This window comes from Sesamum indicum, linkage group LG5 (genome assembly GCF_026168435.1).
Source record: "Sesamum indicum cultivar Baizhima isolate 11 linkage group LG5, ASM2616843v1, whole genome shotgun sequence".
Classification (NCBI taxonomy): domain Eukaryota; kingdom Viridiplantae; phylum Streptophyta; class Magnoliopsida; order Lamiales; family Pedaliaceae; genus Sesamum; species Sesamum indicum.
In genome coordinates this window covers 6,833,732-6,905,820 of record NC_142661.1, presented here as the reverse complement: position 1 = coordinate 6,905,820, position 72,089 = coordinate 6,833,732, and the positions used below count along the sequence as shown (strand labels likewise).

General features: G+C 36.2%; 2 protein-coding genes across 2 annotated transcripts; both read left to right on the top strand.

Moving 5' to 3' along the window:
• Positions 1 to 42,907: 42,907 nt before the first annotated feature.
• Positions 42,908 to 43,486, top strand: LOC148788063 (uncharacterized). The gene has a single exon (XM_088880318.1). The coding sequence runs from the start codon at positions 42,908 to 42,910 to the stop codon at positions 43,484 to 43,486; it is 579 nt and encodes a 192-aa protein (XP_088736444.1).
• A 19,671-nt stretch (positions 43,487 to 63,157) lies between these two features.
• LOC105162363 (bHLH transcription factor RHL1) lies at positions 63,158 to 67,005 on the top strand. The gene is made up of 7 exons (XM_011080365.3): positions 63,158 to 63,809; positions 63,902 to 63,994; positions 64,144 to 64,311; positions 64,483 to 64,548; positions 65,074 to 65,139; positions 65,356 to 65,424; positions 66,444 to 67,005. Exons 1-7 carry the CDS (start codon positions 63,366 to 63,368, stop codon positions 66,792 to 66,794), a joined length of 1,257 nt encoding a protein of 418 aa, XP_011078667.1. The 5' UTR covers positions 63,158 to 63,365; the 3' UTR covers positions 66,795 to 67,005.
• Positions 67,006 to 72,089: the final 5,084 nt, after the last annotated feature.

Below are 72,089 nucleotides of genomic sequence, written 5' to 3'. Positions count from 1 at the left end.
AAATTCAACAACTCATGAACGGTCTACTTAAGCTCATTTGGAGTTCATGATAAATAGGTTGAAGGGAGAAATGAAGAGACTAAAAGGTTACGTCAATGTACATCTCCTTTTAAGATCAAACATTAAGGTCTAAAGCTTCTCCACAAGGGATAGCATCTTAAACCAATATTTATGTGTAGACGACCTTCAGTCATTTTGGCTTCGAAAAATGCTTCTATTGCAGCATATCCAATATGACGGTTTGGTGTCACATAAATTTGATATATGTGGAGCATTATTGAGCCAACAACGTCCAACCTGTCATACCGATCATGGATGATAGAAGCAGGTATGATGCTGCCAACCTTGCGATTATTCTTATGTCTTAATCCCGAACATCAAGCATTCTTTAAGTAATGACTCCTTTCACAAGTCTGAGGAAAGTGACTTTTCCAAGACATAAGCCAAGTTCAAAAATGGAGGATAATCCTTTGATTTTCCCAGCTAATCTAATTGATTGTGTTCCTTTAAATAAATCCCAAGATGTTTTGCCTTACCTCCTCACATGATCCCGAGGACTCTACGCGAATCAGGCTACTCGATGTTGAGCCCGACCCATCACCAACCACACCTCAATTGTTGTCCCCCATGACTTGTTAGATAGGGAAACAACGAGTGTGTCCCTTTGTTCGTAACAATAATGCAGCTTGCCTTCTACTCCAAATACGCCATGACTCGTAAGACCATATTTGCATAGTGGTAGCTTACTCATGTTATTGTTATGGATGGAAGGACTGGACAGATCGAAATGCCATTTTGATCAAGTCTATTATGGGCTTAATATTTTGATTAGTATTATGTTGAAACCATAAACCAAATCACACCTCAACTGTCGCCCACCACGACTCGTGAGACAGAGAAACAGTGAGCGTTTTTATTTATTCATAATAATGGTGCCTCTTTCCTCTATTCCAAGTTTGCCATGACTCGTGAGACCACACTTGGGTAGTGGCAGCTTCCTCACCATATTATTATAGATGGAAACCTTGGACAGATCAAACTAGTTTGATCCAAGTCCATTTTGGACCCTAACACTTTAACTTGGTCCAATTATGTGAGAATTAATGTTTGAGTTGTTTGACCAAGACTTCACCACATAATTATGTTGCATGCATAACATCAAATACTAAAACAATAAATAAATCACCTCATGTAACGCAGTTAAGCATACCACTATGGATCACAAGTCCAGACCTATGCAACTCACTAAGTTCGCAGTGAGTCATTGGTGGGTTTTATGGGGGCCCTATGCTATTACAAAAGCAATTTATCCATCAATATGTAGATGGGCCATGTAACTTCTTCGTGGGCCTCCTCCTCACATAATATACAACCCGCCCCCTATGACTCGTGAGACAGGAAAAGGGCCTCTATCCAAGTGTGCCACGACTAGTGAGACCACACTTGGGTAGCGGTAGCTTCTTCACCACATTGCTATGGATGGAAGACTTGGACAAATCGAGACAATCTTGATCCAAGTCTATTTTGGGCCTAATATTTAACTGGGTCCAACATAGTGCGAGTTCATTTTTCAGTATTTGACTGAGACCTCATCACATAATTATATTGCATGCAAAACATCAAATGCTAAAGCAATAAATAAATAACCGCATGCAACATAATTAAGCATACCCTTGTGGAATGGTCATCAGCCAATCAATGCGACTCATTGAGCCCGGAGTGAGTCTATGATCAGTCTAAGGTGGTCCTATGCAATTACCCTGCCGCGCATTGCCTAGCTTCCTCGTGCACAATGCGCACGCCGACCCAGACTGCACATAGGTTCCCATGCCTGTGCGCGCGCCGTGCCGTTCGCACATTACGCGCCGGCAGGGGAAGTGCTGCTGTGATTTTTCTTCCTTTTTTTGTGTTTAACATAAAATAGCAAAAACAAGCATAAACACAGAAAATTCCAAAGTTTCACAAGCTTGAATATCCAATTAATTGCAAAAATCAAACAAGCTATTTTCATCATATAATTAATAGACAAAAGCGATAAAACCTGCCTCAAAAGTCAGAAAAAATATGTTAGCATGCAAATATCACGTAACCATTAGCCCTTACATTGAACCGGGCTCTAGTACCACTTGAAGGATCCCATGGTAAGGCCCGACAACGCGCTAGCGGAAACGGTAAATAAAAACACATAATAACAAAAATAAGATGCAAAAAATAACGAATCCAAGAGGCGTAACCTTGGATTCCAGGGCTTTTGATATATAATAAAATAAAATATAAATGGGGTTCATGTCGAATCACAAAATCCGAAAAATAAAAGGGGTGAAAAACGGACCTTCATTTTTTTAACGTTCGGTTTAAATGTTCTTCACTTGAGGCTCTAATGCAGGAACCATCTAATTCGTCCACACCGCAACGGAATCAAAATCTCAATGTTCTCTTTGTTAGAAAGAACAAGAGAAAAATTACTTCAAGTGCAAGAGAGAGAGAGGGGCAGTCAGGAGGTAGGTGAGGAAGAAGGGGATTTTTTTGTGTTGTGTAATAATGTGATAATAAAATATTTTTCAAATAATTATGTATCATATATATCTTGTATTGATAATTAAGATTGGCTAGAATTACCCTTTCGAAAATTGCAATTTTGTAGCCGTTTGTTTCTTTCCATGGAATTTTCATGGGCTCAAAATTAGGGGGCTTGGCCGAGTTTTACAAAGAAAAATAGAAGCCCAATGAATTTTTATTTAAATCAAATTTAAATAAAAATCCATTTAATTGAAGCCAACTTGTATTTAATATAATTAAATTCATAATCCTAATGTCTTTATTAATTAATAAGATCCAATTTTTTAAATAATAAGGACAAGCCCAATACAAAATAATGTCATGAATTTATTCTTCGATCTTGTCTATCTAATGGATATCTCTTTGTAAGTAATCCAATTACTTGTGGAATTAATTCCGAATTAATTCCTTGTTCCTTTCTGATTTTTTGTGTGTGACTCTTTAGGTTCACCTTTCAACTAGACTTGGGCTAGTGTCTAATACTTTTATTAATTAAATCTAATTTAATTAATAATTCTTGATTAACCCTTATTCAAGAAAGCCTGTCATTATGGGTGGCCATCTAGCAACAGTCCATACGAGTGCGGTCCTCCTGTCTACTGTCTACCGTCTCTCGGCCTTAGTCTACGGTATGCAATTAGGTGTCGGTTTCCATCCTGGACTAGGCGTGTATACTTAATACTTGAGATCAAGTTACTCCAAGTTTCTCAACATAGGAACCTCTTTTTCCTATTCGATCAATGACTGTGGCCAAAGGTTCATAGTGCATGAACTTATCTCCAAGTGCATAGCAGATACCTCTGTCATATATTGATAGGTGACGGATCCTCTTCTTGGAACTCACCGTCCTTGCTACATACTCTGACTGCACTTGTTGCAGGTCAACAAATGATTGCAATGATATTTAAATGCTAGTGGTGTTCCCATATTAAGACTATTGCACATGTGTTCTTTCGGACTTTTAAGGTGCGAAGGTGTTGGAATTCTTTGCTAGTTTTTTTCTAATTATAGCTTTTAATAGTGGATTTGGCGATAATGATAGTTCACCATTAATGGAAGCGAACAACAACCTTCTTGACTGTGGGACATATACGTATCCTTGTATAGTTTCTTGTTCTATGGTTTGCTGGGACAACATGAAAAAAACCAAACAGCTCGATCATTGTTTTTAAACTTAAACGATCATCTTGAGGGTGCATCACCAATTGTAGTTGTTGCCAAAGCAAGTGTACTTAAAAGACAACAAAGGATATGTGATTTAAATGTTGATGACACATGGATTCACTTCCCATACCAACTTCCTACCATGGTGCATGTTAAGAGAATCCTAAGAGGTGGGAGCATGCAAGGTTGTGCAAAATAACCAAGGAGATGTAGTATTTGTGGTTTTGAGTATTTACATTATCAAATGATCGTTTTAGCAAGTTTTAAATTGGTTGAAGAATATGTTTTTTAGAGTATCTAGATCGAAATCGATGCTAAAAGTATTTCAGCACTGATGAAGTCACAACATAGAGGCAACTAGTCGTTGCGGCATATTTTGGAGAAAATTCATGCAATCAAAAGAAGTTTAAGATGTAATTTTTGTGCACTTTCAGAGAAGGGGATAATGTGGTGGACCACCTAACAAATGAAGCGTGTGACAAGAAGATAAACTAAAGATTTCATGGGAGTGAGATATCCATGCCACTCGAAAGATCTATCCACTTAAAAGTTTAGCTATCTTTTTCTCGATCATCAATAAATGGGTCTTACCTAATCCATTGCCTAGATAGAAATGGCTAGGCACTAATAATTAATGCTGAGTGTTCAACCATTTCTCAGTAAATGAAGCTTGTTATTATTACCTTATCAAAATAATAAACTAGTAGAGTCTTTAGAACCTTTACAAAAATCTTCATAGATCGTCCAACAGTATTAAGAATTTGCAAGCACATTCTAAGAGATATCAAGAAATGTACACTATGTTTGTTTTCATTTTCAAGTTATTTCCGGAACGAGTCGAAACATACCCAATGTTTGCCATCATTTAGAAACACCTTATTTGGGTGTTTTTAACAGTTTTAGCATAAATACATTCATATATATATACACACATATACATAAATATATAAAAAAAAAGACATCATTTGACAATAATTTGATAATGAATAGTAATTTTTGTCTCCTAAACACAACATTAAACATACAATACTTATTTTATATTATCTCCAAAAATAAATCCAAATATACATACTATCTCTAACACACACTTATTTATTTTTATTTTTCTCTCCCTATCTCCACAAAACACAACAACACACTTAGAGAACGAATCCAAACACTATGGTAAGGTTTTTTCCTCTGTAATGAAAAGTTTCAACATCTTTTGTTCATGTATTTGTTGTATTATGACCTCCGCAAAACATCTTTCCTATTTTTGAGAACGTCATTTCCAATCTGTTGAACACAATGATTAAAGATTTCTGTGGAACATGTCACGCCCTAGGCCCTTGAGCCCATTGGACGTAAGAATTGCCTCTAAACTCACCATGTGAATTCTAAAATTCTGTTATGGCAACATGCCGAAAAGAGATAACAAAAGTATATACTTGAATTCTTTGCCCAATGCTTATATGTTGCTATCTTATTAGTTTCTAATTTATATAGAGGGACATCACAATCATCGCTTTAGCTTTCGACTCTGCTTGGTGATTGACATTGATACCGTTTGGTCATGCCCTAGGCCCACCAGCCTGTTGGCTGCTAGAATTGCCTCAAACCCACTAAGTGCATCTTGAAATTTGATTATGACAGCAAACTAAAAAGGGATATCCAATGTATGCACTTGAGTTATTTGGCCAATGCTTATATGTTTCTTATCTTTTAATTTAAAATCCATGTGGGACGGGGTATCATAAAACACATGTACTCTTTTCAACTTTACGCATTATTGTCCTGTAAATTCTCAGTATTAAGACATCATATCTTCTACTTATTTTCATGCCTTTTATTTTGCATATTATACTTATCTTACTTAATTTTCACATGCACATATATTGTTGGATATATAACTATCGTTGAACTAAATGATAATACTTTCTATTTTGCATATTTTTAGCGATCTTGTTTCCAAAAAAAATGTTAATTCCTTGAATGTTTTGAACGATATATTACATTAAGTTAGGCAACAATGAAGTTATTTTTGTTATAGGATTGTTATGGTCACTATATGAAGAAATTCCACATCAATATATGTTGCTTTGTTGGGTTTGGATGGACTTTATCCATAGAGATCACTTATAAATTATTCCTTGAGAATAGGATGGTTATCAAATGATTGAGTACTAGCAACTTATTCTATTTAGTTCAATCTACTACTGTAAATTGTAAAAATACAAAAGTGGGATATAACCTAACTCTTACAACGACAATTATGAGAATTAAAAAATATTTGCTAATTACTTTATAGTAAGAACAATGTTGTGGTAGTTACTTGATCTTATTAAATCTACTTGAGAAAAGGGAGTTGTTCACTAATTTTGGCATTCTAGTATAAAAAAAGATCCTCTAATAGAAAAAGATAACAGTGCATCAAGAATTACTTTGCATTTGATGACTATATTATATTGATAGAGACAAATGCAAGAAGTGATATTATTGAATAAGAAAATTATTTATTAATTGAAATTTGGTGGTGAAGGTATGTACTTTGCAATATAAGCCAATATGTCTCAATATTTCACTAAAACTTCGATGGTCACTTTAATATTTTATTAAAAGTTTCAGTTGAAGTTTATAAGGTTTCCTTCATACACGAACACTTCCGACTGATTGGTTATTGGAGTTTGGTTATCTCTTTAATCTAATATGCTTAGGCTTTTTACTTTATCTGTGGCTTACTTTATCTAGTGCAGGATCAAACTGAATCAAGTAGTAGATATTCAATTAAAAAGAGAAGTGGAGACAGGTGTGCACTTGAAGGCACTTGGAAGGCCTCTTTTGGACTTTTCCGACATCATCAACAAGGCTGCAACTATATTCTTAAATTGCATAGTAAAATTGAATTGTAATGGAAAATAAAAATGCTGAAATAAAATGCGAATTGAAAATGTTGAAAAATCATTCCTTATACTTAAAGTACCACAAATAATTGTCCCATGCGGGTCCTCAGAAATTTAATGAAGTAAACATAAATTAAAAAAAATATTAAATTATAAATAACTTAACTATGAAATAAAGGTTCTGCCCCCCTTTTTTTATGGGTTTACAAGTAGTGTATCTATTGCACTGCAATAGATGAAAATAAATTTAAACAAAAAATTGTAAGATATGTCCATCTAACAAGTACACAAGTAATCTTTCTCTAATTAAGCTAATAAAAACTACTATATATACATGAATAAGTGAGTGTTGTAAAACTCTAATGTATTATTTGACACTCATTTACCAATGAAAATAAAAATGATTTTATAAGGACATATCCCTATGAATAATTTAATTATTGTAAATAAAAAAATATTATGTGATAAATTAGGTTAATCATGGTATACAATTTTACTAAGTTCGATAAGGTAAATAAAATTGTAAATTGAATGTAGGTTTGGTTTATTACTAATTCCATATTTTGTGGCTTGAAATGATTGTTGATATTGTCTTAGGATTTCAGTTACGATACAGAATTTCCACTCATAATGATCAAAAAAAATTTAACACAATAAATGAACAAATTTCTTTAGTTTTAAGAGAACTAAAAAGAATATGATAAGACAAAGTAAGAAAAAGATTAATGAATTAAAAACACAAGCTATTGTATAATTGGTTATACATCCTATAAAGACTACATAGGGTTGTAACATAATTACACAATAATGCAATCTTCAGAGCATGTGATTATTTTGATTGGATGTGCAGTATAAGCTAGGCACCCATATCTTACATTTTGAGTTGGTGTGGTTGCTTTACTCCACGTAATGCAAGCTAGGTTTATATATCCAAATGCATATGAAGATTAGAAATTCATTTGCTATTATGATTTACTGATTTCGAGTACAGAAGTAATCTTTATCACATCTTATTACTTTTTATTCTAAAATTTAATTATTTTCTTGATAATTTTTTATTTGTTCTTTAATATATATAACACTTTATTTGTAGAAAGGTTATGCAATCACTTTACTTATCTCTTTCCCCTCATGCACTTAAAAAGGAAACAAGATTAGATATCAGTGTGCAATCACGTGCATTTTTGCTATTACATACTTTTACATTTCTTTATCTAAAAAATGTGATATTATAATTTATAAAATAAACTCGTTTATTCTTCTAACATACATATATCACATAATTGTACAAGATAATGAAGACAAGTTGGACATAAGAGTGAAGAAAGTCCCTCTCCAACAAGACGTGGACCCTCTACCCGAAGTTATTGAGACAATAAAAATCTAACCAAGATACAAGTTATCCCTAGAGGAACGACTAGAGGGTTAGATATTACAAAACAGAAAGTGCAATGCCTCAAATGCAAGTGATAAGGTAATAATTATTTAATACTTTACATAAATAATCTCTAAATTTTTTTGTTATGCAAAAGTAATGTAATATAACTAACATGCTTCAACATAATTTTAATGCAATAGTACTATATTCATGATAGAGTCTCTCAAAACTTTCGCCCTTTAAAGGAGGTTGTAACTTTTATACTCTATAGCTGTTAGAGGAATGATCTAGTGTTGGAATAGGTAAACTCAAAATCCATAAATCCATTTTATCTTTGACCAGTTTTTTGTGGATATGTTTTATTTTCTAACTTTTTAACTGTAGAAGATTATCGAAAATGAATGAACTAATATGTCATTCATCACGACACATACTTCCACTCAGGTTGGAGATAGAAGTGGAAGTAATACAAGAAACGTCAACATAATTGGTTTTGGATGGTTGAATTTTAACTATTATCTTGGTTCTATGTTCTTATCTTGCATTGCATCAAATCCGGGTAATGAAAATCCAAACAAAATGGATGATGAAGAGCTGGAGATCTTCGCCTGTACTTTAACCAATCCAATAATTGATTTGTAACCAGTCAATTCTCCCTCTATTATTTTTCTATTCTTTCGTCAATATTTTCCATTAAAAAGGAAATATTTTGAATTCTTACATTTTTCCTTTCCAAAGGTTTTTCATATGGTTGTCCAATGAAAAGCTCGATTAGGCTCGTACAAATCAATAAAACTAATTTTTAATATCAATCAAATGATTAACTACTTTATATTTTGATAAAATCAATGAAAGTTTTAATTGACCTAAATTAATTCAATTAAACAAATTCAATAGATTGATGAAATACTTTTTTAATTACTTTAACTATAGATTGCTTCAAACTAAGTGATCTCATTAGTTAAAATTTTTAATTCAATCTTCATTTTTAATTATCATAAACCAAAATGAATTTATTCGTGTGAATATTTATAATCTAAAATTGTGAAATCATCATGACCATCTCTCGAAGTTTTAGTAAATTTATCCTAAAATATTTCGTCTGGGAGGAGGGAATTATTATTTGCTTGTTAAGTCCATAACTCTTTTTTTTTTAAGACAGCCCAAGACTTTTTGAAATTATAGAAAAAATCTTAAACATCAAAAACGTGTCGGACACACCAACAATACAACAGTGTGTCCTTTTTTTTCTTTTTTACTTTATATTTTTACACATGCGGATGTTGTGTGTGACAAGTAGCCGAGGCATGTGGGAGCCATGTCCGACACTGCATTGAGCAAGTATTTATTCGGATTTAAATACTATTGCAACTTCTTGGGGACCTCCTCTCACAATTTGTTCTTTTCCTATCTACTTTGTCTATGCGTGGCTAGTGTATTACTTCAAGACTCATTATCCGGTTTGTTAAGGGTTACATGGCTTGAAAATGACAAGATTTTCTGGTGAAAGGGGTGCAAAGTATTACGATTTGCGAGAAGCACGCAAGCGAATTTTTAAGGCCCAATTCGTCTATGGACTTGCAACATGATTGTAAAGAATGAGGCCTACAAATTCATTGACAACAGCAATACCGAAGAGTTCGAATATAATTATTTTTTTACAATTTGTTCCAGTTACGTTACTCTTCGTCAATGCCATGAATTCATTATTGAGTCGTACAATCCCCATAGATTTGGACGTCAATTTGGTTATTATCAAGACATATTTCTATAGGGAAAGCACCGCAAAATACGAGTGGATCGACCCAAAAACGTACAAGCAGAAGCGGTAATATAAAATACGTAAATTAATAACGAAATGTACTAAAACCATAATTCCAAGGGGTATGGTTAATAATAACAATAATAAAAACTAAACGGGGCTATGGTTGAAATAAAAACGAGAGGTACAAAATCGTAAATCTAGAATTACCTCTTTTCTTGATTTACTTTGAACCTTCTTTGTTTGATCTGTTCACGTTAGACTTCAATGTTGAAGCTCTCTAAATTCGCGTCCACACCACACCAGAATTTAGGATCCCTGAACTCAATTTGCTAGAAAAGAATTGAGGAGAAAAAACACACCAAGTGTGTATTGGAGAGGGGGCGGCCGAATGGGGTGCTAGGGAGAGGAAATTATTTTGTGTTTTTTTCGTGTCATGTATTCATTAGTCATTCCAAATCACTAATATACATATATGTACCTTGTATGGATCTATCCATAAGGTAATAAATTCTTTATTCCAAATAAAGAATGACTAACATAGCATTTGCCAAAAGTGAAATTATTAGTCAATAATTTCTTTTCCTAGAATTTTTCAACAGCTTAATTAGGGCGTAATGGCCGATTTTATTAAATAAAATACATGGCCCAGTTAATTTTAATTAAATCTAATCTAATTAAAATTTTCCTAATTAAGCCCATCATATATTTAATCTAATTAAATACATGAGCCCAATAAGCTTTTATTAATTAATAAGTCCAACTTATTAAATAATAAGGGCAAGCCCAATATAAATTAATCCTATTAATTTATTCTTGGGTTCATCCATTCAATGGATCTCTCTCATTTACAAGTAATCCAATTACTTATGGAATTAATTTCCAATTAATAAGCCATCCATTCTCGGTGATTTGTGTGTGACTCTTTAGGTTCACCTTTCAGATAGACTTGGGCTAGTGTCAAGAAAGTCCATCACCATAGTTGGTCGTCTAGTAACGGTCCATGGCACTAGAGACTAGGTGGATATTCATGTGAACTTTTAGCCTCTCGATTCCATACGGGTACGGTCCTTTCGTCTATTGTCTATCATCTCCCGGTCTTAGTCTAGGGCATGAAATTGGGTGTCAGTTCCCATCTTGGATTAGGCGTCTTTGCTTAATACTTGATATCACGTTACGCCGAATTACTCGACATACGAACCTCCTTTTTCTATTCGGTCAATGACTGTGGCCACAGGTTTATAGAGCGTAAACGCATCTCCAAATGCATAGAAGATACCTTTGTCACGTTTTGACAAGGGATGGATCCTCTTCTTGGAACTCACCATCCCCGCTACATACTTCGACTGCACTGGATAAGGCATATGATGATTGTGTCTGTGATACAGTCACCAATCGTAGAAACCCAAGATACAGTCATCGTATGCACGTGACTGCCATGATTCCTCAAGCCTGAGGACTACTCTAGTACTATTGGAGTCGGGGATTCGAGTCGTACTGATCAACCCTCCAAGCTTCCATATGACGATCCCCGTGAGTCAGTTCAGTCGGTTTGACACCTTGCCAATCGACCCACTAAGATCGCATATATGTCCCGCATCTGTCGCCGATGAAACACGACACTCATCAAATAAATGCGACTCTTAATGCAAGTCTCAGTAGGACTCTCAATGCCCAGTCTCGAGGTCGTCGACTTGAAATATTTTAGACCCAACCCTTGGTAGTTGATTTCATAACCGCCATCCAATGCACACTCCAACTGTTGCACGGTTGTTAAAGTGGTTGTAGGCATCTGTTGTGACGTTAAAGCAGTGCTCGGTGTAATTTGATAAGCACAATAAATACATGTACCAAAGATGAATACTTACCATATTCGTCAGGACAATATTGCTTAAATAAAGATTGCTTGAATGGTTTTCAAAACCTCCAATCTAATTGGCTTTTCGTTAACTATTCCAACAAAAGGAGACTCTTAAGTATGATAAGCATGCAGCCTCCTAAGAAGGAAGTCGTTATTGTCGTTTGTGTATTCTGTCCACGTTTTTTGTTAAAAGCTTGGTTCCCTTGTTTGTGTACAGGTAAGAAATTCTCTTCATAAGCTTATAAAGGATTGTGTGCTAAAACCTATGGGACTTTTCTTGATGACAACATTGCATATCTGATTAGGCTGAAGCAGACTAAGATCGTGTTCAAATATAACAAGCATAAGGACAAACAAGTTGATGGTGACGAGAACCATCCTCAACATGTATTTGTTCCTTCTTTTATGGTTAAGTGTAACCCTCAAATGGTAGTTGTAGAGGCAAGTAAAAGTAACGGTTTTTCACATAATTCGGAGGATAGTGATAGTAGCAGCGAGGATCTCACTAGAAAAGGAAAACAAGAAGCTTGCACCTTTAAAAGCAATTGAGGCTGATGATAGTGCATCCCAATAGTTCTTGGCAAATTTCGTTGCATAGGTCATATCTCTTCAATTAAGTTCAAATTTCACCTTTTTCTAATATCTTTACTAAATTTTTCTCCTTATTCTCTTTATAGTTAGAAGATGAAGTCTAGACGATGAGATTTCTGAAGATAGCCAAGGATCGATTTTGGGGCTTAATTCGTTGGCAACAACTCCTCCACTTGAAATGGAATTTAGATAAAACAATTGTATTGTCATGCTGAAGGGTTGGTACTTGAAGACGAGAAATTCGTCCTTAATCATTAAAATGATTTTTTTGAAAAGATACCAAGTGATCTTCTCTTCAAGATATCAAACTCTCAATTGACTTCATTTTCTCAACCAAAGACAATGTTCACCTCATTCTTGAATCTATGAAAAGCTTTAAAAAATTTAATATTTCAAAAATGGAAGAATCGTTGAACATATTCTTTGCCAAGGCTTCTGCCTATGACAAAGCAAAAGATCATTGTAGAGAAGAAAATTGGGGTGCAAAATTAATTTGTCTATAGGTATACTAGTGCAAATATATAAAGGTGTAATTAGTGTCTCAAAATCTGGTGTTACAGTATCACAAACCTCCAATTATGACGGATAAGTGGCTTTCTTTATTATATTAGTATAAATTATCTACTTTTTATTAAGTGTGAGAAATTCATAATATGTTCATTTACATATCCTTTAGTTTTTCAAAATTAAATAAAAGTTAAAAATCTTGCATCCTCAAACTTAAGTACATACTATTAAGCACCCTAAATTCCAATATATATATTTATTATACTTTGAGAAAATTATTTTTGCTTTTGTTCTTCTCTTTTAAAAAAAATGTTTAACTATAAGTATCTTCAATTTTCATTTATTTAAAATTAATTTCTATCATCAATCTCTTCAATAAGTGGCATTATTTTATATTAAAATTATATTTTATGTGTGCACAGACATCAAGTGTACATCTTTTTCCTCAAAACTCGTTCAAATATTTCTTAATTTAGTCACCATCACTACAAAATGTATATATATAATTTTGCATACATTATAAATGACTACAACTTAAAAATCATTTTAAATAAATACTTTCTATCACGATCAAACAAAATCAATTTGAGAATTTTAAGTTAATGAATATTTGTTATTGTTATAACTTTGATCAAAATATTTACTACGATTTTTAATTATGACTAATATTTTTACTTTACATATAGAAACAACAATTAATACTTATTGCATAATTATAATTTAACTAGTATCAAGAATCATAAATCATCGCTAGCAATTCATACACCAATATAAGACATTGAGTACTACATATTCAATAAAGTTCGAACTCGCAACATGTAGCGAATTAATTATTTAACCAATAAATTATCATGCTAATGGTAGTTAAGGGTTCTGTATTTATCATACAATTAGGTATTTTTTTTAAAAAAATCATATATATTAAATATGTGACAAATCTACTTTATACTCGTTACATAATTAATTGAATGAAATCGAACCCAATTCAAACTTTAATTTTAACTTATTTTTATGTATTTGTCGGGACTTGATTAGTAAATTCATGACAATAATACATATATCTATATTATATATATATAAAAAAAAAAGGGTTTTTTCTCTCATAAGTGACAGTTATGACACCACAACACCGATTTTATTGTTATATCGATAATACTCCTAAATTTATCTTCTTTTTTTTGTTGCTTTCTTTCTTTTCTTTTTCTTTTTAAAAATATGATGTATTGATTTATGTATATTTTTTCTTATCCATAATATATTTTAAAATATAAAATATTATTTATCAAAATATGTACGCAGGAAAGACGTGCCACATCGGCTAGTATGTATATATGCATACAATCCAACTGACATGAGTGCACTTAGTGGAGATATGATTGGTCAAATAATTTATTATGATTTATTTAAATAATATACATATGATTACTACCTTTTCTTCTTTATTAATGTTATTAGCTGTTCTCTTTAAAAAATTTATGTACCAAACTGCCAAAGTGGTCATCTCCTACTACTACTTTCAGCGCCTACTCTAATCCTTCTTCATTTTATGATATTTAAAATTAAATAATAAGACAAAAACTTTAGATCATTAGACATCTTAAAATAAATGGTAAAGTAGATCAACATTTCCTAAAATTAGGCCCAATTATATGAATTTTATTTTCGTAAAATTATAAGTACACGTTTTATGGGATATTTGTGTATTATAAATTCACCCCTTTATGGAGTGTTTGTGTAGGTTTTCATTTTTAACGAGATGTCGATGTAAATTATAATCACAATCCAGAACATAATTACAGAAATAATTTTTTTAAGTAGTAATTACATATATAATTATATCAATATTTTAATAAATTGAGCAATACATCAATTCAATCAATATATGAAAATGACTAAAAATAATAAATAAATTACAATAATTTATATAATGTGAGACATACAACTACCCACGCATTCAATAAAACTTAAATGCATAACTTTAAACGCATTTATGAAACCACTAATTTAATACATTATTGTTATTTAAGTCCCTATTGAATTAAGGATCTGTACCTTATGGAAATTTCTCTTCTCTTTAAAAATTATTTTCGGGGTAACTTTTGCATTTAATTATATTTTCAATTCCAAAATTAATTAATACAAAAATATTGACTTTTCTTCGAATAATGAAAAGCCAGTTCTGTTTTGGTTGAATCGAAATTGATACTAGTACTAAAATTTAACGAGTCATTCTTCCATCATAATTGACGCACGAATATCAAATTATAAAATACTAATAATACATTTAAATATTTAATTATTTATTTCAAATAATTCACGTTATTTTTTAATCGTTAAATATATTATTATTACGATTTATTCTCCATTTTCATCTTATGTTAATCAGAACTGTTCCACTTTAAATTATATATTAATTTTTATTTTTATGATCTGTATTGTATCTACCTGATTATATACGCAGAAGCATTGCCGGCCACTGTAGCTAGTTATTCAAAAAAATAAGTAATTTATATTTAGTATATGATTGATTTATATTATCTAGATTATAATTGAATTATTATTTGACATTGTTATATAATTTTTTTAATAAAAAATTATATGAAATTATGTAATTTCACCAAATCGAAGGGAGTATAATTATCTCTAAATTTATGAAAATAATTGGATAAAGATAAGATAGTATTTATGTACTAGTAATCGGTGCAAGCTCGATTCATGTATATGATCTAAGAATTTTTATTATATTTATTTAATAAAAATAAAATGAAAGGAAGATAAATTGAATATACATTTAGGGGCATTTCAGTCAATACACATTTTGCCACCATGGTTACTCATTCTAACACAAGTTTGTCGATTTAAAATTTTCAAAATTTCTGCTCAGCTTAATTTAATTGAGTCGAATTTTGAAGATCCCTACTCGTTTTATATTTGCTTTTTAACCAAACTGAATATATTCATATTAATATGCATCTTATGTAAATTACAAATTTATTGAGTTTAAATTCAAAAGGTAAATAACATATGTGAGGATTTTAGGTCCATTATTTTTTTACGAGATTTTGAAAAGAGTTTCATACCATGCAAAATTTTCAATCAATCATTCTTCCAACTTTCATTGAAAAACTAACAAAATAAATCACGTATAAGTCACATGACTGTTTTACTTCATTTTGAAAAATGTAATGCCAGCAAATTGCACATGATTTTTCGATCAATTTTCTAACAGAAGTTGAAAAGACAACTAGAAGTGAGAAGTTTTTACAATTGTGAAAATATTCTAAAAATTTCTTAAGTAATTGAATTAAAAATTTATAGAATCTAAGTTATTGGACGAAAATGCAATTTTTCATATATTATTATTATTATTATTATTATTATTATTATTATGATTTTTAGATTAATTCATAGGAATTACTAAATTTTGACATAAATTTATAAATAAAAAAAATCATAAGTAATTACTTGTCAATTTAAAAAATATATAACGTAATACAAATATATATTCAAATATAACATAAAGTTTATATATATCATATTAAATAATAATTTTAATTATAAGAAATATTATAATTTACTAAGTTGTTGATTAAATTTATTTTTGTATAAAGATTAAATGTATAAATAAAAGTACCATAATTTATTATTATCCAAAATAAATTGTATGATATTGATTAATAATTATAATATACGGTCAATTTTAATTATAAAATTAATCAAATATTAAATATAAAATTAAATATATAAAACATTCAAAAATAAATTATATTTAAAAGATAAAAAAATAAAAAAAGCTCGCGAGCTATGAACAGACACAATTGAGCTCGAGTCGCAAGCCGGCTCGACTCATCTGCTACCCCTGTTATAAACACAAAATACATAGAGCAGTGAATACAACAAACTTAATAATATTACAAAAAAAAAAAAAGGAATATTTATCACATGCATATATATCGCAAGAGTTATCATTCATTTACCTATCACAGTTTTATCCCATCTCAAAAAGTAAATAGGGCCATAATGACTTAAGTTAGATTAATTAACTTGCTTACTACTTGTTGCATCATTATTATTATGTTAGGTCACGTATACTTTCTTTTATAAGACTTGATACCCCAAGTAGTTTCCAATAGTAGTTTGTTTAATCAGTTTTTTGTTAGCCCGGTAAAATGTGGGCTAGCCTGTAATAAAGTCACCCTTGAGGGTAATTATAATAAGGGGTTTTGATGTGGTTGAGGTTTTCCTACTAAGAAATAAAATTGGGAATTTTACCTCAACATAATTGCGTAGCAGGTGAATTGCAATTTCAGAAAGAGGTGCTGTTTTCAAGAAAATGGAGTCTCAATCAATGAATAGTAACTTACATTAAAAAATTAATATTTTTGTATTTATAGTAGTGTTGGAAGTTATATGGTGTGGTGGATTGCATTTGATTCTAAAATTGATCAAATATTAAATATAAAATTAAATATATAAAAAATTCAAAAATAAAAATATATATATAAAAAAAAAATATTCACAGTTGGCTCGCGAGCTGGTGAACAGCCATAACTAAGCTCGAGCTCGAGTTCGAGCTCGAACTCAAAATCGAGCTGGCTCACGAGCTCGCGAGCCGGCTCGACTCATTTGCCACTCCTAGTTTAGACATGCTAAACTTATCTTGAGGATACATAGATCATATTTAATTTGTATTATTCTCATTATTGACAATTTTTTTAATTAAAAATCGCTTGGTCATAATTTAAGAGATAATTATACTCCCTTTTTTGAAGTTGTGATTTTTTACAATTGTACAAAAAAAATACTCTATTACATTTGTACCCTTAATTGTAAATTTCTAAATTAATACAATTTTAATATTATAATTTTTTGGACTTTAATATGTTGTTAAAAACTAATTGTATATGATTAATTTATACAAAATTTAATTAAAAAAAATTAAAAAAAACAAAATGATTGAAGTTGTGATTTTTTACAATTGTACAAAAAAAAATACTCTATTACATTTGTACCCTTAATTGTAAAGTTTTAAATTAATACAATTTTAACATTATAATTTTTTGGACTTTAATATATTGTTAAAAATTAATTACATATAATTAATTTATATAAAATTTAATAAAAAATTAAAAAAAATGGTTGAAGTTGTAATTTTTTACAATTGTACAAAAAAAAATATTCTATTACATTTGTACCCTTAATTGTAAATTTTTAAATTAATACAATTTTAATATTATAATTTTTTAGACTTTAATATATTGTTAAAAATTAATTATATATAATTAATTTATATAAAATTTAATTAAATGAAAATTTAAAAAATAAAATGTTGAAGTTGTATTTCTGATCACGACTTCAAGTCGTGATTAGAAATCACGACGTCACGACTTGGCCAATTTATTAAAAAAAAAAAAAAATTAATGTCGAGTCGTGATTTTAAATCACGACTCGACATATTATTATTAATGTATTAAAAATAATTTTATTAATATAATTTATTTTTACTAATAAAAAAATAATAACTCACCAAAAAGATTTATTCATTGCTCAAACTTCACCAACTTTGTTAATATTAACAAAAAATTAAATAAAAATCTCATAGATACTCAAATTGGTTTATTACTGATTTATTACAGTTCACATGAATATTTTTTTAACTAAACTAGCCTTATAATTGTAAAAATATTCCATTACACATGTATTAGCGTGTGGAGATATACATTCCCACATGAAAAAAGTATTATAACTACTCCAAATTTCATAAAAAATAGTGTAATTATCCCTTAAAAAATATTACCACTTGACATATTTGAAAAAAGATGTGTGTAGACATCAAACTATATATAGTATTATCAATTATAAGCACAAAATGTGCATTATAGGATCATAATGTTTCCTTGAGTGATGCGGTTCTACGTACTTTTTCATGTTTAAAGTTCATTGATTCGATACAATGAATATGGAACTGATTACGAATTACTAACCCGAAACTCTATACTTAGATTTTGTTCTCTCACGTAATAATAAATTTAATAAACACCTAATGAACATTTTATCATAATAATAGATTACGTTGTCGGAGATTTTTCCGACAAAAAGCCACCGTAGAATTAATCAAAAAATAGTGTTAAAAATTAACAGCACAAAAGAATCAAGAAACCCGAAAGGAAAAAGGAAGAGCCTAAGACACAGAACTTTCCTCAAAACTCAATTGAACTCCAGAATTCCCACAGATGCGCCTAACTAATCTGATTACTTCTTCAGCCTCTCCATTTCTTCGATCAAAGATCCTTGTGTTCCTCATTCCCTACTGATCCGGCTCGATCACATTTGATAACGATCAACAACCCCAATCTTTCTACGTCACTGATCCGGATCTATTATCTGGAAATAAAACAAAAAGCTAATCGGGTTCGTCCCGACGACGATACTTCGATGCTTAAGTAAGACACTTGGTTTGAAGGAAAAATGCTGCGATCTAAATAAGTGAGTGATATGTGTGGGATGCGTACCTTCCCTCTCTGTGGACTGGAGTATTTATAGACAATGGATGTTGGGGCCCACCTTTGGAACAGGTGTCACCTTCATGTTTACCCATGCAATGACTAAACTGTTTCTCCAATGGACACCTGTTCGAGGAGTATTGTGGGTCGGATCCGGGTCCGCTTGGCCCGATTGAGACGTCATCAAGCCACAATATGCCACATATGATTCAACGACCTTGGCATACGACCTTGTAGATGTTCTTTTGCACTTCGATCAATGACCTATCATGCGACCAACTGGTAAAGCTTTGTTTAATCTTCTCTTTCTTATGATATCCTCATCATGATTCCTCCACTTCTTCCGAATGTAATTCATTACATTGGGGAGAAGTATATCTTCCTTAATCTGGGTCGAATGAAATTTTGCGAGGTCGCGTGTTTGATGTTGTCTCAAGGTTCGGGGTTGAGACTTCTTGGCAAATGTATCGTCATTTGAAGTTCGGAGCTGAAAATTTGACGATCGTGCCTATATTCGATGTTTGGAGCTGAAGAGTCCTCTCTCATCATCACTTCGTGATCCCAATCGTCGCATTAATAAGGGTGCCACATGTCAAAAATTCAGTGGGTGGCTCGAACTTCGAAGTGCCATGTGCCCCCCATTCGCTTGCTTTGGCAAGGCGCGTCTTTCCATACAGTGGCCTATATATACCCCCTTCTTTCAAAATCCACTTGCTCCATCTGCTCGCATTCGAGATCGTTGCCAGATACCCAGCGACCTGCCTTTTCGATCTCAACAAGGTACCATGGCTTCCATTAATTTGAGCTTTTCCTTTTCTATTTTTGCGACCTCCCGATTGCATGAGCAGCCGAGACCCTCTAGGTTAGGTCTGAGTCTAGGTCGAGATCTAGGTCGTGTCCTCCTAATAACTCGTCAGACGACGAGACCCCAAGACATGTCAGATATAAACAGACCTTAGACAATAGTTCTTGGTTTGGTATTGTGAGTAAAGTGAAACAATCCATTTCCCAAATAAAAGAAAAGTATTTTATTCCGCATGATTTTGAAGTTTTGATCCCTCGCTCCTTTGATCGCATGCATACACCTCCTAGAGGATTTTGTACATTATCGACCGGCCATTTCGAGGCCGACTTAAGATTGCCTTTGGCAGCTCCTGTAGCTTGCATTCCTAGGGATCTGAGATTGAACCCTATGCATCTGTCCCCCAACTCCATTAGCCACATTGTCGTCTTTGTTGTAATAATGCGAGCCCTTCATCTCGACCCTAGTTTTGACAATTTCTGATCGCTCTATTCTTTCACCACCTCCACTAGGTCAGCAAATAGGGAATTTTTCTATCTTACCTTCCGCAGGTAGTGTAGGTACTTAGAGCCCCTTAAATCCAATATCGGGCCCTGGAAAGATAGATTCATTTTCGTGCGACCTCTACCTGGTCAAAAATGGCCTTTTACCCTTAAGTGGTCTGTAGATAAGCCCGAGCCAGTTACTGAAGGAGAGGGTTTAGACAGGGATCTGATTACTAGTCTCACTCCTAACCCATTTTTTTCAAAAAAGTTGCTGACTGAAGAGGTTTTCTGTCTCATGCATCTATCTCGGGCCTCTGTACCCATCACCGGATCGTTAGGTGATTCACCATCCTTTCTACATCATACTCTTATTTCTTCCTTTTCACTAACTTTTCTAAGATCGTGATTTACAGAGACTAAAATCATGCAAGCTCGTATGATTCAGCGTGCCCAAGCTCGCGAAGAGCGAGCTGCTCGAAAACGAGCTCTTAAGCAATCCGCCCCTACACCAGATCGTGCCCCACACCGCTCTACTCCCTTGTGACCGGAACCGGATACCTCAACAACTCCTACTGTTGAGATGCAAAGGCCGGATACACCAATTGAGGTCGGCAGCGAAGAGACTCACCCTCAGAACCTCACTCCACGACCAACTCGGGGTGCTTCCTGCAGTATGGAGATGGTCGGTTCGCAAGCTGGAGGCGATGCTGCTGGTACCAGTCGCCACCGGAAGCGTAAACACAGGTCTCCCTCAAAGTCTAAACACGGAAGGTCGCACTTCCATGGGCGAACCGAAGAGGATGAGGCAACCGCTTGAGCAAAAGAGGATCAGAATCTGAACTATCTTAGGGAGATCGCAGACCGGGAACAGTCCGCTCGGGTCGATCATCGCACAGAATCCCAGAGGTCTGATGAGCTAACTGGGGCGATGCTTGCACCCAATTGGAGTGTTTCAGACCTTAGCACCGTCTTAAATAGCGAGGCAGGCCAAGAATCTTTTGAGTTGTACAGGAACATCTGCCTCCCTCGTGATCAAGCTGCTATCCTCTCATCTCCTTATCCGCGGCTAGAACAATTTGGGGCCCATTCTCTGATGTAGGTAATTATTTTGAACTTTCGACCTTTTGTCCCTTGCATGATTCTGATGCATTTTGATTTCTCAGGTCGAAGCCTTTATGCGATCGTTGTCCATCAAATGCACGGTGCTCCGCAAGCGTCACCAGGAGATCAATCAAAAATATCGCGAGCTCTGAAATGAGGTTCGGGCAAAGGAGAGAGACTAGGATGAGGAGCGCCAGCGCTTAAATGAAGTAAAGGCAAGGTTTGAGGCTGAGGTCGCTCACTTAAAGGAGGCCGAGGTGTCGCACACTTTTGAAGTTGCTCGGGCGCTTGAGGAGGGTCAGCGATCGGGCTTTTCTACTGGCCAAGAGGCAGGTCGTGTGCAAGGTCGGGAAGAGTACTTATATTCTCCTGAGTTTGCTGCTCGCACACGCGACTAGAAGGAGCTTGGGACTTCCTAAAGACTCCGGTTTTCCAGACTGCAGTCGAGATAAAAGCTGGGATTTATATGATGCAGGGCTTCAACAAGTGCAAGGCCCAAGCTAATAATTTGAACGCTTTTGCTGAGGGATTCGACCAAAGCCGGCTCAATCCCTTTGTGGATGAAAATTTTCAGCCCTACGTCCCAGAGCTGCCTCCGGAGATCGAAGGTACAGAATTTGCGAGCTTGCTCGATGATGTGGAGGCCATGGATGAATGAGTTCGATCAGCCGACCAGCACATCTGCAAATACTTGGAATATTTTTTGTGTAGACCCAGGGTCATTCAAAGAAACAATCATTTTTTGTCTTGTAATGCTTGCTGACCATGGATATTTTGCGATCTAATTTTTTAGACAATTGCTACATCTATCGAATTCATGAATTTAATGCGCAGTAGTTTCAACAGTTGATCAGTGAATATATAAATTGTACTTATAAATGCTCAAATTAGCCACCTGTGTAGCGATCCTGCGATTTGTTGTGCAGGTATCTTGTGATCTTTTGTAAATTTGCAATCTTTTCAGGCTCTCAGATTGTGCTTTGCAGATCTCACGATCTTTTTCAGATCGAATGATCTTTTGCAGATCCTGCGATCTTTTTCAGATCGAATGATCTTTTTTAAATCCTGCTATCTTTTGCAGATCCTATGATCTTCTGCAGACCTTGTGATCTTCTGCAGATTCTGCGATATTTGCAGATCGAACGATCTTTTTCAGATCCTGTGATCTTTTGTAGACCACTTCATGTTATGCTATGCAATTCTCGAAATAATTGAAACAAGTAACAAAATTTCTAGGATCACAAACTGGAGAAAAAATAACTATTCAATATAATTTATCTTTTTCAGATAGAATCTACAGTTAGCCTTTCACAGGCCTACAACTAGACCTTTTTCAGGTTCTATTCAAAAAAAAGGGGAAAATTCCATCTTTACTATCATCTACATTCCACGGCCTTTTGCAGGCTCAGACTCAAGCGTAAAATTTCTCAAGTTTTGGATGTTCCACGATCGGGGCAGATTTCGACCTCCCATGTCTTTTAGGCGATAAGTGCCCTTTCGTTTGATCTCCACGATTTTGCAGGGTCCTTCCCAACTTGGGTCGAGCTTTGCTACATGTTTGGACATCTCCACCCTCTTTAAAACAAGATCACCAACTTGCAACTGCCTGGGTTTGAGTTTCTTGTTGTATCCCTTCAGCATCAAACTCTTGTGATGTAGCATCCTGGCATATGGAGTCTCCCTTTTCTATTCGATCACCTCTAAGTCGAAGGTGAGCCCCTCTTGATTGGTCGCAGGGTCGTACATAGCTACACGTTGAGTTTCTTCTCCTATCTCTACAGGAATAAGAGTTTCAGTACCAAATACAAGACAGAAAGGAGTTTCAGCTATAGAAGATCGGGGGGTAGTTCGGTATGCCCACAATACCCCTGGTAATTCATCTAACCACGACCCTTTGGAGCACAACCTTATTTTGAGATGCTGCAAAATGGTCCTGTTAGAAACCTCGACTTGCCCATTCGACTGGGGATGTCCCACCACTGTAAAGTTCTGCTGAATTTTAAGTTTTCTACACCAATCAATGATCTTTCTTCCTTGAAACTGGGTACCATTATCCGAGATCAAGACTCTAGGAACTCCAAATCGGCATATGATGTTTTTCCATATAAAATCGATCATAACCCCTTCAATTATTCTAGCTACAGCTTCTGCTTCTATCCATTTGGAGAAATACTCTACCACTACCACAATGAACTTTTTCTGAGATCGCGCAGTTGGGAATGACCCCAATATATCTATCCCCCACTGATCAAAGGGACATGCAATCTTAATTGGTTCCAGCGGACTGCTGGTGCATGAATTTGTGCTGCGAACTTCTGACAAGCTGCACATTTTCTAACCATTTCCTTTGTATCTTTCACTAATGTAGGCCAAAAGAACCCTTGTTTGATCACTTTTTGGGCTAGTGATCTTCCCCCTGAATGGTTTTCACAACTTCCTTCATGTATCTCCCTCATCACATATTTACCCCTTTCTGGATTCAAATATTTCAATAAAGGTCCTTCCACGGTTCGCTTATACAAGTGCGTATCAATCAAGACAAAGCGAATTGCTTTGGCTTTAAGTCTTTCTTGCGCACACGGGGTCGCTGGGTAGTGTGCAATCTCAAATATTGGATGATTTCATCCTTCCAAGAAGGTTTCTCGTCCGTAGCATTAACCTCCACATTTTTAGCAATTACTAGTGTATCTCTAATCATCACCATTATCTTGCGATCTCCAATCCCAGATAACGTAACCCCAAATTTCAATAGAGAATCAGCTCTATCATTCTCACATCTAGGGATATGATGTACTTGGCATTTGTCGAATTTGGATATCAAGGATTTTGCTTTCGCATGATAAAGCACCATATTATCCTCTTTAGTCTAATAAGTCCCATCAAGCTGTAGGGCTACAAACTGGGAATCTGTATACATTTCTAGATCTCTAGCACCTGCCTCGAATGCTAGCTCTAATCCCATAATTATGGCCTCATATTCTGCCTCATTATTCGTGACTGGGAAGGATAGCCGGACCGTGACCTCGATCTCGACATTCCCCAGACCTTGGATCAAAATGCCAATTCCCCCATTTCCTCCGTTGGAAGATCCATCTACATGCATCATCCATTTTTCTAGCTTAGGACTCCTTTCAGGATCCCCTGCGAGTTCGACCATAAAATCTGCTAACACTTGTCCCTTTAACAATGTCCGTGCTTGATACTCAATGTCATATTCCCCCAGTTCTACTTCCCATTTTACCAGCCTTCCTGATGCATCTGGACGTGCTAAGACATTTTGTAAAGGATATTTGGTCAAAACTATTATGCGGTGACTTTGGAAGTAAGGTCGCAGCTTTCGCGCCGTTACCACCAATGCGAGTGCTAACTTCTCAATATGCGCATATCTCTTGTCTGCTCCTTGTAGCATCTTGCTTATGTAATATACTGGATTCTGTACCCCTCCTTCCTCCCTCACTAATGCTGAACTAACAGCATTTTCGGAGACAACTAAATACACATATAACGCCTCATTTCCTCTTGGATTCGTGAGCAACGGTGGCGAGCGTAGATAAGTTTTTAGATCTTGAAATGCCCGCTCACACTCCTCAGTCCATTCGAAGTTCTTGGTTTTTCTCAATACTTTGAAGAATGGAAGATTCCTATCCGATGATTTAGAAATGAAGTGATTAAGAGATGCAAGCTTACTGGTGAGTTTTTGAACTTCCTTGATGGTGGTTGACGACCTCAGCTTGAGTATGGCTTCTATCTTTTCGGGATTTGCTTCAATCCCCCGCTCGCTAACCATGTACCCTAAGAATTTTTCTCTCGATACTCCAAAAGTGCATTTCATTGGGTTGAGCTTCATTCTGAATTTTCTGAGCATTGCAAAAGTTTGCTCGAGATGAATCATGTGATCTGGAGACCTTGAACTCTTAACCAGCATATCATCAACATATACTTCCATGGTCTTTCCAATTGGATCCTCAAACATTCTATTGACCAATCGCTGATATGTAGCCCCTGCGTCCCAATTCGAGTGGTTCTGGATGGATCTCCTTGCACGACCTCTACTGTTTTATGGCTCTCAACCGGCTACATCCTCTCAATTTTCTCCCTAGATATTCGATTACTATCCTCACTGATCTCTAGCTTTCTCTTCTTATCTATGCTTTTGCCCTTTTTCAGGGACAGGTTATAGCATCTACGTGCCTCTTCTTGATCACATGCTACCTCTCCGATTCCTGCTTTGGTCGTAAACTTCATTTTCAAATGGTAAGTGGATAATACCGCACAGAAGGCATTAAGTCCCGGCCTTCCTAAGATCACATTGTATGCAAATGGTGTATCCACTACTAAAAACTTGACCACCAATGTTTTTTTTCTTGGCTCGTCTCCCATAGAAACAGGCAAATATAGGGTCCCCAAGGGTGCGATCTCATTGCCTCCAAACCCAACTACGGTGTTCTCACAGGTTCTAATTTGGAATTTTCCAAGCCCATCTTAACCAGAACATCCCTTAAGATGATATCTGCGGAGCTTTCATTATCTACCAGGACCTTATGACGTAGAAAGGGGGCGATATCTGCAAAATTAGCAACATCCTTGTTCCCAAATGTGATTTCTTCCTCTGGCTCGATGTTTGCTACTAACTGGTCTCTCTAGTCACTTCTGCTCTGTCGCTTCCTCGATCTTCTAGAATCGCCCCCTTCAGGTACTCCCGCAATAGTCTAAATTACACCTTTCACAGACGCATTATCTCCGAGGTTAACCTCTTTTTGCACACTTTTTCCTCTATCCTATCTCCTCTCATGACTTCTAGATCGGCTCCTTCTAATAACATTTTCATCTGCCCGACACTTTAGTACAAGTTCTTTGAAATATCCTTGTCTGATCAATCTTTCTATCTCATCTTTCAATTGATAACATTCCTCCGTATCATGTCCTCGCTCCCGATGAAATTTACAGTATTTTCTAGAAAATTTCTTGGTCGGCGTAAATCTCATATGACGGGGGCCACTTCAGTATATCAGACTTCTCCACAATAAATAATACCTTGGTTCGGGTTGTGTTCAAAGGGGTATATCGATGATATTTTGGCTAGTAGGGAGGGTCACGACCACGATCTGTCTTATGCTTTCCCAGATCTTTTCCGTGTTCGTGTTCGCGGGTCCTCACACTACCCAACCACTCCCCATCTTTCATCGCGTTCATTTCCTCTTTGTTAATATACTTCTGAGCCAAACGCATTAATTGTTCCACATTGGTGGGCGGGTCTCTGGCTAGAGCACAAGCAAAGGGTCCTTTTTTCAATCCATGAATCAGAATGCTCACCATCATGTCGATCCTTAGAACTTGGACCTCCAATGTTTCGTTATTGAATCTTCCCATGAAATTTTTTAAGGTCTCATTATCTTTTTGCCTTATGGTGAATAGATAAGTTACAGACCTCTTTTGCTTTCTCTTGCTAGCAAAATGAAAAATAAATTTCTGAACCAACTGTTCATGTGAGTCGATGCTTCCAGCAGGTAAACTAGTGAACCACTCCTGTACCTTCTCCGTCAAAGTGGTTACGAATAACTTTGCTTTTATGGAATCAGATTGTCCATAAAGGTTCATTACCAGATCAAACGCAGACACGTGTTCTTGAGGATCTTTTACACCATCATATTTTGGTAAATCAGGCATTTTAAAACACGTGCTCACAACCTCCCTTAAAATTTTATTACAAAATGGTGAATGTTTATTCTGAGTGACCATTTCTCCTTTTCGTTTCAATTCATCTATTTGCTTTCCCAGCATTTGAATTTGCTTTCCCACGCTATCAACTTCTGCTCTCGAGATCGTGGGTTCACGTCTGTATCCCCTACTCCAAGCACTCGACCCTACCTTTGAAGGAGCAATTGTGGGCCTTACTCTCGGGTCTCTTCTACTCATATTCTCAGACACTCTCTCAACTTCTCGTTCACGTACCATCCTTCCCCTAACAGTTTCGTTTTCATTAAGCAAAGCATTCCTTTGCTCATATGCCATGATAGTATTTTTTCCTGCTTCTTCCATAATTTGCCGCAATTCTCCTTGTGTTAATTGATATAATTTCTCTTTCCCCTTTGAAGTACCTTCCATCAGAGGCAAGTTTTCCCCCAAACGCTCCATGTATAGGGTTTTGTTTTATTTCCAAATTCGTTCCCACAATCGACGCCAAACTGATCTGCCCCGATCACGTTTGATCACGATCAACGACCCCGACCTTTCTGCATCACCGATCCGGATCTGTTATCTGGAAATAAAATAAAACGCTAGTCAGGTTCGTCCCGACGACGATACTCCGATGTTTAAGTTAGAAACTTGGGTCGAAGGAAAAATGCTTCGATCTAAATAAGTGAGTGATGTGTGTGGAATGCGTACCTTCCCTCTCTGTGGACTGGAGTATTTATAGACAATGGAGGTTGGGGCCCACCTTTGGAACAAATGTCACCTTCATATTTACCCATGCAATGACTAAGCTGTTTTTCCATTGGACACCTGTCCGAGGAGTATTGTGGGTCGGATCCGGGTCCGCTTGGCTCGATTGAGACGTCATCAAGCCACAATATGCCACATACGATTGAACGACCTTGGCATGCGACCTTGTAGATGTTATTTTGCACTTCGATCAACGACCTATCATGCGACCAACTGGTAAAGCTTTATTTAATCTTCTCTTTCTTATGATATCCTCATCACCTACAAAGCCCAACAAACACTAAGGAAAAAATATAGGCTGGCCGAGCCAACTCGCCAAAGACTCCTCGGAACCACTCCTCTGTACAGGAAGAGTTGCAAGATAGTGACCGCCCATACTAATCTGGCAAAGCTGCAGTAAAAGATAACATGCACAACATCCTCTTTCTCCACCGAACATGCACCACACCCATCATTCATCGCAATTTTTCGATGTTGTAGATTAACAATTGTTGGAAGGGCTTCGCAAACAAAGCTGCACACAAATAGGACGACCTTGGGTGGCTCTTTCGTGCTCCAAATGAACTTCCAAGACCTCCCCAACTGTGAATATAGTTGATGTAGGTCGTACAAAATCCGGATCGGGTCGCTGATATTGGTCTAAAGTCGGGTCGCTAGATCCTTCTTTCGAGCTTCATGTTAGTGGATCCTGAGAACAGAGCAAACGTAAAACTAGCAGGGTGGCCCCCAGCAAAGGCCCTCCGATGCCTAAGTCAGAAATGAGAGGTCGAGGGTGATAAAATGAGATCGAATGAGACGAACAAAAAGCGGTAAAAGTAATAATTATCCCCTTGAAATATTCATAATTGCATGTATATATAGTACGGTACCGCATGAGCGTATGACACGTGGCTCTATCTGGATGCGTCCACGTCACTTGATCCAAAAGCTAAAGAGATAGGTTGATTTGTTGACCCGGGTCATTGGGGACGGGTCGAGTGACCTGTCCCGAATTCTTATGCGTGGATCCTGCCATTGGGGATAAATTCCATTAATAAATAAGGGCATTTTGTCATTTGATAATTACTCTCATAAATAGTGGCCCCCTCCCGCAGGTCATAGGCCACTCTATAAGCACTTATAACAATAAATTGTTCGCTCTTCTCAAAATGCCAAATCGGTTCATCTCTAGCATCAACTCCTCAAAGAGGGATTCCGGGAATACAATCAGCATCTGCAAAGCAAAACTTGGTTCTTATCAGTGCCTCGTTCCATTTGTTTTCTGACGTTATAAGAGACACCGCCTTCAAATCACTCAGGATCGATGCAAAATGAACTATAAGATGGAATGGTGAAGGCCGTGGGAGCCAAAGGTGCCCTAAAATTGAAATAGAACATCCATCTCCAACCTGCCATCGGATACCCGCTACCAAGAGATCCCGAGCATCCCAAATGGAACGCCATGTGTACGAAGGGGTCCAAGCGCCCCATAAAGAACGTAGCACGAGGAAAATATTTCTGACTAGTATTGCGTTTAGAGCACCCCCAGAACACATGGAGACCCTCCATGCGTATTTGGCAAGAAGCGCGAGATTATATTCCTTGAGCCTATAGAAGCCGAGCCCTCCTTTCGCCTTTGGTGGACACAATTTACACCAAGCCTTCTAGCGGATTTTAGACTCGTTACCACAGTTCCAAAGAAGTCAGCCATCATACTCTCAAGCTCGCGAAGGAAGGAGTCTGGTAACGGAAAGCAACTCATTGAATATGTGGGGAAAGTCTAAAGGTCCGATTTCAAGAGGACAGCGCAACCCGCTTGTGACAGCTTCTTCCAGATACGTTGTCGAAGATTGTAGGGACAAATTTTGATCCAAATAAGCTAACATTCCAATAGATTATAATATTTATATTTAAAATTAGGGATAATTATACTCCCCTCGCATGAGGTTTAGGTGTAATTACACATAAACCCCCTGTGGTTTGGAAAATTACATCCAACATCCCTGATGTTTGCTTTCATCTAACAAATAAGTCCCCCTATTAGTCAAAATTCATTGAGTTGTTGATATTAACATAAAAATTGAATAAAAATTATTGATATTTATCCTTAATTGATTTAAAACTGACTTATTGCAGGTTAAATAATTTTGTTGAACTAAACTACCTTTGTAATGGTTAATGCGTTAAAACATGCATAGGTCCAATTGATATGGATTATGATCAAAGCTTGGGCCGAAATGAATACGGATGTTGAAGGGTGGGACCTGCAAAAAAGCCGTTAGCACTCTGACGCCCAAGTTACTTCTGAATTTGAGCTTGAATAACACCTAAAGTAAATAAATATAATTCAAATTATGATATGGTGAACAAAGTTGGTAAAAATTGCAAGAACACGTGATAATATACTTGTAGAGTGCTTAGAGAATGTTTAAAGAGTGGGAGAGATTATTCAGAGAGTAAGAAAGTGTGAGGGACGTGAGGGACACATCCACAGAGTGAGAAAGGTGTCAAGAAGGTCTCCTGAAATGCCTTCAGTATGGAAGAATAAACCTGTATTTATAGGGGGTGTCCTTTTCCGATAAGGCTATGCACGTTTCCTCCATTTGCGGGAAAAGTGGATGAATGTTGTTTGGATAGGCCATAATTAGTTCTTATCTTTTGTTAATATTGTTGTTGAATGCTAATGCTAGGAAGTTCAAGCTGCCAAGGAGTATAGGTTTTAGGGGAACCTCTCTTGTCTGCAAGGAGTTCCAGCCATCAGGGGGTCCTAGTTGCCAAGGAGTCCTTCTTTACTTACTTTGTCTTGGGAGACCCTTCACCTATGAGGAGTCCCGACCGCCAAGAGGGAGTCCTTCTAGAGCTGATATGGTCCAAGATAACTGTTGACCTTGGGGTTGGCGAGATGTAACGTGGGAGAGTGGGCTGTCATATCTGTGGGCTTTTTAGGGCTTACATTTTGTTGGGCTTTGATCATGGTCTGAGTAGGGTGATGCCTTCAGTCTCCTTCCTTTGCAAATTTGTTTTTTGGGGGCACCTGCCAAGGCCGTCTGCTAGGTCCTCTTGGGCCTCTTAGAATCTTACGGGCATCTCGTTTCTTTTTTCTTTTTGGATTGCTCCTCGTCACATGCATTAATACGTGAAAACGTATGAAGATAATTTGATCATAAAAAGTTAGTAATAAGTCAATCGGGAGTAAATATAAATTTTTTTTCTGATTTTTTTGTTAATATGAAGAAATTTAATGAATTTTGATTAACGGATGCACTTATTCGTTAGATAGAAGTAAACTTTTGGGTGCTAGATGTAATTTTCTAAAATGCAGGAAGTCTACGTGTAATAACACCAAACCTAAGGAGAGGGGAGTGTAATTATCCCTTAAAATTATGTATAAGTGAATCATTATTAATTACAGGATTAACTACACTTACATCGCTCCGAAAATACAAAATCACACTTTGAGTCAAATAAGTTTGATATTACATTATACCCCTTCGGAAATTTACTGTTTATACCGTACACTTTTTGTTTAGATTTGGAAGAAAAATACTGAGTTAGTAAAAAAAAATTGCATAAATTTCTAATTTTACTTTCTAATTTATTTATTTTCTTTTTATAGGGTCATTTAACATTTTCAAGTAATAAGTTTATATTCATGAAGAAAAAAAATATAATGATGGTAACTTCCCTCCATATATATATTAAATTTATCCCTTATTAAGTAAAAAATATATACTTGAAAATGTTAAATGAGGAAAAAAATTAAAAATTCATGTAACTTTTTTATTTACGTCAGGATTTTTCGTCCAAACCATAACAGAAGGGGGTTGGGTGTAAATCAACAACGGGATGTAAATATAATTTCCAAAAAAAGTAGAATTTAGTATTTTTAGAAGGTCTAAGTTTAATTAATTCTTAATTATAAGATAATTAATTGGACAACTCATGTCGTGATTTGGCTGCATAATAAATGTAAGTCTTGAAAGATTCGATTTTTTCTGTTGTCAATGAATCATAATCCAGAAAACTCTAGAAAATAAATTAACTTATCTATATATACGTGCAATAGAGTAGAGTAATGTTAATTATAACATTACTCATTAATATATATATATATATATATATATAAATTGATCGAAATACGTCTGATTCAGAATCAAATTAACATGATTAAATTCATTTAAAATATTTTATAAATTCCTACATCATCTAAGATTCTAAACACTTATTTTGAAATTTTACAAAAAAACATTACCACCACAAAAAGACCTAAAACTTCACTATTTCAACTTATACTAAAAAATGTAGTTTTTGTGCATTATGTAATTTTTTTAATATATACTTTGTTAATCAGATAAAAAATAAAGACAAAATAAATTAATATTGAATATATGAAAAGAAAATTATTAAGCAGAGTTAATATAATTGATTTTTTATTCGCACTTTCTAGTAATTATAGGGAGAGTGCTCTGACACTGGGATGCAAAAGGTCGGATGGATCGTTCATTAATAAACACCGACCAGGTCGTAACCCTATTCTAAAGGTTTGGAACAAACTGCAAGCAGTGAAGATAGAAAATGATATTATACTAACTACGACCAGAGATAGATAGGTTGTAAAAGGTCGGACTCATGCTATAAAATGGAAGTTTGAACTAGGAGTCCTATTAATAAGAGAAACTTGGCATGTATGTGTTCGAGGGGTAGAAGAGGTCTAGCTTACTCAATGTATTCACTCAAGTTGATGAAAATTTGAAAGAAAAAAGTAAAGCACTAATGACTTTACACATCAATAAAAAATCCAGTCCACTCTTGCAATTGGGTCGTTGCGATTAGGGGTTGGAGCTCTAATTGTCCAGACAGTAATGATAGTATCTTATACCTGAACCTGTGGCTCACTTTTCCTAAGTAATGGGAAAGATGATTGAAACATGCCATCTAAAGAGTATTGAGACAAAAATGGGCAATCAAGAATGTAGAGGAGATAGGATAGGCAATTGGTCAAATATAATATGGATCATACATGGACAGTAGTTGGAGTCAACTGCTCTCCCAGGGTCGCTCATATGAGATTCCTAGGGAAGAGGATCAAGTTGGCGATGGTTGCGCATGAATGGAGCTTGCTTGGTAAAAGGAGAGTAAGCTTTTGGGAAGTAGAGATCGAGCGTGGAAATACCAGTAGAATAATTCTTTATTACATACAGTTAGTTAAAGGATAAAGCTGAACAGACGCTTCTCGCAAGCAACAACCATCCACAGCGAGAGGGATCCGGTCTTCTAAACCTAACTTCTTTTTCATAGAATAGCAAGATGGAAGCCCTAACCTACAGCAAGAGTCTAACCGCCTTCTTGCATTGATGGTCACAGGAATGAGAACAGCCTACATTATATTTGGATTTGTATTTTGGCTCATCTCAAAACCTTGTTTGGTTTTGTGTTTCTGCACACCTAGTGAAGGTGTGCAGATTTCAATTTTAAATTTTTTTTTATTACTCTTCTTTTTTTAGTATTTTTTTTCCTTCTCTCTCTGTTCTTTCTTTTCTCTCTCTGCTTTTTTCTTCTATTTCTTCTCTTTCTTCTTTCTTCTCTCTTTCCTTTTTCTCTTCTCTTTTTAATTTTTTGTTCTACTTGCCTTGTACTCGGCAGATCTTCTTTTCCTTCTCTTTTCTTGTTTGCTCTCATTTTTTTTTCTTCTCTTTGTATTATATGTATCATATATTATTTAATATATAATATATGTCAAATGTAATCAATAATTACTACTAAAAAATAATTATTAACTTATAAAATCATTGATATTAAAGATATTTACTATCAATGCTACTTAGTTAAAATATTCAAAATTTTTCTACCAAGCGAAAATACTGTAGCAGTCGCATAGAAAATACTGATAATATATCAGTACTATATACCTAATTCGTATTTTTATTATTTCAATTATCTATTAAAATTTATCAGTTTACATATAAAAGTCTAATAAATGTATTTTCAACATGTTAGTATAGTGCATTTAACTCTTGATTACAAACTTTTTCAACTTAGACCATCTAAATCTTTTTTACTTAAATTTTTTTCTATTTCAACGAAATATTTGAGAAATTTGAAAATTGAGGACAATATGCCAATAATACATACTTAATTCTAAATTTTTTATTTAAATTGTATATATTATGTTTTTTCATTTCAAAGATAAAGTCTAACAAAATTATTTTGGAGACAATACTACAATGTATTTAATTATGCATTAAAGTTATAATTATTATTTAAAATATAAAAAGAAATTCTTTAATAAATAAATTACTTAACATAAATATATATACTATATTTCACTAACAAACAAAATACTATATACATACACATATATATTAATAAATATATATATTCAAAGATATGGTTTGACAATGAACAGTAACTCATGTCTCCCAAATCCCAATATCAAACCTACACCATTTATTTTACACTAATTTATATTATATCAAAACACAAATTTAAATATATCATTTATCTCAAAACACAAATTTAAATATACCATTTATCTCAAAACACATACTTACTTATCCTCATCTCTATCCCGATGTTTTGAATCGCTTCCTATTATATCAAAACACAAATTTAAATATATCATTTATCTCAAAACACAAATTTAAATATACCATTTATCTCAAAAGACATACTTACTTATCCTCATCTCTATCCCGATGTTTTTGAATCGCATCCTGAGCCCGGTGATGAAGCTAGCTAGTTTGCTTCCTCTTTTAGTAAAATATCTATGAGAAGTGATTTCAAAATGGATTTGGATGATTCAAAAAATAAATATCTTGTCAATAATTAAATACATTTAAGGATATTTTTCTCAAAAATAATTAGCCAACCTAAATAGTTATTTTAGGGATCTCAACCTTAATAAATAACTGGCTATCCAAGTAAATTATTGACACATATGCATAATTTTATTTTTTTAATATTTATAAATATATAAAATTAATCATTGATTAAAATTGATAGAATAAATTAATTTTACATGAGAAGAAAACATGTTTAGATTTTGTTATATTTACTTAATTAAATATATATTAAACTGATAAAACTTTGATGTCACGTGAATAAAAAATTATTGATCTAATAAATGGACTTAAGATATTATTCTTCGTAAATGATATATAAGATCATTTTAGTCGACTCATATTCTGTCCACCAAAAGCAATTACCCTAAAATTGTGAACCATAATAAATGGTATAAATATCATAACATCATAGCATCCCAATGACATACTCGAAATATTTGACGGCGTTAGACGGAAATCTAAATTCTACTTTTCGATTTATACAAGGATTAATTACAATTACATATTTTTAAAAAATATAAAATTATGCTTTTTTTAATAAATTTTCGAAATCAGAGAATTACTTTCAAAATTAAATTTGTACCCTTTCGAGAATACTATGTTTACTATCTCCTCCATCAAAAGATGATGGAATTTCATATTTTTAGAAGGAATCTAAATATAATTAACCAAGACTTTATAAAAAGAAAGGTGTATGGTCACAAATTGATGAGAAGACGAGTACCCAACTCAATTTCTGCAATTCTCGAGTTTGAATGGACGTTGAAGAATATGTTGGGGATGCATTGCTTGTTTGATAAGATTAAGACTTCAACATCAAAAGGTTTGAGTTTGAGTCTTATCAATATGGGTGTTTGTCAACTATTATAGTAATCTAATATTTTTGTTTTATTTTTTGAAAGTATCTATTGGTTTGAATTAAGGTAAATTACGAGGGATTTTTTTGAAATTTGTCATAATTACAAATACCCAATCATTATTTAAAAAATTACAAATACCCTTTAGAGTTAAAAGTCGTCTAACATATACCCTCTTGTGACAACCCATTATAGAGGATATTTGTTAGACGCCCGTTAATTCGAAAGGTTATTCGTAATTTTTTTAAATAAGGGGATATTTTGTAATCATGCCAAACTCCAAAGAAGTCCATTATAATTCATCATATAAATTATGGGATACTTACACTTCCCTCAACTGAGATTTAGTCTAATTACACGTAAATTTCCTATGATTTGAAAAATTACAATTGATACTCTTGAGATTTGTTGATATTAATAAAAAAATTGAATGAAAATTGATATTTACATTTATTATTTTTGTTACAGATCAAACAATTTTTTCCCATCTAAACTAGGCTTATAAAGATAAGATATTCCTCCATATATGCTTCAACGTGTGAAGATGTATAATATAATTTTTTTATCTAATTTTTTTTGTTATTATCAACAAAATTGGTGAATTTTGACTAACAAAAGGACTTACTTGTTAGATGAAAGTAAACCTTAGGAATACTAAATATAACTTTTCAAATTATATAAAATTTACGTATAATTAGGGAAGCTGCAAAAAAGACAGCCGCGATACTACTGGAGAGTACGGTTTCAATATTTCCCATACGCAATCCTTTGTATAGACGTTGTGGCGGTCGGACACTAAGATGGAATAGACCCGCTAATATGCCCAATGTACCTGCTGCAATATGATGAGAAGCTATTCCTCCCGGAACAAAAGGATCAAAACCTTCCACACCCCACGACGGATTTACAGGTTGTACTTTTCCCGTTAGTCCATAAGGATCGGACACCCATATTCCAGGACCGTACAAGCCTGTTACATGAAATGCACCAAAACCAAAGCAAGCCACCCCGGAGAGAAATAAATGAATTCCAAAGATCTTGGGCAAATCCAAAGAAGGTTTTCCTGTACGTTCATCACAAAATATTTCTAGATCCCAATAGACCCAATGCCAGATAGCTGCCAAAAAGCATAAGCCAGAAAACACAATATGTGCCCCAGCTACACCTTCGTAACTCCAAATCCCCGGATTCGTTACAGTCCCTCCTGTGATACTCCAACCTCCCCATGAATTGGTTATTCCTAAACGAGTCATGAAGGGTATAACGAACATACCCTGTCTCCACCCAGAGTTTTTGTGAATCCATAGAACTTTCGTTCTTCTATTTCTTCGTTCCGAACTGTTATTTCAATTCTTCCATTTTTTCTTGATTTCATCTCTTTATTCAGTCAATTCACAGCCACAACGATACGAAAGGACTTCTTAAATGCAAATTACCCTCTGTGTTTTTCATAATAAAGTAAGTAGCCCTCATGCCATTTCGTGACATTCATGAGCAACTTTTAGATATTTTAATTTTTTTATTTTTAGTTATGAAATTACTTTTACATCCTTATTAATAGTAATAGGATCTGATAGAATTAAGGCTCAAATTTAATTAATAAGATCAATGGTCCAAATTCTATTAAATTTGTTCAACTGTCTAAATTAAAAGCATATATTTATATAATATATATTACACAAAATTTAATTAAAATATATTTATGATATATTTTTATTAATTAAAATTATATATAAAGAGAGAGGGAGTTGGATAGAGGACGGCAGGGCCAGCGAGAGTGGCCGGATTGGACGGCGAGGGTGGCGATGGGGAGGCGAAGGGTGGGAAGCAGAGACGGGGAAGGGGGGAGGTGGGGCCGACGAAAACAACGTGGAAATTGGAGAGCAGGGGCATGGTGGAGGTTGGTGTTTTTTATTTTTGTATTTTATTTTAAATAAAAATATATATTAATATATATAATAATATTAATATATATTACATTTAAATGTAAAATAATATTTTATTTATAAATATTAATTAAAATCGCACTTAAAGCGCGTGTAGTAGATTATCAGCGTTATGTGGATAAATTGCTTTATTTTTAAAAATACAGAGAGATAAGTTGATATTTTTATAGGGAGATATTTTATACATTTCGTATATTATAGAAAATTGGCATATAATTTTTTCAATATAATTATATCAAACCTCAATATAACAAATTGTAATAATCCTTTGAATTATTGATATATTCATCATCCTTTTAAACTTCAAAAATGTCAAAACAGAAAACAATGGACACTGAAGAATATGTAGTGAGTGGAAATGGCGGAAGAATGGCATCTTTGGGAAGCCAAAGTTCAAGATGGGAACAATAAATAGCAAAAAGATCTTTAAAACATAACTGACTACAATGATGATTTCACTAAGTTTAATAGTAATAATGGAGCAACCATCATGATTGTTGGTTAAATCTTCATTTTTTTTAATTTAAAATATTGATATAATAGAATGGAGTATATGTTCGTTTTTTTTTTTTTTTTTTGAAATAGATGATCATTTAAATATATTTATTGATGTGAATTATTAATATATTAAAGTAGTTTGAACTTATTTCAATTTTTTAATTCAACTTTTAATGTGGACTCAAAATCAGTTCAAACAAATTTAACTGGGAATCAATCAAGTATTTCATTTATTTTTTTAAAAAAAAGTTAATTATATAAAATATTGATCTCTCACAACCAAGGGCAAAGCAACCCCTGTCTAGCCCTAGAGGCAGACAGGGCTTGCCACCCCATCCAAAAAAAAAAATCCTATTTTCTATAATTTTTACTAATTATATTATCATTATATGCTACATTTTTGCAACTGTTATTGTACAAATTTAAATCTTACTACAAAAAATATATGATATTAGTAATAAAATATAAGTGAAAATTTTAAAGTAGTCTTTATTGCATAATTATTAGCGTAAAGAATTGTGTACAGAGTTATCACTATAGATAGTTAATGATACTTATATATTGACAACTAAATAAAAATAAAATATGATGACATAAATTATTTATTGTCACAAAGTCGTCATTATATGTGTGTCTAATTTTCTATAGTGATAAATTTATAATCATTTTTTGTTACTAATTTCTACTAATAACAAACTAATTTTGAAAAATAATAATCACCGTTGAAATTATAAAATTCATTATTGAGATAAAACGAAAATTATTGTCACTAAATAAATATAATTACTAACATTATGATATCACTCACTTTTTCATGTCATCAAATTTTTCTTTTTTCTTTTCTTCTTATGGTGACTTTTGAAAAATTTAATATTTTACTAATTAAATTATAAAAGGGCTAAACTGTTTTTTTTGGCTTCGCCACTACTTACAACCAAGGGATTGCGAATTCGAGTTATACGAATGTCGGTGTTTATTATATTTTTAATACTATATAGTATGTGTATGTTGTTTTTTTGTTTGCTTTAAATTATTAGGGTAAATTGCATAAATCCCCCTGTGTTAGGGTGAAATTGCGTCAAATGCGCCCCCCCCTCCCCCCCTTTTTAATTTTATAAGCAAAATCCTCTCCATTAGAAGCTGGCGAAGGTGCATGTCACACCCATAAAATCCTAGTGGGCTTCTTTTTAGACACTTTTTGACATTATTTTATTAGGATGATTACAGTTTGGATCCTCATGTATTGCTATGAATTTGTTTTCAAATGCTAAATATATTGAAGTTCTATTTTAGTTTTTTAATTTTTAAATATATTAACAGTTTCGGTCCTTAGGCCTAACTAATGATTATTTTGTCCTTTTAAAGAGAATATATAGTTTAACTATCAACCCTATGCTCATGATCGGACCCAACATACATGTTTTGAAAAATAAAATTAAGCCTATATTCACATATACCTTTATTTGACCGTCTTGTTCCTGGGAGTATTCCAAATCATCGATTTTACGGACTTTCTCCAACTATACTAGTCGAAAGTATTGAAGACTTGGAATATCTTCAGAACAAAGCGGTCAAAAAAAGGCATATGTGAATTTATGGAAGCTTATTTTATTTTTAAAAGCATGTGTGGGCCTGGTCACAAGCATAGGAAAAAAGTAGTTGAACTATATGTTTTCTCTAAAAGGACAAATGATCATTAATTAGGCATAAGGATCGAAATTGTTAATATTTTAAAAATTAAAGGACTAATATAGGATTTCAATATATTTAGAAATTGAAAATAATTAATGGCAATATATGATGGCCAAAACTATAATTATCCCCTATTTTATGTTTGCAAAAGTTTAGGATTTTTCCTTTCTTTGATCTATAAGGGAAAAATAATGTTTTAGTTTAAATTTAATTTATTAAATTTTGTATTATTGATTAATTTAGTTTATCATTCACTTATAATTGATTATAATAAACTATATGTATTTATAAAATATATTAACTATATATCATGACACCTAAAATATATAACATTTTAAAAAGTTAAAATATTTATATTGATGAGGATAATTATCAAATGACCAAGATACCCCTATTTTTCAAAAGAAATTGCAACTATTGACAGGATCCACGAGCAGTTATTGCAACTCGACCCGCCTGACCTGAATTATTGGACCCACCCGCATTTACAACCGTTAGATCTGCTACGTAATATCATTCAAATAATGCCACGTGTCACACACCCATGCGGTATTGTACTAATATATATACTAGCATTTATGAATACTTCAGCAAGCACATTTATTATCTTTTTTTGATCTCATTCGTCCTCACTTGATCGTTTTTGACCCCACATTTCTAACTTAAGCATCGGAGGGCCTTCGCTGGGGGCTACCCAGCTAGTCTCACGTTTGCTCTATTTTTAGGATCTACTAATAGGAAGCTCGAGATAGGGATTCAGCGACCCGACCAGGGTACCAGGTCCAGCGACCCAATCTGAAATTTGTGCGACCTACATCATTTTGGCCCCGTTTGTAGAAAATTGAGAACAGGTCAACTAGAAATGGAAGGGACATCAAGGAGAGATCAGGATGTGGAGGAAACACTAGGAAGGGAAGAGGAGCAAATGGTACAGTTGTCGAGAGCAGATTTACAACCAATGATAGAGGAAGCAAGCGGAAGGCCATAGTGGAGTATGAAAGGAGAATAGTGATGCCAACTCGAGAGAGAGCAAGGAGATAGTTATTCAAGGATGTCGAGGGAGAGCAAGGGCGCGAGGTCACAAGGGTACCTGAAAAAAGTCCTGAGAGAACCATGTCAAATGAGGTGACGAGTAAGAGGATAGTTAAACGACAATCGGGTATTTCTAGGGCTGATGTGGATAACGTTAGTCGCCAGATCGAGAAATTGGGAAAGCAGATCGAGGAACTGAAGAAGATGGGTGAGATCGTTTCACAGAATAGGAGTTCTTGATGGGTGTCGAATCCACCAAAAATAATTCCTACGAACACTTTTGTAGATGTGTGAGTAGGCTCGAATCCACAGAGATTGGTTTTAAATTAATTCCTTCAAAAACGAAAATAATTAGGGGGAGTTTTGATTGTGAAGAAGAATAAAACTAAAAAGCTAATAAAATTAGAAGAGATAAATATAAGAGAAGAGTATTCCGGTTAAAGATAGGATCACACTTAATTCCACGGTTGATCATAGATGCAAAGATAACAATTATTCATGATAGATAAATTGGTTACGACAATTGGTACGACCTAACGACCTCACCTTTCCTTACCTTGTGAATAGTCAAGGAACGTCCATTGACTAAATCCCTAATCAGTAAACAACCTTGGGAACGTCCTCAAGATTTAATTTACCGACAGCATTAAAAACTAGAAAGGCCCAATTCTAACCAATAAATTCCTACGAGGATTTATTTAAGTTAGATTGTGCATTCCCCACAACATAATTGAAAACTTCTACATAATCAATTATGTTGTGTTACCACTAGTTATCGAACTAAACAAACAATTACGGATTTGAAAGTTCAATTGGCTAGGCAAATATTCTTGACAATAAATCAGATTATTTGTAATAAAAGCACAGAGAACAACACAAATACCAATATGAATAAAAGTAGAAAGCATAAATTAGATCTCACAACCCGTTGGATTTAAGCGTTCACCAAGTCTTCAACCGGAATGAGAGATTTAGCTAGACATGCTCATGGAAGAACGCATGAAAAGCAAAATAATATAAGAACGTAGAGAAATAGAAGAGTTCCAAAGTTTTCTCTTAAAGTGAATTACATCACCTATTTATAATAGCTAGATACCTAGTTCTACTAGGATTAGAAGTAGATTCCTAGTTGAACTAAAAGACTTATAGAGATAAAATTATAATCCTAGTTAAATTCTTCTGTAATCAGAGGTAGTCCAAGCAACTCCAAAACTCTTGCCAAAAATTAAGTTTGAGTCTTGTTTGAATTTCCATTTTGGTGTTTTTCTTCATTTTTCAATTCTTTTGTCCTAATACTGCAAAATAATATTTAATTAGGAGCATTTGGTCACAAAATAGGCTAAAATATTATATGAAATAAGCAAAAAATGGGATCCTATCAGTTCTCCATTCACCAATAGGGTTCTTCTAAAGGTAGTGGATAATAGCTTCCGGTTCCCTAATCTTCCCAAATATGATGGGACCAAGGATTAAAGGGAGCATGTAGCCGCTTTTGACTTAGTTATGAATTTATATGGCCAAATAGATCCGATGAAGGCCAAGTTGTTTGTAACCACGTTAAAAGGTAAAGCGCAGGAATGGTTTACCAACTTAGGAAGTGGAACCATTGATTCGTATGTGCAGTTGGTTCATAAATTTTTTTCTTTTTCATTTTGCGAGCAAGAGAAAGGCAAAGAGGTCGGCTACATACCTCTTTACTATTCGATAGAGGGATGATGAAACGCTTAAAAGCTATATGGGAAGATTTAATAACGAGATGTTGGAGGTGTAAGAATTGAGAATTGACATAATGGTGAGCATGTTAATTCATGGGTTGAAGAAAGGACCATTTCCATCAGCGCTGGCTCGCGATCCGCCTACAGGGACGGAACAATTAATGGAGATGGCTCAGAAGTACATAGACGAAAAAGAAATGACTAGTCGTGCAAAGGGAGAACGCTCCAAGGAAGGGAAGATTCGATATGAAAAACATCGAGAAAGAATGGGGCCTTATCAACCTCGATATCATCATATACTCCTTTGAATATGACAAGGGAGAGTAGATACCGATATGGAGAACAAGTGCTACATGTAGAGCCGCAAGAAGATATTATTTTCAGTGACAAGGATTTGAGCTCGAGCACGAGGGACCAGAACGACCCAATGGTCATCCGGATGGACATTGCCAATTATCAGGTACATAAGGTATTAATTGATAATGGTAGTTCTGTGTTTATAATTTTCTCTAACATGCTTAGGAAAATGGAGCTGAGTGAGCTAAAATTGAAGCCTGTACAAACGCCCTTGGTCGGATTTGGGGGGAGCAAGGTCGTGCCTGAAGGGGTTATTGATTTGCCGGTGTCAATTGGAGAAGAACCTCGAAGGAAGACTTGTATGGTGCAGTTTTTAGTGGTAGACAGCCCTTTCGCATATAATGTCGTCTTGGGACGACCCGGGCTAAACCAGTTTAGAGCAATGGTATCCACTTACCACTTGAAGATGAAGTTCCCCACCAAATATGGGGTCGGGGAGGTGAGATGCAACCAACGTGCAACACGACAATGCTATAACTTAGCCATAAAGCAGGTCGAGATGGAAAAGAAAGAGAAGAGGAAAGAAGAATAAGGACAGAATGGAGAAATCAAAAGAGGCAAAATGGATAGATTAGAACTTGCAGGAGTATAAGGAAGTACAACTGATCCCTGGTGATCTCCACAAGACTACGCGAATCGGATCGCAAATAACGAAGGAGATGGAGATGTTGGCCATAGATTTTTTTAGGAAGAACAATGACATGTTCTCTTGGTGTCCATCCGATTTCAAAGGGATTGATCAAGAAGTTATAGTATATCGACTCAACATAGATCCACAAATTAAGCCGGTAAAACAGAAGAAAAGGATGTTCGGGTTTGAACGAAACAAGATCATTGAAGAGGAGGTGAATAAGTTGTTGTAGGCAGGGTTTGTGAGGGAGATCCAGTACACGACCTGGCTCTCAAATGTGGTGATCGTCCCTAAGGCAGCAGGAAAGTGGCGAATGTGCACAGATTTTACTAATCTCAACATGTCCCAAAGATCCTTACCCTCTGCCTAAGATAGATTTATTGGTTGATTCGACTGCAGGTTGTGCCTTATTTAGTATGATGGATGCCTATCAAGGCTACCATCAAATATTTATGGCAAAAGAGGATAGCGAAAAAACTGCTTTCATGACGGAAAAGGGAGTATATTGCTACAAGGTAATGCCTTATGGTCGTAAGAACGTTGGAGCGACCTATCAAAGACTGGTTAATAAAATGTTTAAGGATCAGATAGGGACCACAATGGAGTATATGTCGATGACATGTTAGTGAAGAGTAAGAAGGAGAAGGACCACTTGGTACACCTGGGGGCAGCTTTTCATATAATGCGATCTTACGGAGTAAAGTTAAATCCAGCTAAGTGCACTTTTGGAGTTAGGGTGTCAAGTTTCTGGGTTATATGGTCAGTGAGAGGGGGATTGAGGCGAACCTTGAAAAAATATGAGCAATTATGCAGCTGGGCTCGCCATGGTCAGTAAAAGACATTCAGAAGCTGACAGGGAAGGTCTCGTCGTTGAACCGGTTCATAGCCAGTCAGCAGATTGTAATTTACCATTCTTTAAGATTTTGCATAAAATTAAAGATTTTGAATGGAAGGAAGAATGTGAAAAAGCTCTTCAAGATCTAAAAACATACTTAGCCACCCCTCCCCTTCTTGCTAACCCCTTGGTTGGGGAAAGATTATATGTTTATTTGGCAGTATCAGAGGAAACTGTGAGTTCGGTCCTGGTTCGTGAGGAAGAAGGAAAGCATAGCCCCGTATACTATGTGAGAAAGATGTTGCAGGGGGCTGAGAAGAGATACATTCAGATCGAGAAGTTGGCTCTAGCTTTAGTGACAATGGCCAGAAAATTGTGACCTTATTTTCAATCTCATCCGATTGTTGTATTGACTAACCACCCATTAAAGCAGGTCATGACAAAGCCAGATACCTCAGGCAGGATGCTTAAATAGGCAGTAGAGCTAGGGTAATTTGATATAGAATTCCAAACCAGAAGCGCTATAAAAGCTCAAAATATTTGCTGACTTCTTGGTGGAGTTCACAGGGAAACAACAGGAGGAGGATGAGAGGTGGCTATTGCATGTTGATGGTTCGTCCAAATTGAAGAATGGAGGAGCTGGAATATATTTATAAGGGCTAGGAGGAATTGAAATTGAGATCGCTGTAAGGCTGACCTTTCCTGCGACCAACAATGAACCAGAGTATGAGGAGCTTATTCAGGGCCTTCAGACGACACTGGATGGGGGAGTGAGGCAGCTAGACGTTTACACGGATTCACAGTTGGTCGCAATGCAAATACAAGGTTCCTACGAAACACGAGAATGGACAATGAGACAATAATTGGCAAAGGTGATGGAGATGATGGGTAAATTCGATAGATGCACGATCCACCAGATCCCAAGAGATGAAAATGCGAAGGCTAGCTTTATCTAAATTTGGGGCTATGGTGGAAGGAGTGAAAGAAAGGAAGATTGTTGTGATGATTAAAGAAGTTCTAGTGATCGATGAAAAGGCTGTTCATATAGTAGAGGAAGCAAACTCGTGCAAGATTCCCTTTGTTCAATATTTAAAACATGGGAATCTTCCTAGCGATCCGATCGCAGCTAGGAGGTTGCGGTTCAAAGCGAATCGCTTTACGATGTTGGGAGAAGAGTTGTATGAGAGGACTCCAGAGGGGATATTACTCAAGTGTTTGGATGATGAAAGAGCGCAGTATGTGATGAGAGAAGTACATGAAGAGAGTTGTGGTAATGACTCAGGAGGGAGATCACTTGCTCAAAAAATTCTAAGACAGGGGTATTTCTGGCCTACGATGGTCGAAGACGCGAAAGAATTTGTCAAGAAATGTGAAAGCTGCCAAAGGTATGCAGGGTTGTTACACTCACTAGCGACCCCCTTGGAGGCGTTGAAAGTTGCATGTCCATTTGACCAATGGGGAATTGATATCATTGGCCCTTTCGCACAAGTCGTAGCTCAAAAGAAGTTCTTGATCGTGACGGTTGAATATTTTGCCAAATGGGTGGAAGCAGAAGCCGTATCAAAGATCTCTGGAAAAGAGGTAATTAATTTCATTTGAAAAAATATCATTTGAAGGTATGGGATCCCGAGGATCTTGGTGTCGGATAATGGGACGCAATTTCAAGGTAAGAAGATCATGGCTTGGTGCAAGGATCTCAAGGTCCAACAAAATTTCACAGCAGTGGGAAATCCTCAAGCTAATGGTCTGGTCGAGGTCACGAACAGAACCTTATTGCAACATTTGAAGACAAGACTAGAAGGAGCAAAGGGGTCGTGGGTAGAGGAGCTTCCTAGAGTACTGTGGGCATACAGAACTACACCAAGAACGGCTACAGGTTAGACTCCTTTTTGCTTGGTATAGGGAGTGAGGTGATCATACCCGCTGAGATCTGAGAAGAAACAGTACGAGTCAGCCAGTATGATTAGCAAGAAAATGCACAAGGGAGATGTTTCGACCTTAGTGTGATCGAAGAAGGAAGAGAATGTGCATATGCTAAAATTCTGCGGTATAAAAGTATAATGACCAGGAATTACAATCGAAGAGTGAAACCAAGAAATTTTCAGGTGGGAGATCTTGTTCTGAAGAAAGTGGAGGTGTTAAAGCATGTGGAAAAACTTGACCCCACATGGGAAGGCCCTTATAAAGGGAACATATGCACTACAAGACATGGATGACAAAGACTTACCCAGACCTTGGAATGTACATAATCTAAAGAAGTTCTACGCTTAAGTATGAAATAGCGACCTAAAAAAGGTCTAAACTCCTTGTACAGAACTTACAAAGGTCTAGCCTGAAAAAGGCACATTTTGTACTTGTATGAAAAAGACGATAAATACATGAACCTGAAAAAGGTTATTATCTCTCTCCACGCATTATATAATGTTTTCTAGTCTAACCTGAAAAAGGTTCCAAATGATATGATCTGAGAAAGATTGTAGGATTTTCTAACCTGAGAAAGGTTCCCAATGATGCGATCTGAAAAAGATTGCAGGTTTTTCTAACCTAAAAAAGGTTCCAAATGATGCGATCTAAAAAAGATTGCAGGATCTGCTAACCTAAAAAAGGTTCCCAATTATGCGATTTGGAAAAGGATTGCAGGGTTTTCTAACCTGAAAAAGGTTCTCAATGATGCGATCTGAAAGAGATTGCAGGATCTGCAAACCTGAAAAAGGTTTCTAATGATGCGATCTGAAAAAAAATTGCAGGATTTTCTAACCTGAAAAAGGTTCCAGGAGATGTGATCTAAAAAAGTGTCAAACTAACGCGATTTAGAAGAGAAGAATATTCTGTGGTTGCGATATAGCAATCTATCAAAGATTGTTATAAAACAAACTAAGACACATGACAAAAAGGAGAATTCTCTATTGCTTGACCAAAAGAAGTCAATACATGTACAAAATGGGGATCACTTAATTCGAATGGTCTCCAACTTACCTTCTATGAAAAGTTACTGACTTAGTTACATTGCAAAAAAGAAGCAAAAACAATAAGCATCTAGAGGATCAAAGATTGGTGGGTTCTTGGTTGGGCTCCTCCATTAGACTCGCAAACTCTGGATCATCATCATGAACTTCATGTCCTGGAGCATATGGTTCCATGTTCTTGTCCAGAAAAGGATCCAGTAAATCGAGATCGAACCCATCAACTAGGCTTCCAAGCTTCCGAATTTGGCCTTGGCATTTTTCGAAGCCTTCAATCATGTACTCTGTTGCTTGGTCTTCTATGGCTTCACGAAAGGTCCGAGTCTTCATCAAATCGCGAGCGCCATTTAAGCGAGCCATGGAGATTGTCTCTTAGTACTCTGCACATTGCAGAAAAGTGTTGCGACCCTCCACCATCCCAGCTTCAAAGCCTTGCTCTTTTGCCCGATGCGAAGCCTGCTCTGCGATCTCGTTGGGCTGTTGACATCGCGTTAGCAAATTTCTTCTCAGACTCTTCAAGTTACTGACTAAGCTCTATCGCCTTCTTTTCATACTCAGATCGCATCGTATCATTCACCTCCTTTAGCTCTATCATTTTCTTCTCCAACTCCAATACCTTGGTGTCTGCTTGAATTTTATCGTGTCGCCACATGGAGCTTTGCAATGAGAGATTGTGGGCGAAGGTGATCGCCGATAAAATGGGAATAAACGGTCACGACCTAATTATTGAAGTAATACTATAAATTAATGTTACCTGAGTAATGTTGTGGGCGAAGTGTTCCTCAACCGTATTGTGTGAAGTTTGTGCAAAAATAACTTGGTCTCGTTCCAGGCAAATGGATTTATACAGCTCCCACGAGTTTTGCCCTGGACGCATTCGTAAAATATTGTTGTTGGAAGAGATGGCCCAGTTTAGGATAAGTCGGTCGCCATTCATTTCTGCAGTCCTGCTGCTTGAGGTTCGTTGTGCCTCTCTAGCTTGCTGCCAAACTTCTTCTTGAGATTGCAGCTTTTTACGATTCTCTTCTTCGTTGGCTTTATCTGCAGCCAAGCGAGCCTCCAGACGACGTTGGTGATCAGAAATAGAAGAGGGAGGACTGCGACTTCTGCTGTTGCTGGTTTGTTGTTCGGCAATCTTCCTTTTGCCCTTTTTTCTTTTAAGGCTTGGTTCGGTAGGGGCCTCGACTACTTACACGGGAGCCTCAGGAGATTGATCATCGATCTGGATTGGGGAGGAAGCATTGTTAAGGAGTTGCAGGAGTATCGGTTGCATCTTCAGCAGAAGCAGCTGCAGCTGCAGACCCTAAAACATCATGCGAGCTCTCGGGGGGGTTGCATGGACTTGAGCTTGGGCTTATGCGAACTCACGTTGCATGAAGAGGGGAAGGGTACCCTTCTTGGCCCTCACTTTGTTGGCGATGTGAGCAGGCATGACTTCAGATGCTATAAGGTTCAAAAGTAAAATTAGAATATGATATTAAATGTGGATGGAGGAAGAGAAAGCAATGTCAATCACCTAAGGAACCCCTAGTGGGAAGGGGCGCAGGGGAGAGGCCCGCGAGCTTTAGCACCTTCTCCTGTAACAAAGGCTTAGGAAGGTACCAGTATAATGTAATGTAATTTATGAGGTTGCTCTCGAACCCCTCCCCATACATTTCAGGTTCTCGCTTTGAGACACGCCAATCAAGACAAAAATCCCAGGATTTTTTGGGGGGAGGTCGAATAAAAATGAATCGCTCACGCCAGGCACCAACGTCGGACTTTAGATCGCCCAGGTATCGGCAGTCTTTGGGAGTGGAGAGGTAAAACCATCCATTCTCTCCAAACCTTTTAGAGGTCGTGAAAGAATAGATGGACCAAAAGTTATCGAAGGATGGGGGGAGATCTAAGTACTTCATAATTATGAGGAACAAGAGAATGTGGCTAATGGAATTGGGGGAGAGTTGCATTGGGCAGAGATCTAGTCTAACAAGAATATTGTTTATTTCATGAGGTAAAGGGAATCGTAAACCTGCTTCTAAATGCACTACAGATAGAGAACAAAATCCCTTAGGAGGTTGGTGCATTCTATCAAAAGAGCGAGGAAGGATGATTTCATAGTCATCAAGAATATAATATTTTCTTTTAAGCTGCAAAACAGGAGTTTTTACTGTACTAACGATCCCTATCCAAGGTTCACTAAGGAGCATGTCTTGATACTTTTTGGTGAATGGAGACATCATCAGTATTAGCTGACTCGGCCGCTTGCCTAACTACAGGAGCCTTACGACGAGGAGCTCGAGGAACATGCTCTGGAGTAGGGTCATGGGATGGTCCTATGACCTCCGTTTGGGAAGCAGCAGTTGACCCAGAAGTTGAGCTCTAGTACGAACTCGAGCTCGAACCCGACCCTGAATCCGATGAGCCAGACTCAGAACCATTCCTAAACCTAGAAGACATGATAAAGAAAGCAAGAATACAATTTAGAAATACCTGGAAAAAGTGAAGCTGAAAGAGGGAGCTCGTTGAAGGAGATCAAAAGCGACTAAAAGGGAAGGTGCGGTAAAAAAAATTCAAATGAAGGACTATATATAGGACGAAAAGTGAAACATCGCGCCTTTCCATGACTTACGAGATTATGACACGTCAGCTGCATTAACTGTGTGGATTTCATAATCCGATAGATGACTCATCAACTTCTCTTAATGTCATTAATGACGCTATAATGATGAGGATAATTATCAAATGACCAAAATACCCCTATTTTTCAAAGAAAATTGCAACTAATGGTAGGATCCGCGCGCGGTTATCCAACCCGACACGGCCCACCTGTACCGAACTATTGGACCCACCCGCATTTACAACCGTTAGATCTGCTGAAGTAATATCATTTAGATGATGCCACGTGTTACACACCCATGCGGTATCGTACTACTATATATACTAGCATTTATGAATATTTCAGAAAATACATTTATTACCTTTTTTTGATCTCATTCGTTCTCACTTGATTGTTTTCAACCCCATATTTCTAACTTAAGCATTGGAGGGCCATCGTTGGGGGATACCCAACTAGTCTCACGTTTGTTCTATTCTCATGATCTACTAGTAGGAAGCTTAAGATAGGGATTCAGCGACCCCACTAGGGTACAAGGTCCAACAACCCGATCCGAAATTTGTGCAACCTACACCATATATTAATGAAACCACAATACAAAAATTAATGTACCAAATTCCATTTTCAAATTTAAATACTTATGAAAATATAAACAAAAATAATTATTATAATTATAAATTATTAACTAATACAAATAATTATTTAATTTAAATATGTTTCAATAGATTATATTTATTTCTGGAATATATTACTTAAGTATCAAAATATAAAAAAAACATATTATTTTTTTAAGTTAAATTATTTTCTATAAATAACATTTAAGTTCAAAATTATAATTATATGTATTTAAATAAAACTTAAAAATTTAATATTTATTTAATTATTTCTAAATGTTGTGAATGTCATTTTTTTCTTCATAAATTGTTTCAAATTGTATTAATATATTTAAAATTTATACATAAAATTTGCAAAATAAAAATAAATAAATAATAAAATGCAAAGAGAAAATGATCGTTTTCTCTGGATCCGCCACCACCTTCGCATCGACGTCCGCCTTCGCCTCCATCTCCTGTCCTCGCCTCCGCCTCTACATACGTCCACCCCGTCTCCTGCATCCGCCTCAAGGTTGCCCATGGATTTGGGCTACCTCTCCCACACAAATGGGGGCAACAACGACTCGGCCCCTTTTGCATGCATTGGGCAACCTTACCCTCGCCTAAAATTTGGGCGGCAAATATATATATGTATTACATAGATATTATATATATAATTATATATATATGAATTATACTTTTAAAATATCTTAAAATCTAAATGATCCATTGTTTTTTGGTCAAAGATATATTTTAACAAGAGTATAACAGGCATCTTCATAAAAATTTTAATGTTGTAAACAAAAATAAACAATAAGGGACTGTGTGTATTATTTTAAAAAATACAAGGAATATTTTTTTCTACAAAATTAATACATAGGTTTTTATCTAAAATTATTGGTTCATTTAAAAATATTATTGTATTGAATAGATTATATTGGTTATTTTAGAAATATCAATGTATTTTTTAAAAAAATAATAGAATACGGGTTTTTTTTCTAAATCTTTCTTTTTAGCCTATCATGCCCTAGACCCGAGAGATTAAGGACTCCTTACCTCCACAAAGAAGAATTCCACTAAGCTCGAAAGCATACTTTCCTTAACCAAATTAACAAAAGATAAGATTAGATTATGGCTTATCGTAACAATTCCTATCCACTCGTCCTAAGACTAAAGGAAACATTTCCTGCCGAAGGGGGCACCCCTATAAATTCAGGTTTAGCCCCTAGACAGGGGACAACCTTCCAGACCTAAACTCCTGCTGTCAATTTTCACTTTGCACTCTCTTTGCACTCTGAACACAATTTTTTCTCATAAATTCGATCATCATACTTCGATTTCTGATTGCGGTTTATTTTTCACGTTTATTATCTCTTAAATCCGATACTAACTTGAGCGTCGGAGTGCTAACATATTATTTTGCAAGTTCCTTTTCTCAAGTTCTTATTCATTGGCTCAAGTCCAGCACCGAAGTCCAAGCTTGTTGGACCCGTATTATTTTCTCACGCATCAATTCGCGCCATCTGTGGGAAACATAGAGCAACAAACGTGAGTAATAATGGAAACTCCTAGCAATGTGGCAAGCAAGCAGAAGTCGGTGGAGGCACCTAGCAACTCCTAGGCTTTGTAGGTTGCCGCAGGGACGTCCCTAACTTGGATTGGCAGTGCACCAGTCCCGGCATTTGTGGCACTAATCCCACCACGTCCTAGATCTGCAGATCTTGTGGTGGACCCCGATGGACATAACACCTCTTCTGACACCTGCTCAGGAGAGTTGTCTCCAACCCTCTTGGGAACCATCAAGCAAATAGTCTCGACAACCATCCAAGAATAGGTGATAGAGTTGGTATCCACACAATTACCCCATTTGATGGGGATGCTCCCAAAGAAGATGTTGAAGAAGACATCCCCCTTCCTGCACCACCAGTGGTAGGAGGGTGAGGACATCCCCCAATGGCCCATTAGGAGGTCTCTTCTTACTCGCTTGCACGTTTGGAGTGCTTGCAAAAGGTCTATTCAGTAACAGATTGTAAGGGGCCTCGAGGAAGAGCAACAGCCCTTCATAGATAGGGTGATGGCGGACGAACTCCCAGCGAATTACTGTACCCCAACTATCGTTGAATAGATGGCACTGCTGGTCCCTAAAAACATCTTTACATTCTGAGAACGCAAGCCTCCTCCACAAGTATATGGATGGGATCAAATCCCGCATCTTTGTCACTATATTTGCCAAGACAGCTCAACAATAGTTTCATCAATCGCCCTCAAACGGGATAGGAAGATTTCAGGAATTTTGATCTCTTTTCTCGCACCAATTTGCTTGTAGCCTGAAGCTTCAAAGAATGGAACTTAGTCTCTTTGTAGTTCGTCAAAAGCAGAACGAGCCTTTCAAGGAGTACCTCCAAAGATTCAACGCAGGTTCCTTCCACCACCCAAAAAATAAAAGCTAGTGCTTTCTTTTAAGGTCTCTTGGATGGGGACTTCTTTAAGTCCTTGGCCAAGAAGCTCATACCCAAGTTCTCTTCTAGCTCGTTCTCCAAAATACATTAACATAGAGGATTCTGAAACCTCCAAGTGGGATAGCTATGGAGAAAAGAGGAAGGAAATAGAGGAGGTGACCCCCTCCAAGAAAATGCGAACCGATTTCTGAGACAAGTAGCCACCATTTCAGAAAATTAATGTAATATACTCCCTAATGACTGTGCCGATCACTTAGGCTGTCATGGCAACAGAAGGATAGGATCTATTAGCCGGTCCTAAATCATGGAAGGATAGCCCCCGTCGTCCCAAATTTGACAAATTTTACATTTTGGCAATGATTATGATCATACCACCGAAGAATGCCGATACCTCAAAAACAAAATCGAGAGGCTTATCCAAAATTGATACTTGTAGGAGTATATGTGTTGGGAGAAGGCAACAGAACCTTATCAGAAACAAAAGTCTGACAAGTCAAAGGAGGAGAAAGTTTCTAGCCCAAAACCCCTGCCCAAGGAAAGAGCAAAACATACTTCTGGAATGCAGGACCAAAGTCAATGACCACACTGGCAAAGGAGTCATACGAATGATCGTGGGAGGACCTATCAGGGGTGACTCCCACCATGCTAGAAAGTCACAAAAAGATAAGCATATGATGTAGCCTTGAAAGAGGTACTGGATGTAGAGGCGATGGAAGACACCCCCCTCATCTAGTTCAGATGATCAGAACGATTAGGACCTAAAACTTTTCATAATGACGCTTTAGTCATTATTGCCTTACAAGCCGACTATGAAGTGGAATGAATTTTCTCATATAATCATTCAAAAATAAGAAAAAATAAATAACATGCTTCAAAAGCAATAAAATCATATTATCATCCTTATTCACACTAAACCATAGCCCATACATCTAATTTATTTTTGTATTGTGTGATATTTTCATTAGTTAGTCCAAATAATTAATATACGTATATATTCCTTGTATGGATGTACTAGAATGTGTTTTGTTTCATTCTACAATCCATATGGTAATAAATCCTTTATTCCAAATAAAGGATGCTAGCATAAAACTTTCCAAAGGTGAAATTGTTTAGTCAATAATTTCCTTTCGTAGATTTTTCCAACAAGTTAATTAGGGATGCAATGGCCAATTTTATTACAATAAAATACAAGGTCCAATTATTTTTAACTAAATTCAATTTAATTAAAATTCACCTAATTAAGCCCGTTATATATTAAATCCAGTTAAATAGAGGAGCCTAATAAGCCTTTATTAATTAATAAGTCTTTATTAATTAATAAGTCCAACTTATTAAATGAATAGGGTAAGCCCAATATAAATTAATTCTATCAATTTATCCTTGGGCTCCCCCATCCAACAGATCCCTCTCATGTATAAGTAATTCAATTACTTGTTGAATTAATTCCCAATGAATTCCTCGTCCTTTCTCGGTGATTTGTGTGTGACTCTTTATGTTCACCTTTCACCTAGACTTGGGCTAGTGTCAAACACTATTATTAATTAAATTTAATTTAATTAATAATTCTCGATCAACACTTAATCAAGAAAGCCCGTCGCCATGGGTGGCCGTCTAGCAACGGTCCGTGGCACTAGAGACTATGCGAATATCTATGTGAATTTTTAGGTTCTCGAGTTCATATGGATACGGTCCTTCCGTCTATCATCTTTTAGCCTTAATCTAGGGCATGAAATTGGGAGTCGACTCCCATTATTGACTAGGCGTCTATGCTGAATACTTGAGATTGCATTACGCCAAATTGCTCGACATAGGAACCTCTTTTTCCTATTATACCAATGACTGTGACGATAGGTTTATAGAGCATAAACTCATCTCCAAATGCATAGGGGATACCTCTTTTCACATTTTGACTGGGGACAGATCCTCTTTTTCAAACTCACCATCCTCGCTAAATGCTTTGATTACACTAGACAAGGCTTATGATGACCATGTTTGAGACACGATCACCTCTCGTACAAATCCAAGATACAGTCATCGTATGCACGCGACTACCGTAGTTGCTCAAGTCTGAGGATTGTACTATCGGAGCTGGGTATTCGAGTCAGTTCAATCGATTCGACACCTAACCAGTCGACCCACTAAGGTCGCATAGACGTCCCACGTCTCTCGCTGATGCAACATGGCACTCATCAAATGTGCGACTCTTAATGCAAGTTTCCATAGGATACTCGATGCCCATTTCGAGATCCTCAACTTTGAACATTTCAGATCCAACCCTTGGTAGTTGGTTTTATGACAACCATCCAATCCGCAGTCCAATTGTTATGGGGTTGTCAAAGTGGTCTGTAGGCTTTATTGTGAAGTTTGAAAAAAATGCAAATATATAGGTAATGAGCATAACAAATGAAATGCCAATAGGGAATACTCTTTTTATTCACTGAATATTATTACATAGAATCGATTTATTGTCAGAATGGATTACAAGAATGCCAATCTAATTGGCTTTTAGGTGACCTATTACAACAACAACACCTTTCCAAGCCGAGGGCTCCTTTAAGTATTGAAGCAATATCTGTGGTAGAAGATTGGAGGACACCGTGATCCAATGGTTGGAAGTGGGACACCTCTCTAACAATAGATGGGACTCAAAACTCGTGCCATTCGTTTCCTACTATAAGGGGGATCCTCTACAAGAAATCTTTCACACACCCTCTACTCCGGTATTTGTCTCGGCAAGAAGAGATCCACATCCTCAAAAGATACATAGTGGTTGTTGTGGAGCGCATGCTGGAACATGGACACTCGCTAAAAAAGCTCTACGGGTTGGATACTTTTGGCCTAATATGAAACAAGATGCAAGACAACTAGTAAACTAGTGTGAAAAATTTAGAAACGTTCTTCTCCCATACATCTACCCGCAGAACCACTCACCTACTATGCTGTCACCTTATTCTTTCGCACAATGGGGCATAGACATCGTCAGACCTTTTTCCCTGGCTCCTGGTCTGAGGAAATTCCTTTCGGTAGCTATCACTTACTTCAGTAAGTGGGTGGAAGCGGAAACATTCTCTAGTATCACAAAGGGAGAAGTAATGAAGTTCATATGAAAAAAATATTATCTGCCATTTAGGAATAGTGTCAAGGATTGTGTGTCAAACAAAAATTCACATCGATAGCGCATCATCCATCCTATGGGCAGGTTGAGGTTACCAACCATATCTTAGTACAAGGGATCAAAAGGAGATTAGAATGAATTGGTGGAAACTGGACGGAATACTTAACCACCGTTCTATGGGCTTATAGAAAAACTCGCCAAAAATCCTTGAGAGATCCCCTTCACCCTTGTTTACGGGACTGAGGCTATCATCCCCATAGAGTTGGGGATACCCTCTCAAAGAGTTCTGCACTTCTATGAAAAATTTAATATGGAGCTTCTAAAAGAAACTTGAATCTCATTGAAGAATTAAGAGAAAAAGCTTTCAATCGCATATAGAGATACAAGAAAACCATGATTATACTCATAATAAAAGGGTGAAAATACGAAGTTTTCAAGTCGGAGATATAGTGTCGCGGAGGGTGGATACCCTAAAGCCAGTGGGAAAATTAGGCCCCACTTGGGAAGGACCTTACAAGGTCACAGGAATAATCAGGCGAGGAGCTTATGAATTACAAGATCTGGAGGGAGCCCCATACCACGTCTGGAAACATACACAATCTTAGAAAGCATATGTGTGATGCAAGATATGTTATTCCAAGTCCTCTGAAGGACGTCATCCGCAAAAGAATATGTCCTCCTAAAGAACATTTTTCTCAAAGAATAAGTCCTCTTGAAAGATGTCTTCTTCGAAGAATAAAGTCTTCCAAAAGGACGTCTTCCTCACAAAGTTGTTAGGGGCAGTAAGCCCTGCTAAGAAACATATAGGCATTCGTTATCAATGGAACCCTGCATCCCACTCTAAAGCCCTCATACGCTTTTTCACTCATCTTTTACATACACATGTTTTGTGATATAACATGAAAATTAAATTTATTTCTTAGAACACAGGATGCAGGAAAAATATTTGTGGGAGGGTGCCCCCATAAGACGTATCCCTCACAATAGGCCTCTTCAAGTAACATAGCATAAGCTTCACCAAACATGACGTAAAGGAGTAAATGAGGATCATGTCAACGGCCTCTAGCATAAAATAAAGCCAAAGGTAAATAAAAAAATAGCATCCGCAGAAAGAAAGTAAATTATTTCATCCCCATCTCTAATGCGGGGAAAAAAAAACAGAATTAAAGAGTAAATTGTTTAGAAGATAGCAGGGAGGGATCAAATTACATCTTTGCTTTTCCACCCCCACAAGCAGGGTCTTCTTTTTCCTTCTCAGTCTGGTTCTCTTGGGCGGGGGCATCTACAGAGGCATCAAGGGATCCTGCATCAGTGGCTAAAGACGCGTCTTCTTGCGTTTGCTCTTGGGCTCTTTCACTTGAGATATCCCCCGCTACAGAATTAATTGCTCCTTTAGGGGGGAGGGGACTCCTCACTTTGGCTTCGACCTCCCGCAATATGTGGTCCAAGTTGTCTTCTACGTGGCCTTACAAATCAGTTCAAAGTAAAGAATAATCACAATTAACCGAAAAAGGATAAAAGAAGTAATATGATCCAGGGGGAAGGTCTCCGCTTACTAGGACTGGAGTTTTAGCAAAGGGGTTTGGGGCGTTCTCCATGGCGGCCCCGAAATCAAGGAAAGAAGGCTCTTCCCCAGTTGGGGGGTACCCCTGAACTAAGAATTGTTCTTTGCAAGTCATAAAGCCATGCTCAGAGAAAGGCCCTGCTGCTTTTGGCAGCTCTTGCTGGTACTGCATGGATTTCTTAAATTTGTCAAGATAGCTCGCCCAGTAAGCCTCCAGATAATGTGCTAGCCTTCCTTAGTGTCGGGAAAAACCAGCATAGCCTTCGCCATAGCTATTTTAATTGCCCACTCATGCTCAACAACCTCTTTCTACAGCTTCTTTAGATCCTTTTGTAATTGTTGGCAGCGACCGGTGGCCACTTTCTCCACTCCTTCAATTTTGCATTCTTAGTGCCGAGGGTTCCACCCTTTTCTCTAACTTCTACATCTATACTTCGCTTTAAGGGATTGGGGGGTCTCTTGGGTTTGCGAAAAGAGCTCCTCACATATGGAAATCGCCTGCAAATAGAGAAGAACATCAAAAAGTATTGTTAAGAAAATAGCCAAACTAAAGAGTACCTTGAGCATGTATGAAGAAGTTAACCCCTCCAACTCCCCTCGAGGCATAGGTGACAGTAGGTTTCTATCTCCTTAAGACAACATCATCAGTCCAACCACCAAAGGGGAATTATTCTCTCTTTTTTGCTCCAAGGACTGGCGGGTATAACAGTTCGAGAATGCGCAAGAAAACTTGAGGGGGACACCCTTTTCATCCTTGAGAGGGGGTGGAGGGGAAGGCCCAGAAGAGAGTTTAGTAGAGGTAGTTAGAGGGTACCTAAGGAAATCATCCTCGTCTTTTTAGAAGAACCTCCAACGGTAACCCTTGGTGAAGTCGAAGTAGGCCACTTCCCCTTATATTCACTAGATAAGGGGGTCCCCCTAAGAGATCTAGAAGGGGGGTTCCCCCAGCATGGACCCTAGAAGTATGTTTGTTAAACATGATATTTGTTGTCAAAGAAACATAACAAAATGCAGTTATGATCAAGATTGAATAAAATAATCAAAAGTATAAAGGGAATATAAAGTACCAAGGGAGTTCCCGAAAGCTTCCACCCTGGGACTCAAGCCAAAATGCTCCAGAAGTCTCTCATCAAATAAGGACCAACAATTTTAAGGGTCCTCGTTCAAAAATGTCTGGTAAAGAAACAAGGCAACACTCCTTTCCCCAATGTTTATGGAGGGGGGAGCCTCCTGAATCCAACAATTTGGGAAGTTCCAACGACAAGAAGACAGGACAAAAAGAAACTTTTCTTTCAATTTTTAGGGGGATTAGGAGCAAGTAAAAAAGACACCTCAGGCCGAGCAATGAAGAGGAAAAAACCCATTTTAGCACGTTTCAAATGAAAACACTGAGCAAAAATATCAGCAGTAACATGGAACTCACAGAAGCAAAAAATCATAAAAGAATTAGCCAAAATTCTAAAGAACTTAGGAACAAACTGGTTCAAGGGAACTTAAAAACAACAAGCAACATCAAAGGAAAAGGAAGGGATAGGAAAGCACAAAGCCAACCATATCTGAGCAGAAGAAACACAAACAGTTGGGAGGGAGAGAATGTGGGACACTCGTAGGGGAAGGGATATAAATAGTGAAAGTAGTGAATTCGCATATCAACTCATCCACCTAGGAGTTTTAAGACTAGAAGACTCCCAATTTATTGACTATACGGGGTCCTCCCTCTCCTCTTCCTCGGGGGAGGATCCTTTCCCTTCATTCCCCCCGACCTCATCCTCCTTATCTATTACGCAGTGAGTAGCTGCCGCTACTTGTTGCAGACTCCGCCTCTGGGTCGAAGTAGCTTCTGAGGGGTCATCGTCTGGGAAGATCTCCTTAACATAATGAACAGATTCATATGAAGACACCATAAGAGGGAGTCAAGAAGAAAAACTTCAAAAAAGTTGAAAAAGGAAGATGATACTCACAAATAACTGATATACATATATATACCTTGTATGGATGTACTAGAATGTGTCTACGTACATTCTATAATCCATAAGGTAACAAATCCTTTATTCCAAATAAAGAATGACTAGCATGACACTTTCCAAAAACTGAAATTGTTAGTCAATTACTTCCTTTCCTAGAATTATCCAACAAGTTTAATTAGGGGTGTTTGGCTGATTTTAATAAAATAAAATACAAGGATTTAAGCCCATCATATATTTAAGCTAATTAAATGCATGAGCCCAATAAGTCTTTATTAATTAATAAGTGCATCTTATTAAATAATAAGAGCAAGCCCAATATAAATTAATCCTATTAATTTATTCTTGGGTTCCTACATCTAATGGATCCCTCTCATTTAGTAGTCATTCAATTACTTATGGAATTAATTAATTCTCAATTAATTCCTCGTCCCTTTTCGGTGATTTGTGTGCGACTCTTTAAATTTACCTTTCAAGTAGACTTGGACTAATGTCAAACACTATTATCAAGAAAGCTCGTCACCATGAGTGCCATTTAGCGACGGTCTATGGTTAGAGAGTAGCCAAATATCCATGTGAACTTTTAGGCTCTTGAGTTCATACGGATACATTCATTCCGTCTACCATCGCCCGGCCTTAATTAGGTGTCGGCTCTCATCCTGGATTTAGCGTCTATTCTTAATACTTGAGATCACGTTACGCTAAATTGCTCAACACAAGAATCTCTTTTCCTATTCAATCAATGACTGTGGCCATAGGTTTATAGAGTGTAAACGCATCTCCAAGTGCATAGGAGATACCTCTGTCATGTTTTGATAGGGGACAAATCCTCTTCTCAAAACTCACTGTCCTTGCTATATATTCCGACTGCACCAGATAAGGCTTATGATGATTGTGTGTGTGACACAAACACCTCTCGCACAGACCCAAGATAGAGTCATCGTATTCGCGTGACTGCCGTGATTCCTCAAGTCCGAGGACTACTTCCATACTGTCGGAGCCAGGGACTCAAGTCATGCCGAACAAGCCTCTAAGGCTTCAATATAACGATCCCCCACGATTCAGTTCAGTCAGTTGACTACCTTGTCAACTAATCCTCTAAAATTGCATAGACGTCCAATGTCTCTCGACAAACACGCACTCATCTAATGAATGCAATATTCAATGCAAGTCTCAGTAGGACTCACGATGCCCAGTTTCAAGGTCCTCAACTTCGAACATTTCAGATCAACCCTGAGAAGTTGGATTATTAGCCGTCATCCAATGCACAACCCAACTACATGGGTTACAAAGTGGTTTGTGGGCGTCAATTATGATGTCAAAAAGCAGTGCTTGATGTGATTTGGTAAGAACAACATATACAAGTGCCGAAGACGTACCATATTCGTTGGAAGAACGCTGCTTAAATAAAGATTGCTTGAATGATTTTCAAAACCTCCAATCTAATTGAATTGGTCACTTATTCCAATACATGAATCCATGATGATGACGGGTCGTTGAAAAATTACCAGGCTCAGCCCAAGAGTGAAACCTAGTAGACTAAGATCGGCCTAAGAAGGAGGCGTGGTATGCGGCCTGCCTTCCAAGTTCAGCCCTTGGGGAAGGGAGGTGCCCTCAAGAAGCTAGATTCCTTGGCCTAGAAGGACTCCTTGCAGAAGTAGGAGTCCTCCTCCAACCAAAGACGTGTTGCTCAAGCTAATGAGGAGATAAAATCGTGCCTTATCACCTAATTTTCACCTTCTTTATCGAAAATGCAGGTCACCCCGAAGTTCCTGCGAAGAGGGACTCTTTCTTTATAAATACAGGCAGCACCCCTTAACACGGATACTTGCAGCCCCCTAACAAACAGACCTTCAAGAAGCTGGAAACTGTCTTGCTATTCCGCTGCAACTCTCAACTCGTGCTTTAGTCATATTTTACTCACGAAATCCTTATTTTTATTTTAGGTTCTCATTTCAGCACCCCTCAATAGAGACACCTTGAGTCCACGCCTTCTTTAGTCCTCCAACAGGGACACATTCAATCCTCCAACAGGGACACCTTCTTCATCCTCCAACTCGACACCTTCAATCCCTCTACCAGGACCCCCTCCAAAATATGGAAACACCACTCTTTATTCTTGCTTTAGTATTCGAATTGCACTCTTAGCATAATTTCTCTCACGAAATTGCTTACTCTGTCACGATTTCTCATTATATTTTATTTCTTACAATTATTTCTCCTAAATTCGATACTAACTGTGGTGTTGGAGTCTAACGCCTTTTTTGCAAGTTTTTCCTTCAGAATTGACATTCGTTTCGACCAAAGTTTTGAGCATAGTCCATATCAAATTGGACTCATGTGTTTTTTGAACGGATCAGCCACCAAGGCCGAAAGGCACACACCGGTTTCTAAACCAAAAAAACACACACCACAAAGGCCTGCCCACAAAAGGACTAAACTCGCCACAAAAAGCTCAGTCACTCAGCCACCAAGGCCGATCACATAGACCACCAAACCATTTAGGTTTCTCACTCGGAACCACAATGAACTACTTAAAACCATACAAATTTTCCACTTAGGAATAAGGTTCACGAAAAACTTTTTTAGAAGAGAAGAATAAGCTTTTCAATTTCTAGTTCTTCTCCATTTGAAAGCCACTAGGGGTATTTATAGATGTAGGACATAGAAAATTGAGAAAGACATTGATTATCGGAGAGAGAGGTAAACACCGAAGGGGGATTCTAGAGAGAAAAATGGAAAGGGAAACAAGGAGGTAGAGAGAGAGATACAGATTAGATTTAGGGTTGCTGCAAAATGGGGGGGGGGGGGAGATAAATAACCAAGGGAGACGGGTCACGTAAATAGGCTGGGCCAATGAATGGGCTGAAATAGTAGAGTGGGCTGGATCGAGGAATAGGCCACGGCAGTAGTGGAATGAGCTAGCTTTCCAAGTGTGTGGGCCTAAGGGGGGTGTGGGCTTGAACCTACCAATTTGATCCTTGGCCATAATTTCCCCACAAAAATATTTTAGTAGTTTGATAAGTTATTTATTTTCCGATCATTCTCTTTCATTGACTTAAATATAATAAAAATTTAAATTATGTACACGCAAAAGTGTGTTATGACTGCTTTAAAATATATCATAACTAAAAATAAAATATATAAATCAAAAAAAAAGAAAGAAAGAAAAAGAAAAGAAAGAAAGAAAAGAAAAGAAAATAAACTTAAAAGGTACTATTGATACAACTAAAAAATTGGTGTAATAGTATGACAAGCTAATGGTTGTAAGTTAAAGTGTTTTTTTTTATGCTAACCATCATAGTACGTCGTGTTTGTGTGTAAAGAATCAAAAAATTATTAATTGCCATTTATGAGAATTTTTTTTATGTTAATATAGATATATTCACGTACATAATAATAATAATAATAATAATAGGAGCAGAAAAAAAAAATGAAGAATGCATAATATTTGTTTCGCATATGCTATTTATTATTATTGGGAGAAAGGTCCAAATTTCCCAAACCCCCAGCATGATCCTCCTCTTTCTTTCAGTTTCATAGACAGAGATAGATGTCTCCTCTTTCTCTCTCACTCACCACTTCCAATTTCTCCTCGAATTTGAAAACGACTGCTCCCCCAAAATCTCCCCTCTGCTAACTGCTTACTCATACTTCAATTTTTTAGTTTCTTTTCTCAAGAATCTTCAAGATGAGGCAACCCAACGGGGAGAGAGATTTGCCGGGGATTAACAGTCTGAACTCGCTGCTGAACCAGCATCAAATCCCATTTCAAGAAATCCATAATCATGGCCAGCCCCAGATGCTGCCCTCATCTAGCTTCGATCCGGCGTCGTCCCACGATGATTTTCTGGAGCAAATGCTCTCCTCCGTGCCTTCTTCCGCCGCCTCCTCCTTCCCCTGGGCCGACGACCAGGGGGCGACGGGTATGGTGGGAAACTTGGAGGAGCCGTCAGCGGCGGTGTTGGCTTCGAAGATGAGGCAGCAACAGATCAGCAATGGTGCCGCCAAGGCTTTGCTGCTTCAACAGCAGTTGTTGCTCTCCAGAGGCCTCGCCGCGGCCGCCAATGGGCAGATGCCTCATGCTGACCACAACGACGTCGTCGATGCTCCCTCCTTCAATTCTGCTAATCTGGTCAGCTTTTCTTTCCTTTTGAGGGGAAAAACAAAAATTAAAAGCACAATCACTGTTAAATTATTGAGTAAATTATTCGGGAATAAATACAGGCTAACGATGCATCAGTTAAAGCTCTCTTCAGTGGTTTCTCCGGATCCCTTGGTCAAACTTCAAATCATGCTCAGCATTTCCACAACCCTCAGGTTTTCCATATATATATATATGTGTGTGTGTGTGTGTTATCTTTATTCCTCGTATTTTATTTCAATAATTTTTCAGGAAAGTTTCTGTTATCAGTTTGTCTCTCAGAAATTGCAGAATGATAATTGAATTTTCTAATGCAAATTAACAGGGAGGAGGAGCACTGCCGCAGACCCAGAATTTTGGAGCCCCGGCGACTCCAGCGATGAGTCAGCCGGCGGCGAGCGGTTCTAGCGGTGGAGGGGCGGCGGGACAGCCGAGGCAAAGAGTGAGAGCGAGAAGAGGACAGGCTACTGACCCTCACAGCATCGCTGAAAGAGTACGAACCGCTATACTACAGAAACATTTTCTCTTTCTTTTTTTTCCCTACTCTCGAAATTGATATCATTTATGTCAATTCTTGCTTTTGTTTGTTTCTGATTGTTTGAGCGAATATTTCCTTCTGATTTTCCTTTCTTTAACTTTTTGCGTGAAAACGAAATGTGGGCAGTTACGGAGAGAGAGAATTGCGGAGAGAATGAAGGCTTTACAGGAGCTTGTACCCAATGCTAATAAGGTAGTACTCTCATTGCTCATTACTTTCTTGTTATTGTACTTGACTAATCCTTATGCCCATATTCTAACATTTACTACATCTCAGTATGTCATCAAACTGTCTAATCTTTAATTAATTATCTTTTTCTGTATAATTTACTACTCATTTATGAAAATTCGTCGAAACTCTGTTTCGAGCTCTTTATCAGCCAATGAAACTGCAGACTCACGTGGTGTTTAGTGAGTGATTAGTAAATAAATGAAAAGGGCATATCTCGCGGAACGTGTTGATCCTATTGTAATTGAAAGAGAATGTGTTTGGTGATGAAGAAAGTAAAGCTGGAAAGGATACAGTGAAGGAATCATATATTATCAGCTGATAATTAATTCCTGCAGACATTTTTATATTATGGTTTAAGTAGATTATTATCCTGATGATGGGATTGATTAATTGTTAATTATATAATGTTTTGGGATAGAGGTGTTGTCATCATATGAGATTAGGAGAGATTTATGTACATGATTCGGTGCAATTCTTGAATGACAGACAGACAAGGCCTCAATGCTGGATGAGATCATCGACTATGTCAAGTTCCTCCAGCTCCAAGTCAAAGTACTCTCTCTCTCTCTCTCTCTATATATATATATATATATATATTGCAAAGGATCTTTTTGGGTTGACAAATTGTTATGGAGAAGACAATATTAAAATTGTTAGGTTGTGAAGATGACAGGATGAGCTGTAGTGATAAACTATAGTTTTCCATTATTCTAATTCAAGAACCTTCATTTAAAATTAATTTCATTGATTTGATTTGTGTGTGAACAGGTTCTGAGTATGAGCAGATTAGGGGGTGCTGCAGCTGTTGCTCCTTTAGTTGCTGATAAGTCCACTGAGGTAAGATAGTTCATAATGCAAACCTTTTCCTCCAAGATTTAATTGTTTGGCATTTGGATTGGAGGAACATAGTGCATTAACTTGAGGCTTCCCCTTTTTTATATTATACCACCAATGTGTGACTGTTTGGTTCTTGAGAAAAATACTTATTCACTTAAAATGATAATATCTTTGACCCTTTTAGTGTTTTTTCCTTCATTTTTCTTGTCCAATTGAAGATTTGAATATAATTTTAGAAAAGTTCATTTTCAAAAATCAAGACATTTTCTGATATTTAATTATCATTTTAGTCCGTAGTTTGGATTGGATTACCCATATAGACAATGCTTGTAGTTGTACACACACACAATATATCATTGGTGTCGAAATTTCTCAATATAAGATTTCACTTTCCATTACCTTGTGGAAATTGATTCAAGAAACATATGCAGCTAAGATTTCATTATATGGGATAAATTAATTTAAAAAGTTAGGTGAAAAGAAAGAAGAGTTGGGGGAAAACATACCTGACTAATCACCACGAATGATTGTACCGAAAAAACATAAACTGGAAAGAAAAAGAGCTGCCAAAGCTGAAAACATTTCTTGAATAAAACCATACATCACCAACCCCACAACTGTTCCCTGCCCTTCAAAGAATTTCTCCATCACTGTATAACGACAAAAGCAAAAGGTACCACGCGTGGCCCCTTTCCCTGTTCCAAGATTCCACCTTTCCCCCTCTTTCATTTTTCTCACTTAGTCAAACCCTACTTGTTGGTTCTTTGATCTATGTGTGACCCTTTTAGTTAATCAGTGATTGCAAATCATTGTGCATAATTGAATACGTTTAAATCGTTAAGTCTTTGATGTTTTCGTATAATCTGTATAACGGGTTCTTGATTCCATGCATAAAAACTTCCATACTTGATATTAGAATCATGCTACATCAGCATAACATATTTTCCCTTGATTGTGGTGACAAATAATCTTTATCCAAATAAGAATTTCTTGCATGCTAAACTTCTAGTTATACACAGGGAAGGAGCGGTAACGGCATGCAAACAGCATCATCATCAAACGAGGGAATGACAGTGGCGGAGCAGCAGGTGGCTAAGCTGATGGAGGAGGACATGGGCTCCGCCATGCAGTATCTTCAAGGAAAGGGCCTTTGCCTCATGCCCATTTCTCTGGCCACCGCCATCTCCACCGCCACATCCCACTCCAGGAACCCCTTGGCGTCCTCCAACAACCCACTCCTAAACGGTGAGCCTGGTGGCCCCTCCTCGCCTAGCATGTCGGCTTTGACTGTGCAGTCTGCCACGATTGGCGGTGCCAGTGGTGGAGAAGTCTCCCTTAAAGACCCCACAGCCGCTTCCAAGAAGGAGTGATCCTAACTGGTTCTTTACCACATCTTGTAGGAAGAGAAGTGACCATCAAGTCTGTTGACAAAACAATAAAGGCCTTCATTCTTTTAGGTTTCTTGTTATATCATCATGCTTGTAAATGAGAGCTTTAACTGAAGCTAACAACTGTGAGAATCCCAATGGGCTTTGGGTTTTCTATGGTGGATCCGTTCCGCAATTTTAGTTTTACTTTTCACATTGGATCGCATCATATCATAGTCGATTCAAATATTCAATGATTGTGATTGAATCAAAAGAACGAATAACAGAACAGTGAGTTCTTGCAGCCATTAAATGATTAAGTTGTACTCACATCGCAATGACATTGTCATGTTAGAACAATATATTTTCCAATTACAATTAAATTTAATTTGTTTTTGTGAACTGCAATATAAAATAATTGAATTAAGTTATTTTCAGAGAAATTAACAGCACATAAAGTTCTTAAGCAACAGAAATCATCGTAAACTAATGTAATTGTTATAATACTTCGGCCCTTTTCAAAACGACTTTTTTTTTTTATTTTTTTAGAAATTAAACTTGCACCTCTTGTTTCGAAAATTTATACTTGCACCACAAAAGTAGCTCACCAACCAAGGTTTTTTCAAATCAGTGGCCCTTTGGGGGTAGATCTTCATTGACCTAGTACCATCAGTTTACAATTATACCTCTTTTTCATTAGCTTCAGCACACAAAATATCGATGTCAACACTTTTAAAGTTTGGTATAATTATATAACTTCTCTTAGTTTGAAAAATTATATCAAGTAACATTTATTTTTATTTAATAAATAAATTTTTTTGTTGCACAAAATTTATTCAATTTGTTGATATTAGTAAAAAATTAAATAAAAATTCATAGTTCACCCTAATTGACTTATTACTGACTAATTTCAAACTAAACAAATATATATATATTCAGTGAGACTCGAATCCATAACCTCAAATTTATTCAAGGGATCTCAAACTTAGCCATTACGTTAAGACATAATTGGTAGCTACTCCAATTCTCAAAGGTACAAATTTAAAAAGGGATAATTACATCGGCTTCCATGAGATTTGATATAACTAAATGTAGACCATCAGTGATTTGAAAAATTATATTACGACCAATAATGTTTGTTTCCGTCTAATAAATAGACTCCATTAGTGAAAATCGCCAAATATGCTAATATTAGCAAAATTTTTTAATGAAATTCAATATTTATCCCTGATTGACTTATTGCAGGTATAACAAATATTTTTCTGACTAGTCACTCTTATATACCTCCACACATGCATTAGAATGTGAAGATGTAATAATATGATATATATAGTTCGGTCAAAGAAAAATGTGTTAGTAATAAGTTAATCAAGAGAAAATAAATTTCTTCATTCAATCTTTTTCCTAATATCAATAAATTTAGTGAATTTTGACTAATGGTGAGATCTATTTGATAGAGGAAAATAAATATCAAAAATTAGATATAACATGTCAAATAATAAAAAAATTATGTATAATTACACCAAATTTTAATGAAGATAATGTAATTATCCCTACAATTTAAATGTCAAGAAAATAATTTCAACACTTTGGAGCTGGAGGGCACGTTCCCTAGTAGAAACTGGATTGTCAGTGACAACCACATATATAAATATATATATATATATATAGAACAATATCTTTGTGAAGGCTACATAATAATTCCAAGAATCTATGCTTTTATATAATTTTTTTTTTAATAATTAATTGTATGGTGGTACGTTCTTATATGACAAAATGGCATCGCACGTTGGTACGTTTTTTTATCACCAAATTTTGTGAATTAAACATCTAAGTTGTTCCAATTCTACCGGACATCATATCACATAGGAGAGTATTTGGCCAAATTTATTATCTAAAAATTAGATTTTAAAATTTCATATATTTTATAAAATATTACATTTTTTTTCAAAAATAAATTATTCAAGTTTTTAAGATAAATTACAATTAGAAAGTGTTAAGTAATGATAATATTATAATTACTGTAATAAAAATTTAAAAAATAAATTGATAATTCTTTACTATTTCGATAAGAGTTATTAGCTCCTAAATTTTTGAATCTTGTATGATCATTTTCTCCTAAGTATCAAATCGCATGTGAGTTTGGCGTGGTTTTTAGGGGTTATTTGGTTAAATTTATTATTTAGAAAATCTACAATTTCGTATATTTTAAAAAATATTTTTAATTGATACATCCTTTAATCGTTTTTTTCTAAATTCCAAAACAAAGTATGTGGGCACCTATTTCAAACAATTGATCCACGAGTAAGATATTCAATATATAATTTCAATTTTCATAAACTAATCTGCATGCCAAAAAGCAAGTTTAGTCCAACAAGATGACTCAAAGGATACTAAGGATTCCTTGTCGGACCTATCTACCTATATATACATAGCAGAAAGAAATTTGATCAAATTGATTCAATTTTGACCGAATACTAATTCCTGATAATTTTGAATTTTTAATTGAAACAAGAATTTCATTAGTTAGAGATTTTTTTTAATTTAAATATATTAAATATTGATTTTGTATTTATCTAAATCTTTTTTCAAAAACTTTAATTATATTTTTAATTATAAAAAATCTTATCGATTAAAATATTTATTTTGTATTTACCGAAAATCTTATTCTTGAAATTTCAATTATTACTTTTAGTTATAAAAAAATTCGAATTGATTAAAATATCTATATTGTGTTTATATCAAAGAGATTTTGTTTAATTTAAATATATTAAATATTAATTTTTTATTTATCCAAAAGCTTACTTTTGAAATTTTAATTATTATTTTTAATTATAAAAAATTCTTATTGATTAAAATATCTAGATTGTGTTTATCCGGAATCTTAACACCAATAATACACTATTAGTTTGTAGCTATCTTATATTTTAAGAGTAAATTTTATTTGATACTAATATTTTATTTAATTTTATGTTTGACTTAATTTGTACTTATCTTCACCTTGATTCAATTTTGTTGAGAAAGGAATTCCCAACCAAATCTGGAACCTGTAGTAGTTTTCTACCTTCAATTTAATTTCAAGATATTCAAATAGAATTTGCTTTACAGAGTTCTCCACAGTTCTATTTACCGCACATATATGGTGGTTTAGAGGTTGGTGAATTTATTATTCATGTTCTTCATTTTTGGATCCAATTTTCTTTCAGTATTGAATTGCAAACATTATTTTTGAATTCCTTTTTATTTTTCGATTCAATTTATACTTTTGCAACTTGATTGTGTATTTACATATATAGTGGTTTATATTTTTTGGTTTTTTTCTTAAATTTCTCTATTTATTGTGAATTGATGTGTAAAACCCCTAATTTTTTGAAAAAGACTATTTTGCCACTGAGATGCCTCAAAATTGCAGTTTTATCAAAAGACCCGCATTTTCCTAATCGGGTCGGGTCGCTTTCCCTGGGACACATGGCAAACATCTATTAGACCTAAAGATTCCCCAGATTTACACTATAAATACTCAATGCTTAGTATATTTATAGTACGCCTTTTCTACTACTATTTACTTTTTATCGCTCAGGTTCGGTAGCTCGAAAGCGACCTCCATACACGACTTTGATACCAAGCACTAACTTAAGAATCAGAGGGTTTTAGTTGGGGGCCACCCCACCAAGCCTAACGATCTGCTTCTCTTTTCTAAGGGCCCGAACATCAGTTTGGGAGAGGTAGCAGCCTCGTACCTCTTGGAGGACCAGTTCATCCGACCAAGGAGGTTGTACAGATTTCAACCCGGATCAGTTGGCGCCGTCTGTGGGAAAACTGAGAAGAGGACCTTTGACTTGGTTTGATTTGGTTTCGAGGTGATTAAAAGATTCAGATCTTCAAGAAGGAGAATTCGCCATGTCAGAATCATTAAGGCACGAGCACGGAGAACGAGTTCCTCTGCAATAAGAGGGGAGAATGTTGCATCTAATGAATGAAGAATTGCAACAGATGGCCGAAATAGCGAGCAGAAATGTTGTGGAGAACGATTACACCTGCTGCTAGGGAATCAGTGAGAAGGAGGTTGCTTGAAGAAAAGGAAAGAACGGTAGCAGACGACCACAGGGGAAGAACAAGTCGCTTGAAGCAGAACGTGGTGTTAATACCAAAAATCAGCCAAGCAAGAGAGACATCGACACAACATCTAGCAAGATTAGGACAAAGAGGGAACCAACGATATCGAGAGCAGAAGTGGAAAACGTAGGGAAGCAGATAGAAAAATTGAAGCAGCAAATAGATGACCTGAAGAAACACGAGCTGGTGAAGAGGAATAAGAACTCACCTTTTGCCAACAAAATTCTAACCGAAGTTGTGGGTCCAAATATTTAACTACCCAAATACGATGGGTCTAAGGATCCACAGACCACATTTTTGCCTTCGAATTGGTAATGAACTTGTATAGACAAACTGATTCGATTAATGCAAAATTGTTTGTCGCAACTTTAGCAGGAAATGCACAAGAATGGTTTACTAGTTTGCTTAGTGGAACCATCGAAATATATGGACAACTAGTTTAGAAATCTGCGTTTCACTTTTCCAGTAAAAGGAGATCGAAGAGGTCAGCGACCTACCTGTTCACGATCATGCAGAGAAGTGATGAATCCCTCAAAAGCTTCATAGGGAGGTTTAACAATGAGACCTTTGAGGTATAGGATTTAAGGATCAATATGATGACGAGCGTATTGATACATGGGTTGAAGAAGGGACTGTTTGCGTCAGCACTAGCAAGGGATCCTCTGGAGATGTAGAACAATTAATGCAATTAGCTCGAAAATACCGACGAGGAAGAGATTAATGCAATCAAGGATAGGGAATGGAATGGAGGTCGAGATAGACAACAGTGAACTGATGAGGAGAGGTCTATCTTGTCGAAATACCACAAGTATACACGCTTGGTCACTTCTAGAGAAGAAGCCATGATGATGGTTGAAGGGGACGACTTGCTGTAATGGCCTAGTAAAACTATAGGATTGCTTGTGAAGAGGGATTCGAAGAAGTAGTGCAAGTTCTACAGGGATAAAGGGCGTGGCACGAAGGATTGCTATCAGTTGAAGGATGAGATTGAAAGATTAATCCGACAGACATACTTCAAGGAGATCATACTGAAGCAAGAGGTAGAGATCGAAAATCCCTAACAGAGCAAGAAGCAGATCGCACAGTAGGTCGCCCGGTAGGAAAAAATTCGAGTAGGAAGGACAACGCGACAATGATCCTGTGAAAGGAGTTATTTGGAAAAGAAGATGGTAGCTCGAGAAT

What these genes read in the sequence shown, in the direction of transcription:
- LOC148788063 (XM_088880318.1), top strand. Translation starts at nt 42,908, where the DNA reads ATGACAAGGGAGAGTAGATACCGATATGGAGAACAAGTGCTACATGTA.
- LOC105162363 (XM_011080365.3), top strand. Translation starts at nt 63,366, where the DNA reads ATGAGGCAACCCAACGGGGAGAGAGATTTGCCGGGGATTAACAGTCTG. An exon ending in CTCACAGCATCGCTGAAAGA is followed by an intron (nt 64,312 to 64,482) that starts GTACGAACCGCT and finishes AAATGTGGGCAG; the next exon opens with TTACGGAGAGAGAGAATTGC. An exon ending in TTGTACCCAATGCTAATAAG is followed by an intron (nt 64,549 to 65,073) that starts GTAGTACTCTCA and finishes CTTGAATGACAG; the next exon opens with ACAGACAAGGCCTCAATGCT.